Source organism: Desmodus rotundus, chromosome 6 (assembly GCF_022682495.2).
Source record: "Desmodus rotundus isolate HL8 chromosome 6, HLdesRot8A.1, whole genome shotgun sequence".
Lineage (NCBI taxonomy): Eukaryota > Metazoa > Chordata > Mammalia > Chiroptera > Phyllostomidae > Desmodus > Desmodus rotundus.
The window spans coordinates 9,594,302-9,664,393 of NC_071392.1; the positions used below are offsets into that span (position 1 = coordinate 9,594,302).

The window sequence follows — 70,092 nt, forward strand, 5'->3', positions numbered from 1 at the left end:
GAGGATCCCTAGCAACTGGACCTCTCCTCCGTTGCTGGTGGCTGTGCAAAAGGGCGCAGCCGCTTCGGGAAACAATCTGACAATTTTTACGCAGGGTAGGGAGGCTTATTACCTAAACTTCACTCCATTTGCACCTTAAAATTGTATACAGACTTTAAAATAACTAATTATAAAGGCCAAATTAAAATATTAACCCTCCTGAAAACAGATAAATATAAAAAGACAGGATCTATTCAATGGTAGTATTCACTTACATAAAAACAAGTACAGTTTAAGTTGGATAAAGACAAGAAAAACTGAACGTTTAATGTTTACAGCTGTCAAACCTCTGTTCCCTGCAGCACTCCCCCAGCCCTAAGTCACTACTAATCTACTTTCTATCTGCAGAGATTCCCTCACTCCGAACATTTCATTCGGGGGAACCATATTCTATGTGGCCTTTTGTGGCTGGCTTCTTTCACTTAACAAAGTTTTCGAGGTCCATCCATGTCATAGCAGGTATCCTTATTTTATCCCTTATATGTCCAAATAATACGGTATTGTATGAACATACTGCATTTGTTCATTCATCAACCGATGGATATCTGAGTTGTTTCCACCTTTTGGCTACTATGCATAATGCTGCTCTAAACATTCATGTACACGATTTATCTTTATTTTTCCTTGTGCAGGCACATAAAGCTATAAATCCTCCACTAAGCACTGCTTTAGCTGCATCCCGTAAGTTTTTGGCATGTCGTATCTTCATTTCTACTCATCTCAAAGTGGTGTCTGACTTTCTCTTTTGATTTCTTCTTTGACCCGTAGGTTATTTAGGAGAATCTTGTTGAATTTCCACAGATTTGTGAGTTTCCTGTTTTTTTTTTCTTGCTATTGATTTCTAATTGTACTCCGTTGTGACTGGAGAGCATATTTTGTATTATTTGTGTGTTTTTAAATGTATTGAGGTTTAAGCCGTGTCCTGAAATGTGGTCTGCCTGGAGAGTGCCCCACGGGCGCTGGAGGAGAGTGCGTACTCTGCTGCTGGGGGGTGGGGAGCTCTGCAGATGTAGTCAGACCGACTTCGCTTTACAGTGCTGTCTGCGTCTTCTACTTCCTTATTGACCTTCTCGTTGTTCTAGTCACTACTGAAAGTGGGATACCGAAGCCTCCAACTGGGATTGTTGAATTGTCTATTTCTCCCTGCATTCCTGTCAGTTTTGCTTCATTTACCAAATTTGGTGTTCTGTTATTAGGTACATATGTGTTCATAATTGTTACATACGTTTATTCCTGATTGATCGACGCTTTATTTATTCTACATTCGTTATGTCTGTTTTATCTGATATCAGAAGGGCCATGTTAGCTTTCCAGGGTGAAGCTACAGTCGGCCGGGCATAGAAAGGTGAACAAAACACGCCCTGCCTGGGACAGCTTACAAGCAACAACAGAAGGTTTTAGCTCTGAAGGCTAGGAGGCCCATTAGATCAAAGGACAGTGTACATCTAGGACACTGGAGAATGAGTCTGACGGCCACAGGAGGAGAGCCTCAGATCCCAGAAAGGCCCATTTGCCCTTGTCCCCAGGCCATCTGCCAGGTGGCCACAGGTGTTCACTGCCAGCAATGACAGGGACGTGCCTCCTCCTAGTGCACAGCAAGCACCCTTGGGACACTAGAGGGGCCCCGCTGTGCACCAGGGGCCTACATGAACCCTTCACTGCCTGGAAGGTTATTTGGAAAACCTAGAGGGTGTTCCGAGATTTCACATATGGGCTTTGAAGTGTTTGAAAAACGCTTGGTGGTCGATGCCATGGTGTAAGGTGACCGTCCACGACGAGAACTCAGTGGGAACGAGGCTGACCAGAATCTGAGTCTTCGGAGGTAAAGGACTAGAGCTGGGGGCAGAAAGGTTGAACCGTCACCTGTCCCCAGGGGTCTGCTTTTGGGGAACTGGAGGGAAAAATAAACTTTGACATTAACTGAATTCATCTAATTTTCTATTACGTATTCTCGTTGTCTGTGCTTCTTCCCTAGAATGTAAGGGCCGGTAATAACAGGGCTTCGTCATATTTGCTGCTGTGCTCCCAAGGCCTGGAAGGGTGCCGGACCCTAGAAGGTGCTTGTCAACCTGTGTTTGTGGAATGAATGAGTATCTCTAATGAGCTCAAATCTTCAAGGCACGATTTCCCTGAGTCTGAAACTAGACGTCATCTTTCCTGAGCCTCTTTGATACTATGTGTTTTTGTCTGGATTCCCTAGAAGAAGAGCCTAAAAAGAAGACTCTGGAGCAAGCAACTTACCGAGGGGGAGCCCTTGGGAGAAAGTGGCAGGGAATGAGGGAAGCAGGGAAGAGGCAGAGGAGGGAGCAAGGGGAAGGCGTCTTTTCAGCAGAATCAGCCTTCTCCTGACTGTGGCTTGTACATCGCACCACAAAAATTGTCTCTTCCAGAGGCAAAGGGGCTGGCCAGTCAGTTACTGGCCCTGGGCCACGCGGATGGGAAGTGTGGAGGGACAATTGTCAGGACAAGGGGGCAGGTGTACGCCATCAGCAGCCCACACCTGGGGCAGCTGGACCAGTGAAGGAGCCCTGAGGTGCACCAACAGCATCTGCTGGAGCACACCTCCCAGTTTGCCCTCTTTTAGCTGTTTATTATCTTCCCTACAATCAACACACTCCTTGAGATCAAGATCCTTATCTCTTTCCCCTTCCCTCTCCCCAGAGTAGGGGAAGGAGGTCCAAGCAAACACAGGCAGGAAAATCTGAGGAATGAATGAATGAATGGATGAATGAGTCTTACAGTGAAGGGTGAAAATTCTTAGGCCACATATTCACTGCCTGGATGCCACCGAACACACGTTGCTCACATCTGTGTGGCCTTTAGAAAAAAATTTTGATCAGTGTGGATGAAAGGTGGGGTATGCATAAGTTAAGTGATGAAAAGTAACTTCACAGGGTGGCATGGCATTGCCCCATCCCCCCAGGGATCCGCCCTTTCAAAGAGCTGATCACAAATTCCTAACTGGGTGGGCCCTGGTGGGCAGTGCCTCAAGCCTGTAACTTCTTTAGTAAAAAGTTTTTAAGCCAGCCCTGTCCTTTGTCCTCAGTGCATCTCAGATGACACACCTTTGAAACAGGAGAAGTAATTCTCCTTTCCAGACCCCTCAAGGCCTAACCGCCCTGGAGGAAGCACCTAATCTTGTTAATTATCCCGGAATCCAATCCTCACGGTGGTTTCCTTACTCCCTCCTTATTCCAAACCTGTAAAAAACACTGCAAAACTGCCATTCTCGGGAGCATTTGTGAGCTTGCTTCAGGGCATGTTGTCAGTTTGGGCTCAAATAAAATCATTAAAATTGTCTACAGGTTTGGACGCTTTTACTTCAAAATCAAGGTGGGGGGGTGGGGGAAGTGTTTTTTGTCTACAGGATGCAAAGGGTTAAATCAGCTATGCAATCCCCTCTAGGCCACATTCTTTCCACCAACGATTTAAGATATAAGTTCCTTCTCCTGGGGTTAATTATAGTAAATATTTTAACTTGCTCTTGCGGGTCATTATCGCCTGTATGAGGCACCAGGTGGAAACCAAGAGCTCCCGTGATTTCCGGAGTGGAGCACTGTGCGGCCCTTGCTGGTAACCGAGTGACCAGCAGAGGGCAGTGCACACCCGCGCACTGGCTTTCCGTCCAAAGAAGTCAAGATTCAGAACTTGCCTAGACACATTTTGACTGGAGAGAGAATGTGCTCTCAACTGCGGAGACTTTATATTTTCTGCTGCCTCATCAGCTTGCCATTCAGGTTCAATGTCTGCTTGTGTCATGACCTGCTTGAAGTATTTCTCTGCTTGTGATGCAAGTGATGAGGATGTGGGGCTGCTAGGCCATTAGCAGAGCCCAGGAGACCTACCTTCCTTGCAGGGGGCCTGCCCTGGGGCCGTGGTGTCGCTGGGAGGCTTGGGCAGCCTGGGTCTCACGCAGGCCCACAGGGGGCTCTGACCTGTCCTCAGAACCCAGTGTGTGTGGTTGCATCCAGGTGCAGGGCTCCAGCCAGCCTGGGGCTCTGGTCAAAGCCGAGGATGAGGGCATCCTGGGGCCGGCGCTGCCTCTGACATTTTGATGTCCTGAGTGAGTCCTATAAGACAGTTTCCTTCAAGTTGCCTGAAAATATAATTCATTCCATCGTCAGCCTCGTCCCTTCTGCTCTACCCCTTTCATGCCAGTGAAGGGGCTTCTTTGCAGAAAAATAACTCTTATCCTTAACTCATAGTCTTAGTCCCAGGTAGCCAAGCACATAGAACTTACTCGATGTGCTGTGAACACCTCTCCTATGATGTGCAAAGCCCAGTGTGGCCTCGGTATGGAATTTTATAAGAAAACATCAGAGGCTCGTGGAAAACATTCCAGAAGAAAGTGATGAAGTCTTGGCTAATACTTCTTTCTCTGTTTCTAATGTTATTTCTGCCCTCTTTTCTTATCCTTTTTGCTCATTAACACTCAGGCTCAACAGTGAACTCTCATGGAAAAGTTTGCTTACCAGACCCTCTGCCGGCTATAGCAGATGCCTCTACCAGCCAGGATACTCCATGTCGCAAGAGACTGAAAACTTAACACCACATCAGGCAGTGTGGAAACTGACCAGGAGCATTTGGGGGGTGCAGCTAAAGGGGAGGTTAAGTTAGAGATGCTCTCAGTTTGGGGTGCACGTAAGTACTGTACTGTTGCTTCATTATAGAGTTAGATTATTACTCTCCACCCAGGAATACCTCTGTGTGTCGCTCAGCATTACATACAAAGGCGGAGGGCCAGAGATCACATTATAATAGGAAAGTGTCCTACAGTGTCAGAGTCATGGTGGAGAAACAAGTTGGACATGTACGGGGCCAGGCAAAAAGTGGCCTAGAATAACTAATACAAATATCTTTTTCTGGATTTTATAATATGTACAATGGTTGTCATTCTTTTTTTAAAAAAGCCCTCGTTATTATATCAATCTTGAATGTAAATGTTTGCATTTCATTGAAGAGCTGTGCCTCAGTCAGCCTCAGATGCATGAGCCAGCCCAAGACCCCGCGCCCCAGCAGGTACCGTGTCTCGGAACTGTCTGTGGTGCTGGAAACTGCATTCACTTGCCCCTCTCCATGGTACCTACTGCATCAGCACGTCTAGGCCAAATGATCCTGCCTGGAGAGGAAGCATCGGGATTACCAACTGAGGTCACGGTTAATGCAAAGGAATGGGTGCTTTGCCCATGCAGTGACTGTCTAGAGGGAAGAGGGGTGAAGAGAAAACCACAGGTGACTCCCAAGTGTCAGGGAAACCCAAAAGACAGGGGTACCAAGGGAGTATCAGCTCAAGAAAAGCATTGACCGCCAAGCCATGCCTGAGTCTAGACCAAGGGTAGGGAGGAGGGACCGGTGAGGAGGGTGAAGTAGCAAGAATGGCGCAGACTGGGGGTGCCGGCTTTCTGAAGGGAAAGAGAGAATGAGAGGAGGGGGTGGGCTGAGAGGAAGCCTGGGGCCAGAACGAAGACCCTGCCCGTTGAGTTAGTGGAGGACTGACTGAGGCTGAGACTTCACTCCCACATCCCCAGGGATGTGAGTCGGAATCGATGTGAACGACGGTGTTAGACCAGTCTTCTGGCGTCCAGGAGGATGTACGGCCGACTTTCGGAATCTTGTTTTAGTTTGCTTGTTTCTGCTTTGGATGTGCTCTGTTTCTTTGGAAGTTGGGGTTGTTTGGACAGCAAGAGAAGGTCAGTGTCTGGCCCCAATGAATGAATTTATTCCAGCTTCACTGGCCGAGGCAGGGCCCCCAAAGGTTGTGGGCGCTGCAGTGGGAGCTGAGATCTAGCAGGCAATGGGATCTAAGGAGTCGATTCCCATGAAAAACGTGAGAAATGCAAGGACCACACCAGGGCCAGGGAGGGTCAGGACAGATACATGCTTTTCACTGAAACACAGGGGCGGTGCCGAGAGGGGACTGCAGGTGAGAGGAGGCTGTCATTGTTTCTGCACCACAAATCTGTCACCAACCCCGCCTCCTCCAATCAATCTAAGTCAAAACGGCATGTCAGCTCAGCCAGTGAACCTTCGAGCTTAAGTGCCCTTTGTCGTGCATTGAAATGTTCCCCCACCCCCAAAGACACATGGGGATCCTGACTCCAGGTGCCTGTCAACACAATCTCCTTTGGAAATCAGGTCTTCACAGATCCAGTTAATGAACAGGAGGTCACACTGGGTTGGGGTGGGTCCTAAGTCCAACAGGGCTGGCATCCTCAGGAGAAGAGTAGAAGACAGAGAGGCACAGGCCGAGACGTAGAGGGAGAACGTCATGTGGTGACTGAGGAGAAGACTGGAGTGGTGCATCCACAAGCCAAGGGAGGCCAAGAATTGCCAGCAACACCAGAAGCCAAGAGAAGGACACGGAACAGACTCCCCCCGAAGGCCTTCGGAGAGCATTGGCCTGCCAACACCTTCCGTTTACACTTTTGGCCTCCAGAGCTGTGAGAGAATGCATTTCTGTGGTGTTAACCCATCCAGCTTATCGCGATTTGCCGTGGCAACCCCGGGAAAGTGGCCCACCCTTCCTGGGACATGGTCATTTATCTCATTGTGGCTGCCTTCACTCTCTCAGGTACCTCTCCATGGAACGCCCGTCCTCGAGGAGGTTGCAGGCGTCCCCAGCGGATGGGCCAATGAGGCTGGGGGTGCAGAACATTCAGGGGCTTCCACGCCTGCGCCTCAGATGGAACTTTCCTGGCTGCCCTATCTCAACTAACCCACCCTACTCCCAGTACTTTCCACTCACCAACTGCTTTATTTCCTTCACAACACTTACCTCTATCTGAAATCGCCTCTCTTCTTTCCTTCTTTACTTAGAATGTAACTGCTGAGAGCAGGACCCTTATGTCTGATGCTCACCAGTGACAGAACGACTCCCAGCACAGAATAGGCACTCAAGCAATAGCTCATAAACGAAGAGTCAGATGCTCAGCAAGCATCTGTCGAATAAATAAATGAAAGGCACATTCCTTCTTGCTACCGTCCTCCTTCTAATAAGAGTGACACCCCCAAGCCTCTCCTTTATAGGAATTTAGTTAACAACTATTTCAGAGACCAAGGAAATAATTATCTTTACATTGGCCTTTACAAAACTGCATCCTGAGAGTTAGAAGGTCCAGCTTCTGCAGGTGTGGGCTGCTGATGGAGGACACCTGCCCCCTTGTCCTTCCACACGTCAAATTATAATCTTTGCCTCTGTGACAGCCCGTGGAGGGGGAGGGGCAGGGGGAAGGGTAGTTAGCCAGCTTTCTGTTCAGACCAGACGGACGTTGCAATGGGCATCCACCAGGGGGCAGTCTAACAAAGTTGGAAGACAAGCATCTAAATTGAGTTCACTTGAGGGCAACTGACAGCAATTACAAGACCAAAAAAAAAAAAAGAGAGAGAGAGAATTACATCATTACTCTGATAATCCTCCAAATTAAAAAGAGATTAAATAATGAAGAAGCCACGAGGGAGCAGAAGCTCCCAGGGGTCGCAGTCACGGGAGAGCAGGAACGCAGGGAACCAGAAGGGAACACGTCCTCCCCGCCCCCCCCCCCCACCACCCCAGGGTGGCTCCCCAGGGGCGGGATAAGCTGTCCCCTCGGTTCTCACTGAGGACTCTCCAGAGTGACGCAATGGTTCAAGTTGGAGACTGCACCCCCTGGTTTGTTCCCGATGTGGTGGCGTGGGACATCCAAGGGGTCACACAGCCTCTGGTGCTTCACAGGGGTGATGAGCTCAGGAACCACCAGCTAAACCCCCAAAGGTCTGGGGGTTTGAGGCTATGGCACAAGGTGCTGTTTGCCGCCAGAATCCATGCTCTCCTTCCAGTGTCATCAGGGGTGTGGTGATGTGGGGCCATGAGGTTACCTGTTGGCCAATGAGCAGGCGTGAGGCTTCTTGGAAAAGAAAATGACTGGAGTCGAAAGGAAATTTTTTTCTGCCTTCTCTCACTTTCCCCTGAGCCTGCATCTGAAGCAGAACAAGCCAGCCTCCCCGTGGGGAACACCCCACGAGACACCTGGGCGCGTTTGGCTGTAGGGCTGCCTTGCTATCTGCCCGTGGACTTGACTTCTTCAGGGTGGCCCACCGGTCACCGCAGGAAGCTGGCTCTGTGCTCACCCAGGCCCGCAGTGGTGGGCCTTTATTGTTTCAGTTCTGTGCAGTACGATCGCTACACGGAGAACACGTCCAGACGTCCAGGCCCAGCCTTCCCAAGGTAGAGTCCAGAGCAGCCAAATGTCCCGCTGCCCTTGCAGGAGAGCACAGCAACCTGGCTCACATGAGACTGCAATTCAGAAGTAAGCACTTTGAGGAAAGAGGCTCCGTGGGTTATTTCATTGCTGGTGAGAATGGCGCAAAGCTACCTGCTTTCAGAACTGTGAGTCTGGGTCCCGGGTACAGAATAAACACCTCGGGGCCAGCAGCAGTCAACAGCCTCGCCATCCGCCCCCTGGCAGCACACAGCTTCAACACCTTCCCTGCCTTCTCCGGGCTCACAAGAGTTCTCTGAGCTGCCCTGCGTCTGTTCCCTAAACTCCTCTTCTGACTTGTCAGTGAAAATTCTCTTCTGTGGCTAGCAGCTGAAAGTTTAGACTGACAGAAAAAAGGGGGTTGTGACAATCCACAGAACCTCAAGAAAGTGGGGGATACTTGGAACTGGTTATCTAATTTGGCAGGGGCTGGTGGCCCTGGACACCTGGAGGCATTAGGGGGTGGGACTCTGGCAGCCAGCCGGTGATGCACCCATGGCAACTTGGAATAAAAGGCTCGCCATGGGCATGCTTTGGGGGTGTCTGGTGGCCACTCTCATCAAACAATACAGAGCCCGTGAGACAACAAAGACTATGGGGTGAGCTGCTTCCATTTCTAGGAACCTAAAACATCCACATGACCTTGATTCCACTCACATTGCATGGGCCTTGCAGGTCCCCTTGAGGCCAGGACTTTACTTTTCCAAGTTCACTCTCAGCTCACTCAGGCCCATTCTCAGGACTCTGCTTTGGAATCTAAAGGGCTACAGGGCCCAGGACATCAGATTTCTGCCTCTTCTACCTCCTCTCCTCCCTGCCCTCCACTTCTGACAAGTGACAGCCACCAGGAAAAATGATAAGACATTTATTGAGTCATCTACAGCAGTGTGACATCCGTAAAGTCCCAGACAAGGTTGTGCGCACAGCATTAATGGCGGCAGCAGGAGCAGGAGGTCTGTGCGGCTGGTCTGGACTGTGGGAGAGGAAACCCAGGCCGACCCGGCTCCCCCGAGGGACCCAGGGGCCACGTCTGGAATGCCAGGGCTGTCCCACCCCAGCCCTCACGGAGGCAAAGCTACAGAAGACAGACACAGGACAAGACACACATGGCCAAGCACAGACATGTCCCAGGACTCAAGTTCAAGGAAAGGAGAAGGACTGGGCGCTTGGCCCGCTGGAGGGACGTTCCAAATCTTTAAAGGATTTCCGTGGAGGTGGCAGGGAAGTGCTGGCATTCCCCACACGGAAGCCTCCTTATCCTAACCACAAGAACAAACTGAGTCAGCGGACAGAGACGAACCTGGAATCCTGTGTCCATCAGAGGCCTCGCTTCCACCTTCCCTCCAGTGCTGGTGGTTTTTACAGATGGGACAAAGCTTAACCCAGGAGGGCTCCAAGCAGTTGGCAAACAGCACAGGGTAGCCCACAATCTTCACCCCAATCACCAGCCCACACCTGTGTGGTGACCAAAGCCCATTCACCCACAGGGCATCTCATTTCAACCCCACCCCCGTCCTATGGGACCGAACGCAAATCACATCCTCCCATTTGTCAGAGTAGGAAGCAGAGGCCCAGAGAGGCTCAGCCCTGGCGCACAGGGCAAGGGCGGAGGCCCAGGGCTGCGGGCAAGTCCCCCGCAACACCGTGGCCCCACCGCCTCTCCTGTCCTCCAGAGTGCTTACAACCTCCGTAGCCAGAGCCCCTCTCGGGCTGGCTGCACAAGGCTGACCATGTTCACGGAAGCTTTCCTGAGGGTCTTGCTCGGGCTTGTGTGCAGGACTGGGCACGTGTGGATGGGCCCATGTCTTCGAATCTGCAAAGCTCAGTGGGTCCCAGCGTGAGAGCAGGCACCAGGCTAGGCCCACTGGTGTTTCTTCGTCAGCCCAATGGGGAGGTTTGAGCAGCAGATGTCCAAGTTCCTTCCCACTGTGGTACTTGGAGTCTCCCCAAAGATACATGGGGAAGGAGTCAAGGTCAAACAGGTCAGTCGCAAAACTGGGGGAAACCCAGGTCCTCCGCTCCCACCTCGGGGGGCCCCCAGAGGTTTCCGTGGTCACTAGGCTCAAGTAGGAATTTATGGTGACAAAGCACTCACTGCTTTCACTCTGGAGTGGCCTTGAGGGGGTCAAGGGCACTCCCAGAATAACAAAGAAAGCCTCTTCTGCTTTCTTCGGGAAGGGGAAGGGTCAGGAGGGAGAGTCAGCACTCTTGGCGGGTGATGCTGGACTCAGGTGTACATCAAGCCTTGGGCCTGGCTCCAGCTCCCTGGGCTTAGTCCCCAGAGTCACCAGTACAGGGCGTGAGGGGACTGGAGAAAGAATCACTGCAGGCCCCCAGGTGTGTCAAGGAGGGTCATTGAGAGACACTCCTTGTGGCCTGGCCTCAGACACGGGGATAGTCATAAAGTCCGCAGTGCTGGGGACCACCAGAGCCACTGAATCCCCCAAACCCCACAGTCTGACACCTCCTGGGCTCCCTGACAGCCTCAGCATCCCTGACTTGTCATCTCCCCCAGGGCTGGGGGCATTCTCAACCCTTCCTTGCTGGGACGCCCATGACAGGGAATGAGAGATTTCCTCCTCCCAAGGAGAATTCAGCCTCCCCTGGGTGTCCTCTGTCCTATGGGGTCGCATAGAAGTATAACCCCCTTTGTGGTAATGACCTTCTAGAGTCGTGCAGTCGGGACCTCCACTCCTCTCCAGCCCACCCCCGCCTGGCTCTCAGCCTCTCCTCCCTCGGTGTGTGGTGTGCTTTCTCATCCTTTCGTGACCCAGCAAAGCCCGAGGCCTTGCCCGGGTCCCGTCCCCAGTAGACGACTGGTGTTTAGACAGAGCCCCCGGGGTGCCCTGGGCTGCACAGATCATCCAGGCTCGCAGCCCATTTCACAGATTTGGAAACAAGGGATCAGAGGGAAGGGTTTCACCCAGACTTCACGCTGGCCTCCCGCCGCCTGTGCCTCTGAGGGCCAGCTGCCTGACCTGGGACATGGAGAGCACTGCGGGTACAAGCCTGGCAGGAGTTGGTTCGGAGAGAAAAGCAAACTGACAAACCAACAGGAACCTGGAGCCTCCGCGAGGACCCAGGCCCAGGGCTCAGGCCGGCAGCACATGGAATTCAGGGATTTCCGTTTCTGCTGTTTTGTGATGATCTCTGTATAAAAAGTCTCAGCCTCTTCTTCCACAGTGTGGCAGACCCGCCGAGGGCAGCGAAGGTGAAGAAATAAGGCCCATAGTCGGAGCTGCTCCCGGAATCTGGAAGTGACCACTGCCCACCCAGTCGCAGCATCCTGGGGCCCTGGTCAGGGAGGGCTGCACACCATGCCGAGGCACCTGTCCAGTGGCCCGGGGCCTGACCTTTCCCTCCGGCCCACCAGTGTCCACTGTGGCATCCAAATGAAAGAGACCGATGCTCCATTTCTAAGAATAAAGAGCACGCCCCCCCCCCACACACACACATCAAAACCTGGGGCAATACACACAATGACACACGCCCTCCCCTGCCTCAGATCCGAACTGGAGAATGGCTGGTGTGTAGGGCCCGAAGAACCATCCGAAGGCCGCTCCCCTCACCAGCGGGTAAACTGGGGGCCCGGACAAGGCGCGCTCTGTCTGCAGTATCCTGGTCTGAGGCTGACCAGGGCAGACCCTCTGTCCCCGAATCCCAGCCTTTGGCCTCCGCCAAGCAGCCCAGGCCCCTCAGCAAGGCCCAAAGTGCAAGGTGACTGGTGGACACCCTCTCAAGTAACACACGGCTCTCACGAGGCCTGGTGCCAGATGGAAGGACTGCTGCACACCCCCTGGCCAGCCTCAGCTGCAGTCTGCCCAGGCAATGGCAGGCAGCTCCCTTCCTCCTCTGGCCTTGCCAAGACCTGGGGTCCACGGTTCTCTAAACCGAGCAGCGAAGCCCTTCTCCAGTCGCCCCAGAGGCCTCTCCAGAAACGAGCAGCCCCACCAGCCCCCCTCCCCTTTCCTTTTTCTAAAACCGGGCAAAGCAACATTCCCCTCCCCCAACACAAACACCAAACAAAGTCACAGGTGCACTTGGGCAGGAACACCAAAAGCTGACGGCTCGAAGCCAGCCCCACACACAGGGCATGGCACTCCAGCACTTTCCTCCACCTCCCGGCCCGAGACCAGGTTCTGGCCTGTATTATCCTCAGGCTGGCTATGGGGAGCCAGGACAGGCACTGGCACACCCCGCTCTTCTGCTAAGCGGCCTGGTGGGCGTGGCTTCCCTTCAGCATCTGGGACACCTCCTTGTCCTTCCGTGCTGAATCCAAGAGCACACAGAGGGTGGTCTTTGCAGAGGTCTCAGATGGGTTTCAGTAGCTGAGTCCACGCCCAAGGAGCTGGTGGCTGGGGCTCCTCATCGTCCTTGGGGGTAGCAGTGGGGGTGGGGAGGGGCCCTGGGCCCTGGGCCCTGGACTTGGGCCCACGGAGGTGAAAAGATCACTGACATCACTGGAAGGTGTCTGGTTCATCCCAGTCATGGCTTTGACTTAAGGGGAGGTGAGGATGGGAGGGCTTAGGGATTCTACAGGGAAGGCGTGGCTGGGAGGCAGTTTCTCTGAGACATCCACCTCTCACCTTCTGCAGCTGATGCCTGGGGCAGGAGGTGCAAACAAGCGGCTACCAGATGAACCCTGTCCCCTTGTGAGCCGGGGGGCACAATAATGGAGATGGTGAGGGTCTTCTTCCATGGGTCCTTCTACACCCTTCCCTATCATACACACATTTCTGGCTCTCAGCAATTTCCCTCAGGCTAACTGAAAAGCACCAGAACTTTCCCTGACCTTCAGCTCCCACTCAGACTGCAGCCTCAGGGGGGAAGAGGCCTGAAGCTGCTCCACTGGCCTGACGCCCAGGAGCTGGGCACCTGGACACCACAGTGCTGGGTGAGCATGGGAGACCTTCATGGCTGGTCTGCACTGAAGGACGCTCTGGCCGCCCACGCGGCACCTCTGGCTGGCACCCAAGACTGGGCTCGGCCTAGGAAGGGCCCCAGGGGGGATGAGCAGACTGGAGGAGTCCGCACGGACAGTCACACAATCGAGAGGCTCTCAGGCAGGCCCCATCCAAATCCCCAGAGCAAGGTCTTCGGCCTCACCACAGACAGGTCAGGGGGTCGATGAGGCTGGTGGCGACAGGGTAGGGGGTGCTGGAACCAGCTTGAGGTGACAGGGACACTGGACAAAGGGATCAGAATGGGACGACTTCCCCAGATTTGAGGAGTATTTACATGTCTGGGGTCAGGGCCCAGTGGCCCGTGGTGGGTGGGGCCAGCACCCAAACAGGAAGAGGGGGGAAATACCCATCTGTGCCTACAACCTTCTCCCCCCTCGGGGAGCCCAGCTTCCAGCCCAGGGCCTGCCTAAAGGGAGAAAAGAGGCACAACATGCGTGGCCGGCGCCCACCTGCATCCCCAGCCTGTGAGTGGAGGCGAGGAGGGCAGAGGGGGTTTCAGGTGGCCAGGTTGTCAGCCGGGAGGCCGGACATGCGGATCTGGGAGCTGCTCTTGCTCAGGATGGAGAGTTGGGTGCCCCCGTTCACCCCGCTGCTAGCCAGGGACGGGTGCCGGTGCTTGAAGTCCACGGCAAAGTATCGATTCACCTTCCAGCTCCGCCACTTACGCTTGATCTCTGCCTGCACCTGCAGGGAGCAACGCGGGTGGTCACCTCCAAGGGCAGGGACGTCCTGTCCAACATCATCCACCTGTCTCCCTGCCACCTCCAGCAGCGCTCTGGGCCCCCAGTGGGAAAGGAACACCTCTGAGGAGCTGACCGCAGCCCCTTGCCCATATCACTGTCTGAGCTGGGCCCGCTGATGGCTTCCTGGGGCCCTGGACTCTCGTGTCCACCGTCAGAGACTAGCCCATAGGGGCCTTCAGGGAAGGTTTTAAGAGCTGGCCCCGGAGGCAGACAGATCAGGGCAAGAGGCGGCGCTCTCGCTGGCCATCAGAGGCGGGCTGCACCCGAGGCTCACCTGGAGAGAGCTTTGGAAAGGCAGACGCTCAGACCAGCCTGGCCACACACACATCAGGACCTCCAGGGCAGGCCTGCATGTGTCCTAGGGCCTCCCAGGGATGCCAGCATGCAGTCAGGGTTGAGAACCACTAACTAACACACCTCTCTAGCGAACACACCCCACTTGTTCATAACACGGTGAGCACAGGGCATATACCCTGTTTTAGCCTCGGTGCGCCCCTCAGTCCGGCACCCATGTGTGGTGCAGGGCCTGGACACCCGGCAATGGTCCCAGCACCCCCCCACCCCGGGTCCAGCTCCCCCGTGCAGAGCAGGCCCTGGACAAGCCCCCGTACTCCTGCTGCTTGCTCCCACCTGCCTCTGCTTGTCTATCCTCATCTGACCTTTCTGCGGGGTGTCTTAGTGATCCCAGAGCCCAAGCTTCTCATTTCTTAGATGAGATAGTGGAGAAGCCTGCCGAGGTTCAGTGCCACCAAGCCATCCTGTCCACGGCCCAAAGCCATCCCACCTACCCAGCCCCATCTCAGCACCTCAGTGCTGGGCTCTGCTCAAAAGCAGCACCCCAGCAGGTTAGGTCTGAGACCTCAAGAGTGTAGCACTGGAAATGGAGCATTGCTAGGAGGTTCCAGGCCTCTCCCCACGGTCCCCGATGAGTCCCCACAGACCCCTCCCTCTCTATAGGGGATGGGTTTGCAGGCAAGCTACCTGCCGGGAGCAGCGCTGAACTTTGGGCAGCTCTGTCCATCGAGGCCTGCTGAGCCATGGGCCATGTTTCCCATGCCTCACTCTTTCTCACTTCACTTCTTTATTACTGGGGTTCGTCTTATGGTGAGAGCCCTCCCAGGTGGGTCTGCTTGCCACAGCTGATGCCTTTGGGGGTGGGGTGAGGGAAGGCTCTGCTGCAGAGTCTGGGCCTTGGCTGTGCAGCAAAGTGGGAGAGGTCTGGTGCGGGGTGGAGGCTGTCAGGAGACCCTGGCACCATGCCGCCCCTTCCTGCTGGGCCTGGGTGTCTGGTGGAGCCCTGGTCTGGATTATAAGCCCTGTGTGGCCAGTAAACTGCACCCCCCAAGTGCTGCCCAGGAACCCCACCTCCATCGCATAGAAGCCAGAGGGCCAGGGTCTTACCTCTCCGTTCAGAAAGCAGTAGAGAACGGCCACCACAAAGCCCTGGGGAGAGAAAGCAAAAACACCCGTGAGCATGTGAGCAAGGGGCCTTCCGCACCAGGTGTCAGGGAGGTGGCAGGAGTGAAGAGTGACACCAGAAAGCCGAAAAATACAATCACTTGGATCGGGGGGCACCTACCACCCAGCAATCTGGGGCGAAATGGGACAAGTTCTGCTCCGCAGCCGTGGAGCCAGTGGCTGATGAGAGTCCCCTCCCACTGACACCTGGCTTCAGAGCTCACACATCCTTGGTCAAATCCTTCCCGCTCCCAAAGGCCGGGTCTATCCCTCGCCCCACAAGAGGCCTTTCCTGAATGCCCCAGAATGTTCTCTGGGCTCCCAACCTGCCTGTAGGCCTCCTGGGAGCACACCCCTCTGGGACAACACAGACCTGTGTTGTCTCTGCCCTCACCCCAGGCTGGACACACAGCACACCCCACGCCATGGGAGTAAGTGCTCGACACAGAGTAGGTGTTCAGCTACCCTACTATGATCTTCACGCATGTTCTTTGCATTCAGATTCCTAGTGCTGAGACAGAAACCCGGGCTCTGGTTCCCAGGCCGGGGCTTTGTCTTTATAACTTGCAGCCTCACCAGATTAAGAATTAAAATTGGGGGAGGGAAGAGACTCAAGTCAGATACAGAGAGGAACTTCCTGGCCGTCAAGGTCAAATACATGTTGAAATGGTTGGGTGGGCGGCAGCTGCTGTCTCCTGGGGGCACTCAAGGGAGTGAGCCCGGCCTGCACAAACCCCTCGTGCTCCCTAAGGGTGGTTTTCTCACTATGGGCTGTCACACTAACTCTCCTTCGCTCACTTGTTTACAACCCACCTACACCCATACACGGGGCCCCTAGTCCCCCGCTCTCTCCCTCCAGGGGTCATTTATGTATATGTCTGCATGATCATCCACCAGTTGAGATCGCTCAGCACTCTGTGGCCAGGTCCTGGACTTGGGACCCCGACTTGGGCAAGACAGACCTCCAGTGCTCATGGGGTGCACGATCTAGAGACAGGAGCCGGGACATGGGCACAGAGGTCTGTAGAGGGCACTCCGCCTGTGCCCGGAGCTGCTGCTGAGGGATGGGAGCGACCGTCCAGATCGCCAAGAGAGGCCTGGCTCAGGATGCCCTGGCACAGTGACTAGAAGACAGTGGTGTGTCTGCTCACAGAAGCCCAGAGCGTAGGCAGCAGAAAGGGCTCTCCTAGCTACTTTCTAGTCTATAACTCTCATTTCAGAGATGGAAACATGGAGCCCCAGTTTAGGTTTAAGAAGTTTCTAGAACCACCAGCAGGTTAGGGACAGGGGCCTGGACCCCTGTGAGTCCCACCCCCCACCACGCACCTGGAAGGAGCCCAGTCCCAGCTCAAACACCAGCCTCTCCCTCTTGCTGACGTTCTCTGGGGAGAAGGCGAATACCGTGTAGTGGATCCCAAACAGCGGGATGAGCAGCAGTGTGGACCGGGCCAGCCGTCTGTCAGGAGAGAGCAAGGCATCCGCTCTGGGGGCTGCCTGCGCTTGGATCGGAGCCATGGCGGGCAGAGAACCCCAGTCCCCGCCCTTTCCTCTGCCTCAGAGGTGGAGCCCTGTCCATGGACACCCTCAGGGTTCTCCCCAAGTTCATGGGGCCCAGGAGGGATGGTGGCCGACAAAGCCGGGCTCCAGAGCTCCGTGGGAGGTTCTGGGAGGACATCCCCCAGTCTAAGGGCCCCTGTCCCTCTAGGCCACGTCAGTATCCTGTAGACCCACTAAGCATGCACATGTAAGTGTGTGATTGACAGACACCCCCAGTGGAAAAGTAAAGTCATGGCAAAACACAGGGAGGGGATGTGGAAGGCTGGAGTGACGGCATGATGGGTCCTAAGCAAAGCCAGCCCTGTCCTGCTCCCGAAGGAAGCTCCGTGGGCGTGAATGCGTAGCCCCAAGGGGCCGCAGAGATGGTCGTGTTTCTGAGTCTGGGGTAGCTAGGGACACTCCTGGAGAGTGACAGGGCGATGCTGACAACAGGGCGGGGGGTGGGGGCACGGTGAGTAGACCACAGAAGGAGAGACTCAGGTGGGATCCTAGGAAAGACTTAGTGACTGCGGGCATGAATGATTCCCATCCAAGCAGGAGGAACCTAAGGCAAAGAGAGAGAAAGTGGTCTGCATAGGGATGGGGTGGGCAGGAAATAAAGGACCAAAAGGACCTCTTGCCTTCAAAGCCAGCTCTTCTGTGGGTCCTTTGCCTGCCGCTGGCTCCTTGACACAGTGGATGGGGCTCTGTTCTGAGGGGCGGGGCCAAGGAGTCACATAAGACATCAAGAGTTAGCAGTGCATGCCCTTGTGGGTCCTGCTCTGTGAAGGGGGGCTCTCAGCAGGTCCCCAAGTGTGGGACCCCATTTCTACCCACCCCAGCATATTGGCTCCCCCTGAATATCCTCATAGAGGAGGCCTGCCTGAGAGGTGCCGACCACCCCCTTCACCCTCTGAGTCGAGGGTGGGTAGGAGGTTCAGCCTCCCCGTCTCCCTGCACCCTTGGCCCATGGGGTGGATAGCTGGGCATGGGGGCTGCCATTTGATTTGGGGCGGTTACACCATGCGCTCCTCCCTCTTCCCCATCCCAGCTCCCAGCTTTTCTGGGGGAGAATGTTCTGTTGGATCCAGATCTCAGAAGGAAATCCAAGCAGTCGGAGTGAGGCCCTTGGCTTCTCAGAGGGAAGGAAGAAGGAAGAGGGAAGGGGAAGAAAGAGAAGGAGGGTAGGAGACATGAAGAAAAGGGAGGAGTCACCTGAGAAGACCTTCATGGGGACCAGGGCTTGTGCCTGGAAGGAGGAAGCCCACCCACCCTCCCCCTGCTCACGGGCAGCCTGTGCTGCAAGACCTGGCCGGGGCAGCACCTGCCTTCCCCTGCAGCCCCGAGGCTGCCTGGAGCAGTCGGGAATTTCTGCTAGGGTTCTGGGCAGCTCAGGGACCCCTGTGGCAGATGGGGAAGTGGAGGTAGATGAGGAGGTGACCAGGACCCAGAGTCCTGGGACCTCCACACTTCAGAGCTGGCCAGAGGCCCGGAAAGGTAGACATGTGGTGTGAGCCTCAGGACGCCTGTTTGAGGACAGTCACAGAATCCCTGTATGATCTGACAGGGACACAGGGCCTTGGTGTCTGTAGCCTGTGCCCTGGGGAGGCAAGCATGGCAGAGAAGTCCTAGAAAATACCGAGGAAAGCTTCAAACAGTCAGATCTGCCCAGTGAGAGAGGGCTCCCCCACTTAAAGGGATATCCGAACAAGGTGGCTGCTCCCCTCGAAGTCAGCCTGGCGCCAGGTGACGGGGCACCCTGGGTTCAAGCCTCACCCTGCCAGTTATGTGACCTGGAGTGAGCCACTTCACCTCTCTACGCTTCAGTTTTCACATCTGTGAAATGGGAGCAACACCAGTATCCGCCTCCTCAGGCCGTGGCAGGGGCTCAGAGAGGCATCAGCGAGCGTGCACATGAAGTATGAGTGAGATGTGCTGCAATGGGGGTCCCTGTCTTGTGTGGGGGCTGGGCCATATGAACTCAAGCTCTAAGTCCAGCAGAAAGAATCTGGGAGTTCCAAAGACCGGAGACCAGAGAAGCAGGACACTGGGGAAAGGCCACACATCCAGGTAGCAGTGGCCGAGGCTTCTGAGCCCTTCCTCGGTGCCAGCCAGGCTCGGCAGCTCCTTCAGTGGCTGCAGCTCCATCCCCACAACCTCCTTCCCGCTCCCCACCATGAGATTGCAGAGAACTCACAAGACACACAGGCGTCAACATGCAACAGCCAAAATGGGGCTTGGGGCTGGAGGCACAGGCTGCCCTCTGCTCTCCTCCAGCCCAGCAGCAGCAGGCAGGCGGGCTCCAGGAGGCGGCAGCAGCATGCGTCCCCTCCCCCCCCACCAAGACATGGGCCACAGCCACACACACTTACAGAGTAATGGTGGACAGTTCTGACATCTTGCAAGAGTGCTGCTGAGCCCGCTCTGGCTTGCAGTAGCATTTCTGCACGCAGCTGCTGGGTGTGACAAGATCAGCACTTCTGTCAGCAGGGGCATCGGGCAATGAAGAAACTGAGGTGGGACTTAAAGCCACACAGTTCACGGGGAGGGCAGAGAAGCCGAGGGTGTGGAGAGAGGACCGGGCGGTGATATGGAGCATGAGCAAGCCGAGGGCCAAGACAGGGTCAGCTCTGGACATAGAAATGTATGCCCACGTGTGTACACATCTGTGCACAGACATGCATGCACGCACACACGAGCACTCACCCTGGGACCACGGATCAGGGTTGAGGGTGTTGGAGGGAACACGTGTGTTCAGAAGGTGGGGCCAGGGCTGGGTCTCAGGCAGCCAGAAGCTGTCTCCAGAGTCAGCTCTAGGCTTGGAGTGTGGCCTTGCTGGATGTCACCCAGAGAGCCGGGCAACTGGAATCGCATACCATGGACCTCACAGTGCCCAGCATCGGCGGACCCAGGCTGGAGTCAGCTACTTGTGGACTTGATTACAAAGCCCGACTCCACATGTACTGGTCTCCCCTGCTACACCTCTTCTTCTGCCTAACCTTCCTCTGTCTGAGCCCCCAGGCACCTCGAGTCAGACACACAGGGGGCACAGAGGTCGCCTGGACAGAGCCAACTTTAGTCTAGACCTGAACGATCCAGTATGACAGCCACTGCCCATCCGCAGCTATCTGAGTTAAAATTAAATCAAGTTAAAAAGTCTGCTTCCTCACTGGCCCTGGCCACACTGCAAGGACTCAGCAGCTGCAGGTGGCTAGCGGGTCCCACAAGGGACAGCAGCAATCAGGGGCATTTCTGTCACTGCTGAGAGTTCTAGCACACAGCTCGGGTAGGCTACACTTCCTGAGAGGATCCAATGGGCAGGGGCTGAAGGCTGAGGAGCATTTTTGGGGCACTGTCCCAGTGCCTACAGAAACAAGTGGGCCCAGGGCGCTGGTCTAGATGGGCTTTCTGCTAGGGGAGGCACAGAACTTGCATCCCCTCCAAGAGGCCTCAGGATGAATTTCCATCGCTTCTAGCCCTTCTCTGCCCGCCTGAGCCTGGGACGGCAGAAACCGCGGGTACTTCTTTTCCTTCCCTGACCAGCACAGCAGAGTCATCTCCTCAGACTGCAACAGACCTGCCCGCCTCACAGACCCTCCTGAGGCCCCACGAGGCGCTGGGTCCTGCCAGTGACCTTGACCAATCCAAAGGAGCACGGAAGCACATGAAAGACTCACAGATTTGTTGTTTGTGACTCCAGCTCTTCGAGAGCAAGTCTGAAGGTCCTTGGCATCAGGGGACACAAGCCTTTTTTCTGGGGCAAACATTTGAATCACACATTTCAAAGATGGAGTAAGCTGAGGTCCTCCCAGCCTCTGGGCCCCAGTGAGGGCTATGGTGCTCATTTAAGAAACGGCATCTTTCCGCCCTGGCTGGTGTGGCTCAGTGGATTGAGTGCCGGCCTGCGAACCAAAGGGTCGCCAGTTCGATTACTGGTCAGGGCACATGCCTGGGGTGTGGGACAGGTCCCCAGTAGGGGGAGCGCAAGAGGCAACCACCCATTGCTGGTTCTCTCCCCCTCTTTCTCCCTCCCCTCCCCTCTCTAAAAATAAATAAAATCTTTAGTATATGTGCTGCCAAAATGAACACTAAAGATAAATAAAATCTTTAAAAAAATAAAAATTAAAGAATAGTTCTTTTTAAAAAACTGCATCTTTCCATCCCCACAGCACTGTGAAGTGGGCGATACTGGCCCATTTTATAGATGGGGGCGTGGAACACCATGCTCTGCTACCCAGAGTGGGGTCCCCAAACCAGCAATATTAGCATCACCTGAGAGTTTCTTAGACACGCAGACTCTTGGGGCCGCATCAGACCTACTGGCTCTGAATCTGCACCTTAACAAGGTCCCCTGGTGGTCCTCATGCAAGTGAAGCCTGAGAAGCACCGCTGGAGAAAGTTACGTGTTTGAGAAGTTTCTCCCGTCCTCAGTGAGTGTGCCAAAGGTCTGTTTCGTATACACACACAGAGACAGATGGCCACATAGAAGTATGTTTTCTTTTAATTACATACACATGTAAGTGTGTAATTAGAAGCACTTGACCGGGTATTCAGGAATGGACGCTCCTGCTCTTCACATTCATTCTCAACCTTGCCCAGACTGAAGGGCTGGCTATTCTCTCCTACAGTCAGTGGCCCGATCCCTCGACCTTGCTCGGCCTACGGGAAGCCCAGAAAGCAGTGTCCAGGATCCCGAGAGCCCAAACCTCGGATGTCGCCTCCTACACACTAGGCTTGAACCCTCACCCAGAATTCTAAAGCCTCGGCTGATCCCCTTTGAGATCGCTCCGCCTGGAGCTCCCAAATTGTCCCTGCCCTTCCTGGCCCCTGGGTGCAGTAAAAATAGACTCTTCTGATTTCTTCAAAGTGTGCTCAACAAGGCCATTTAGTGGCAAATTACCTGGGACACCAGCCCCTGGTAAAGATGTATGCCTCTGGTGGGGACTGAAGTTGGGGGAGAAAAATGGGGGGGGGACCTAGTGTCTTGGGGGGCTCTCGGGAGAAGGTGAGGGGGATCTAGGGACAAAGGTCAGGGCTCTTCTTCCCGAACACCACCCTTCCCCCAGATCTTCCGTGACTCTGTACAAAACAAAACCCACTGAAAAGAAACACCAGGGAAGAGAGGCAAAGCCAGGGACAGGTGTGAGAAAGAAAGAAAGAGACGTCAGTTTCTCTGGAGAGTTCCTACGACCAGCGAAAGAGGGGAAAGCAATTTCATCAAGAGGAAGAGATGAACCCAGGCTGGCTAACAAGCTCGGTTCTGATCTGGGTCCAAGGGAGGATAAGAAACTCAGACAAGGGTGCTGGGTGGGGGCTGCTTAGTCAGCAGCATCAGCCAGAATCAGAGTAGCAGAGAAACAGACCCCGTAGCAGGAAGTCAGAGAGCTCTGGTTCCCAGGCCCGGTCCTGCCAAGGATTTCCTGTTTGTCTGCAAGAAGGTCAAAGCCATTTCCAGGTCTCCCACCTATAGCCTGGTTTCTTGGGTGCCGGCTGTGGTCTCAGGCCAAACTCCACGAAGGCTTTGCTGTGTTCAGTGAGCGAGGCTGCCTGGCCGGGGCCCTGGGAAACACCTGGCGAGGTGCTGGACAGAGACCCCTGCAGGGAGACCTCCATGGGCAGCACCGCTGTCTGTCCGCCCTGATCCTGGTGATCAGTCTAGCACTGGACGTGACAGGCCCACAGGACGCTGTGGTCCGAGCTGAACATTCCCTGTAGGGTCCTTCCTGTTGCTAAGATGCTGTGAGCCCCCAGCACCCAGCCCAGTCCCCAGGGAGGCATTCTACACCACACTGGTACTCCAGGCAGAAGCCCAGCGCAGCAGATCTGGGAGAAAGCCCCCTGCTCCCCACCTGCTCCCCCACCCCCGAGGAGGAGCCAGGTCCGTGTGGCTGTACGTCTGCCTAGCCAGGGAGAAGCCTGTCTTCAGAGGTGAATGTCGTCCGTCCAACAGCCGGTACCTTACAGCCCCACTGAGCCAGCTACGGCACCATGGTGTCTGTCCTCTTCTCCTTCCTTCATCCTGGGGACCGTGGAGAGTCCCTCTGTGGGGTCCCTGAGGGGGATACGGATGGGGTTTCCCTCCCCCACATCAGCTTCCACTGCCCACCATGCAGTGGGAAGACCACTGGGAATGAAGCCTGCTCTGACAGGGCCAGGCCCTGGGGCCTCCCCTCCCCTTTCTGAGCCAGTTGGCTTCTAGGAGAGGTGAACTTTGGTCCCCAGGAAAAGGCAGGCTAACCCTAACCCCAGCCCTGGGCTGAGCCCTAACCCCTGCCCAAGACAAAGTCCAGTCTGAGCACACGCCCACACTCCCTGCCCAAGTCCTGACCCCAAATACTCTTCCTACTGGGAGCATCAGGTGAGAGAGTTTGGGGACTCAGTGCCACCACCCAGCCCCCAACAGGTCCTTCTGCCCCTTCACCTCAGTCTGTGGAGGACAAACCCTTATCACCTGAGCAGCTGGAACCAACCTACAGGAAAGGGAGTGAATGCTGGTCTGAGGGCACAGGCAGGGGGTCCTCTCGGGCTTTCTTGGGGACTCCCAGGCTTAAATTTGTTCTGGAAACAGAGGAAAAAACCAAAAAGCTGTTGGTAGTTCTGAAGGGCTTCTCGGCCCAACACATAACTCTGGTGGCCCAAGGGGACTCGAGCACAGCCCTAAAATCCTCTCCCACCATGCGCTGCCCTTTCCAGTCCCCCCATAGCCTCCCCTCCCCCACAGCAGACACGTCTCAGCTCAACGCCCTCCAGGTGGGCAGCTTTATACAAGGCTGGAACCACTGGGGCCTATTCTTTTAGGAAACCTTGTTCAGATACTCGCTTAATGCCGTCTCCTCTCCTGGAGACCCCCTGAGAACAGGATAGCTGGTGCGGCCAAGCTTGGAGCCGAGGGCCTACCCGCAGGGCGGCCGAGACCACACTCTTTCCCAACAGGCTCGCTGCACTCAGCTGTGAGACCGGGGCTTACTGGGCATGCACGCATCTCACACACCTATCTCGCCAGGCTCTCTGGGTGCCTGTGAGCATTAGGTGGGCATGGACTGAGCTGCAGGTGTGTTTCAATGCTCTGAGTTCTTAGTATCCCTGGCCCTTTGATTGCCCCTCACTGTCCTTGAATTGCCCCTCACTGTCCTTGGATTGCCCCTCACTGTCCTTTGATGGCCCCTCACTTTGCTGACAGGGTCTCCTTGACCCTGGAAACATGCAAACACGTTGCTGAATTTAATCGGATCAAGCTGACCCCTGGTCCTGCGTCCCTCACCCCTGGCTTGCAGAACACATCCATCGAGTGTTTAATCTTTGGGGCTTGGGATGAGTGCATGTTTCACTTTCTCTATAAAAAGTATTTGCTGAGATTACGAGGGGATTTTTTGACACGATAGAAGCAAACCAACTAGCTGGTTCTTCAAACGTCAGTGCTTAAACGTACAGGCACACCTCGTTTTACTGCACTTCGCTGATCGTGTGGTTTTTGTTGTTTTACAAGTTGAAGATTTGTAGCAACCCTGTGTTGAACAATTCTATTGATACCGTTTTTCCAACAACATTCGCTCACTTCGTGTCTCTGTCACATTTTGGTAATTCTTGCAATTATTTCACACTTGTCACTGTTACCGTATCTGTTACTGTGAGCTACGATCAGTGACCTTTGATGCTGCTGAGGCAGGTGTTCTGGGGCACCATGCACCACGCCCATGTAGGACAGTGACAGTGACAGATGCCGTGTGTGTTCTGACTGCTCCAGCAGCTGCCCCTTCCCCAACCTCCCTCCCTCTCCACGGGCCTCCCTACTCCCCGAGACATGACGATCTTTTTAATCTGGCCAATTAATAACCCTCCGATGGCCTCCAAGTGTTCAAGTGGAAGGAAGAGTCACACATCGCTCACTTTAAATCAAAAGCTAGACATGAGTAAGCTCAGTGAGGAAGGCCTGTGGAGCGCTGAGACAGGCTGAAAGCTAGCAACGCTGTGCATACACAGGAAAAGGTCTTGAAGGAAATTAAAAGTGCTGCTCCAGTGAACGCACGAGTGGTAAGAAAGTGCAACAGCCTCGCTGCTGCCATGGGCAAAGTTCTACTGGTCTGCAGAGAAGATCAAACAGGCCGCACTCCCTGAGCCAAAACCTAACACACAGCAAGGCCCTCACTTTCTTCAATTCTTAAAGGCTTACAGAACTGAGAGAGCTGCAGAAGAAAAATCTGAAGCTATTACAGGTTGGTTCATGAGATTCAAGGAAAGAAGCCGCCTCCGTAACACCAAAGTGCCAGGTGAAGCAGCAAGCGCTGATGGAGAAGCTGCAGCAAGTTACCCAGAAGGTCCAGCTGAGATGATTCATGAAGGCGGCTACACTCGACAACAGAGTTTCCCTGTGGAAGAGCAGCCTTAAGTTGTAGACGTCATCCAGGACGCTCACAGCCGGAGAGGGGGAGTCAGCGCCTGGCTTCAACGCCGCAAAGGACAGGCTGACTCTCCTGTGAGGGGCTAATGCAGCTGGTGACTTTAAGTTGAAGCCACGCTCACTTACCATTCTGAAAATTCTACAACTTTCAGAATCATGCTCTAAAGAACTCTGCTAAGTCTACTCTGCCTGTGTTCTGTAAAGAGAGACGTGAAGCCTGGACGGCAGCACATCTGTCTGCAGCACGGTTTACTGAGTATTTGAAGGCCACTGTTGAGACCAGCTGCTCAGAAAAGATGCCTTTCGAAATATTACAGCTCACCGACAATGGACCTGGTCCCCCAAGAGCCCTGATGGAGATGTGCAATGAGATGAATATTGCTTTCCTGCCTGGTAATGCAGCATCCGTTCTGCAGCCCGGGGATCAAGGAGTGATTTTGGCTTTCAAGCCTCATTATTTAAGAAATAAATTTCATAAAGCTGTAGCTGTCATACACAATGTTTCCTTGATGGATCTGGCCAAAATGAATAGAAAACTTTCTGGAAAAGATTCATCACTCTAGATGCCATTAAGAACATTGATGTTTCATGGAAAGAGGTCAAAATATCATCATTAACAGAAGTGTGGAAGAAGTAGATTCCAACCCTCCTGGATGCCTTTGAGGAGTTCAAGACTTTAGTAGAAGAAGTAACTGCAGATGTAGAAATAGCAGGAGAACTAGAATTGAAGGTAGAGCCTGGAGATGGGACCGAATTTCTATACTCATGATAACACTTGAACAAACGAGGAGCTGCTTCTCATGATGAGCAAAGAAAATGGTTCCCTGCAGTGACTCTGTTTCTGGTGAAGAAGCTGTGAAGATTGTTGAAATGACAACAAAGGACTTAGATATTATATAAGCTTAGTAGACAAAGCAGTGGCAAGGTTCGAAAGGATTGCCTCCGATTTTGAAAGAAGTTCTGTTGTGCACAAAATGTTATCAAATAGTATCACGCCACAGAGAAATCACTCATAGAGAAAATTGCCCCGTTCTGACAAACTGCCACAGCCACCCTAACCTTCAGCAACCACCGCCCTAACAGGTCAGCCACCATCAGTGCAGGGGCAAGACCTTCCCCCAGCAAAATGGGTGGGACTTGCGGACAGCTCGGATGATAGTTAGCATTTTTTAGCAATAAAGTATTTTTTAATTAAGATATCCACATTGTTCTTTTTAGACACAATGCTATTGCACATTTGATTGGCTACAGTACAGTATAAACATAACTTCTGTATGCACTGGGAAACCAGAAAGTTTGTGTGACTCACTGTACCACACTCTTCATTTCACTGCGGTGGTCTGACCCACCCCACGGTGTCTCGGGAGTATGCCTGTGCAGACCATGTGCAAATCATAGTGGTTCTTGTCTATGAATTAGGAAGGCCCCTCAGGACTCCACAGCTCCAAGTCAGTGATAACTTAGAAACCCTGGCCCCAGATTTCCCTTCCATCAGCCCTGGCGGTTCTTACTGCCTGGGGCAGGCTGTCTGGGCTGGTGAAGTGTGTCTGGCTGCAGCAAGCAGAGTGTTCCTATTCAGGCTGCGGCTGAGTGCAGTAAGCTGCGAGAACCCCCAGAGAAGAGGTCCCAGGACCCCAGAAGGAGAAACAGACCCTACCATTGAACAGGGAGGGGTGACCGAGGCTGCTCGAGCTCAAAGGAGAGATGAGGCCAACTTAGCCACACGCTGGCTCACACATCCGAGGTAACAGCTCGTGGGGGGCCAACGCACCCTCAAGCAGGAGGACCTGGGGCCAGACACAGGACACGGTGCTCATGCTGGACAGGATGGTGAGGAGAGCAGCAGGGCCCTGGGCTGCAGGTCCCTGAGATGAAGAGAGGAGTCACCTCTCTAGGGCAGGTAGGTAGTGGCAGAGAACAGGCCCTACTGGTCCCGCAGGGCAGGGCCTTGGAGATTTACTGACTTAGTATGGATGAATATTTTTTGACTATATAACATACACATATAAGCAGGGATTGGTAGAAACTTGCAAAAAATGAAAAAAACAGTAAATGGGTAAGAAAACAAGCAGGTGGGTGGGTGACTGTTTCCCAATGGAATGGAATCGTCCTCCATGCAGAACAAACAAAGCTTACCAAGCCAGGCCTTGGGCTGACCCCCAGCCCCAGGGGAAGGGCGTCCGCAAGGGGCATGCCTGGGCTGAACGCACAGACCACGGGAAGCCCCGAGGAGTTGGAGTCTTAGGGAAGGATCTAGCATGGGGGTCTCTGAGCCGCTCCCCCACCCCTTCTCTCTCTCCAGGAGAACTTTCTGTTGCCCTACTTACCCACTAGGCAGCTATCAGAGTTCTGAGCCCCATGCTGGGGTCTCTGATGAAGGCCGGAAAAAGGCCCCTGCTAATGCAATGGGGATACCTCAGCTCCTTCTAACCTTCTCTCTTCTTTAAAAACCAAGGAAGCAACACAGGTGGCTTATACCCTGGCCACAGACAGACCCCAGAAACTGCCCCCAGATTCTCCATGCCCATCTGGCCCCTCCAGCCAACCACAGGGGACTGACCTTCCGCCCCAGCATCAGAAGTGTCCCCGCAGCCCCGCCCCCCACCCCACACACCTAGTCTGGCCATGCTCCTGACCATGAAGCAAGAAGGGTCAGATGAAACGCACTCAGGCTGACTCAGAATGGGTTGGGGGCTGGAAGAGGGGTGGGACAGAGAAAGCAGGGATAAGCTGTTGGGGACATGACTGCAGAAACACTTGTAGGAAACAAACCAAATGGCAGTGGAAGTGAAGAAAACCCTACACTCAATGGTAAGAGGTTGCCTGTGAACCTCGTCAATCCAAAACATATCAGATGTTCCTTTGCTCAGGGAAGAGGGAGTTACAGAAAGAGGACCAGACCCAGAAGCAGAGCTGTCCCGAGGGGAGGAGAAGAAAAAAAATGCCTGCTTCCCATACACAGACCAGAGAGAACATCCGCATGGCTCGCTGGTGGGGGCTGCAGCAACATGCACACACGGGGCTGGGATGGGAAGCTCAGGCAACCAGGGGCGTTCATGAGCTTCCCAAAGCACCAAGATCCCCGGAGGAAACCCGACTTCTAAACAACCAAACCCTTCCTACCCTAGGGAATCAGGCAATTTGCATCTCGATTTTCCTAGGGGGGCATGACGTCTGTCAGTTTCTTCCTCTCTCTCCGTTCCCTTCCATGCAACCACCATGTGGATTAGGAGCTCCTGGGTGGCTGAGGATACGTGGGTGACTAGATCTTACAGGCACTTTTATCAGAAAGAAACCTTGCGAATGCCCATGCTAGTTACCCCATCAGCACAGCCCAGGCCTCTCTGCCTGCGGCCTGAGAGCAGGCCCCACAGTTGTCGGAAGTGACTATGGCATTCACACAATGGTACTTACAAGTAGATGCTCGACTCATTGCCTCCCATGTCTGGAGATTGAAGTTTCTGCACAAGGATGAAAATGATGCCGACAAAGAGCCCAAAGTTCACCTGAGGAGCCAAGAAAAAGCAGATAGAAATGATTCTGGGCAAGCATTTCCACTCCCCTGCCCCTGCATCGGCCATTAACCCCCCAGCAGGGCCCTCCCTCATGGGTCGAGATCCCATCTAGACTCATAATCCAAGATGGCGCCAGGAGAACACGTGTTCATAGGGTCACAATGACAGAAGAGACAGAAGAAAAAGAATTCCATAGGAGTACTCAGAAACAGGAAAGATTATCATGAGTGAGCCAGAAAAGTGAGCAATTTCTGGAAGAGAAAGAGCAACTAGGGTCAGGGTGATGGAACCAGTCCAATGCCAAACAGATAGAGAAGAGGCTATTGCAGAGGTGAGAGCCGCCCTCTGGAGGAACTCCAAGTTCAGACTCATTGAAAATGGGGAACTGCAATGGACAGCCACACGCATTATTAATTAAAGGCTTGCCTGGGAGTAGCAACAGCAGCATTTACCTTCAGGTAAAGATCAGGGGCCCAAGATCCCTAAACCAAGTGCCAAGCAGTGGGGAGAATGAGAGAGGAGGAGGGAGGTGAACAAATAAACAGAAACTAGGCGCCGAGAGAGGAATACAGATCGACATCTTCCAGAGGCTGCCGCAGTAGCACCCCGAGAAAACATGGAGAGCCTAACACTTGCTTAGTAAAAAAACAATAAATGCTGAAGATAAAATAATTAAGCGTTCAAATAAAAAGCTAGGGAAAGAGTACCACAAATTTAACTTATACAATAAGGAAATTAATAAAGATAAAAAGTCATTGTAAAAAATTGTTTAAAAGGTAGAATTGATCAATAAAAAGAAATTTCAATTTTAGGTCTTGTTTTGTTTGTTTGTTTTTGCAGAGCTATTGGAATTATAAAGCATGCTGCTAAGTGAAGGCAGGGTGCTCTTAGTCATGTTCTCCACTGCCTGCCCTGTGTCTGGTCAGTACCTGCAACTTAGCTCAGTAATTGCAGCTAACTGCACATGTGTATCCATCCAAAAGGGAAAACATGTAATTAAACAGAAAAAAATTAAACCAAAAAAAAAAGGGGAGCTAAAACAACAGGTGCATAGAATATTTTAAATCATAAGAAGAAATCAAACAAAATGGGGAAATGTAAGTTAACAAAGGCAAATCTGGAAGATGTAGAAAATCTGAAGACAGCAATGACCTCAAAAGAAATTTAAGAAGGAATCAACTATGTATACAGCAAGAGGCACCAGGCCCCGATCACTTTTCAGGGCAGCTCCAGAACACCTCTAAGGAAGATGCAATTCACAGACTGCTACACTGTTTAAAAGCATATAAGAGGAAAAGCTCCCAAATGACCTATGAGGCTGAGAAAGCGCTGCTACAAAACACACACACACTCACACACACAGGTACACACCTAAAACCAGAGAACTTACAAAGAGCAATGCAAAACTATAAACGAAATATGAACACAGAGAATTTAGCAGTGTGCTAAATGAACACACAGATCATAACCATAAAGGTTTTGTGCCAGGAATGCAAAAAAATAAAATAAAAAACTACTAATACTTGCTACAGTAACTGATTAAAGCAATAAGCTCCAGTGATCCCTCAAAAGATTGTCAAATAGTTCGGCAATCGTCACATCAACAAAGGCATGACAAATGAGCACTCTTGTACATGGCTAATGGAGGGCAACTTGATGCCCACGAAAATGTTAAGTGTACACAGCCCGTGTCCCAGAAATTTCACACCTGGAGCTATACTCTAAAGACATACCCACGCACGCCCAAAGATAGGCACCACGACGTCCACTGTGCCATTGTTCACGACGAAGAAAAACTGAAACACTAGAAACGTCCACCGCTAAAGGAAAAATGACTTCAGTAAATGTCTCCAGAACACATTTGATACAATTCAACAGCTATTCCCGACTTTAAAAAGATACACATGGCAACAAGCCAGGAGCAGAAACTTTCCTAATTCATTACACAGTGACTTCCCAAAACTACAGCAAACACCCTCCTCAACGAAAGCAAGGCATCCATGGTGTAAATATGAGAAAGAAAGACTGAAAACTAGTTTCAGTTAAGGATTATGTAATTTTCTACCCAGAAAATCCATGAGAAACAGCTGAAAGGGAATGAGAACTACTAAGAGTGTTTTAAAAAGTGACCAAGAAAAGATAAATAAAAACCTAAAAGCTCCCCTAAGTATCAGCAGTAACCTACTAAAAAATATAATGAAAGAATGATCCCTACACACAACAAAAGGACAGACTGGCTGGACTTACCTTGGAGGTAAATTTAACAATACAACTAAAAAACTGTACAAAATGCCTGTGAGAAAGATGGAATAAATAGAGATTCGTGCCACATCCTCAGAGAGACTCATAATTTTAAGAAAATCGGTTACAGTCGTCCCTCCTTATCCACAAGGGATACTTTTCAAGAGCCCCAGAGGATGCTTGAAACAGCGGATAGTACCAAACCCTCAACATACAATGTTTTCCCTATACATACATATCTATGATAAAGTTTAATTTATAAATCTGGCACAGTTAGAGATTAATAATACCTGAAAATAAACAATTGTCACGTAACATAGAACAATTGTCACAATGTACTGTAATGAAAGTTCTGTGTGGTCTTCGTCTCTCTCTCAAAGTATAGTCAATGTGACAACCGAGATGGCTGCAAAGTGACCAGCCTGCACGTACCCTGCACGGCGAGGGTGCTCGGGACAGAGAGAGGGTGCCTGCCCGCGCACAGCAGGGGGAGGCAGTGAGAGATTTCATCACGCTGCTCACAATGGCATCCAAATTAAGACTTATGAACTGTGTATTTCTGGAATTTTTCATTTGATTTTTTTTGTTTCCAGACCATGGTTGGCCACAGGTAACTAGAAATTTAGAAAGCAAAACCGTGGATAGCAGTGTGTGTGGGTGGGTGGGGTGGTAACTGTATCCTTCAAGTTAGGTTATAAATTCAGTGTAAATCCTACAAAAATCTCCACCAGACTTTTGTTTTGCAACTTGCCAAAGGATATGAAATCCACATAAAAAAAAAAACGCGCAGTAAGATTTTGAAGAATAGAAGAATAAAGAAGAGGAAATTAGCATACCAGATATGAAAACACACTGCAATGCTGTCACTTAGAAGAGAAAATCTGGGACCAAACAGAACACAGCGCGTGTTCATGATACAATGCCGTTTCGGCATAACGGAAAAAGGATGATCTACTCCATAAAAATAATGGAGAGGGTGGAGCATCTACCCATGGGGGAAAAAATGAAATTAGATGCAGTGAGGTATCATTTCAGATCAAGGAAGTAAAACTTCAGCTGCACTAAAGCACGGAATAACCCAATCAACAAAGATGACAAGACAATGAAGAAGCATGTCTTTCTGTCTGAGGTCTGGAAAGTCCTCCTTACACCAGACACCAGGGAGGGAGCTGTGGAGAGGAAGCCCGCTGGTCTGACTGTAGGAGGTACACCACCTCCAAATACACTTACAACCTCTACACCAAGCGCAGCGTTACTGCCCTTCAAACAGTGGGAAAGACAACTGGACTAGAAAAGTAACCAAAAAATTAATCAATAAAAAGGTCACAACAGGGATAAAAACAAATTGCCGATAAATGTCGGGGAAACGCCCTGCAGCACTGGCAACGTGGAGAAGCGCACACTAAAGCTTCAAGCAACCACGATGCCCCACAAGACTGCGCAAAAATTCAAATCACTGGTGACACAAGTGTGGTGGACAACTGACACAGAAAGTCCACTTTGAAGGATTTATTCTAAATAAATATTCACATGTGCTCAAAATGATACACAGAACTGTCCCCTACTCAGATCTTTCACGATGAGGAAAATGGGATGATAGAAATGGGCAGCATCACCAGGAGAGCTGACTAATATGGACATCCATGTTGCGGCATATAATGCAGCCACGAACAAGGAGGAGACTGGTGTAGGCGGTGACCTCTTTATTTCCTGTCCCACCCTGCCTCCTGGCCCGGACTGCCACCTCCCCCTACCCCTGTCCGGAGGACGCTCACCATGATGGAGCCAACCACAGGGCCTTTGATCACCCACCAGAGAGCGGTACTGTCATTCATGTCCCAGCAGCTGAAAGAAGGCAGAGGGAAGAGGGACGATGCTCAGGGGACAGGACGCCTGCCGGGAAATGTCTCTGGTCCCCAAGGAGAGGCGGCGGGAAGGAGAGCTCTCAGGGGCCCCATCCTTCCCTCTGATCCCCTGTCAACGTGGGGATGGAAGCCCAAGAGTCAGGTCACCGAAGGGCTCCTGGGCAAGAGCCACATTCCCCCTCCAGACCTAGAACTCTTGAGGGGCAGCACCTTCCCCTGAACCTTCTTCCCCCCCTCCCCAGAAGGACCACAGACACTCAGTGCTGGGCCGGGGAGTAGAGCGGGACTCTGAAACTGCTTGTTCTCACGGCCTTCCGGCTGAGATGCGGCTGCGTGGCTCCACCTGGGAAGAGCGGGGAGCGCTCAGTGCAGTGGACACCCAGGGCTCGGGGTGCAGCCTGGGCCCAGTGTGGGATGGTCTGTCTGAGGCAGTTAATGTGGAGTCAGGGCAGCCTCTGAGAAGCCCATGTGGAGCAACGTCCCTGGGACCCGGCCTGCAGGCACATACTCACCCTGTGTCATCAAAGTAGAGCCTCAGCACGGCCCACACCAACACGCACACGGTGGGGGTCCCTGCGAGAGCAAGAGAAGGGGCCCCATGACAACAGGAATACCACCGGGCCCAGTGTTCCCTGCAGACGTGGGGTTCTGGTCCACGGACATGTGTCCCTCTCACACCTGGAGTTCTGGGGACCCTCACTGTCCCTTACCCCTACCCCTACCTTTTATGGGTCTGTGTCTCCCCTAGATTGGGCTATGTCACCTAACAGATGGACTTCTGGGCATACAGGGAGAAGGTGGTGGGCTTCCTGGAGGCAGGAAGAGTGTGGGAGTCCACGCAGCAGGCGTGTGCCCTCAGCGGGGGTGGGGGAGAGGGCGTGTGCCTCCTCCTCAGCCCTGACATACTCTGATGGGGCACCACGACCATACTTGCCCACGAGACCTTAGCCTGTCCTGGCTAAGTGACCTACCCCAGCCAATAATGGTGTACCAGTAGAAGTATCTCCTCTCGGGGAAGAAGGTCTCCACCAGCAGGGTGAAGAGGTACAGGCCCTCGATGAACAGCCAGAAGTAGTTGGACACGACGCAGTAGTGAAAGAAAACCATTACGGCCTTGCATTCCACCTGCCCAGAGAACCGGAGGGGCGGGGGGCATGAGCCAAGATCCCCCGCCCCACTGAGCCCTGAAACCCAGCCCAGCAGAACCAGGGAGAATCCTGAGGGCCTTCGGCTCTGGTAGGCTCAGGCTCCCATGTCCCGTGGGTCTGAAACACTCGAGATTCCCAGACGCGGAGTTTAAAATTATAGCCGCCTGTGGTTCCACATTGGAGCTGCCCATGAAGGCCCATTCTCCCCCATCTTCCTACCCCTTCCCTGCCCCCCACAGGCTAGGTGATAGTGAGGTCCCTGCAGAAGCCCCCTTGATAAGATGAAGGCTTTAGACATGACAGGGGTGGGAGTGAGGGATACCCCTGCCCCCCAGAAATCTCATAGAGACCTCCTTTAAGTGTGCCCTCCCAGGTCAAGGCCCCGTACCCTGGGCTGCCTTTTCCTTACCACCCCCTCAAAACCGATCTTCTCTGCTTACTTCCACCAGCTGGAGGTCTGGGGAGGTGGTCTGCAAAGAAGGCCAGCCCATCGGCCTCTGGGCTCATGGGCGGGCTAAGTGACCAGGGACCAGGCAAGCCCTCTCTCTGAGCCAAGTGGCACTCGGCCTTTCCGCCTGACCTTCCACTGCTCTGCCACGTGCACCCGCATGCCAAGGGACAGGAAGAAGCATCATATAGGGGACTCACTGGCTACCAGTAGCCCCACGATCACCCCTGGGTCTCTGTGTTTACTGAGGCCCCACGTCCCAACCTGCAGGAAGCGCCCGGGCGGCGGGGCGCCCCGGTGAGGCACGGCTCACTCACGGAAGAGATGAAGCAGTGGCTGCTGTCCTCCTCCTCATAAAGGACCCAGTCCTTGATGAAGACGGAGATGGCCCGCAGCATGAACGACACGAACAGGTTCATGTGGATGAAGTTGCGGGTGCAGTGCAGCTTCCTGCCGCAGTGGAGGGAGAGGCCTTGAGGCAGCGAACCCGCAGCTAGGCAACCCGCGCTCAGGGTCCGCTCAGGGACACCTGCATGGCTATGTGTCAGTGCGGCCTCCCACCTAGACGGCCCCCTTCCTCCCGCCTCCCTAAGCTTCAGGCCCCTGTCCCCTAGCCCCAGGACACCTTGGGACCAGACATCCCCCCTCTAGTGGCCTCTCTGTCTAGACTAGGAAGAGACAAGTGAAGCACGGAGGTCTCCTGCCCTGGACGGGCCAGGTGCCCTCTCTGGGGTCAAGGCTCCCATCTGTTATCCTAGAGTGCAGCTCCAGGACTGACATCCGGGGAACTCAGCCAGGGGTGATCTGTGCTCCCTGGAGCACTGCTAGAGGTCTCACCGGAAGCGACACAAGATGACCATGGCAGTGGTGAGGGACACGAGGGATGTGCTGTAGCCGGCCGTGTACAGAGCCTTCACCGAAAGGTAGTAGGAATCCTGGAGTGGGAACAGGACAGGCAGGGCTCCTCGTTGGGCCTGCTCCGGCCTTGGGCCCGCCCACCTCTGGGCCCACCGCCTCCTCCCCTCTGTACAGCATCTGCACTCATCAGAGGCTCACAGCTGCTTGCTGAATGCAGGAGCGCTAGCCAACCCAGTCACCCGCCTTAGCCTGGAAGAGGGTCCAGGAGGAACCCTGCTGGGCCCAGCAGTCACCTGCCAGTTGCCGGGCCAGGAAGCCAGGTGTCCTAGAGGAGCAGCTGGGGAGGTGGGGGACACATGGTGGGGGGGGGGGGAGGGGCTGGAGGAGCTCAGGAAGCTACCCAGCTGCTTCTTAGCTCAGAACAAGTGAATGCAAGTCCTGCCCTCGGGTGTGACTGGCTCAGGGACACAGGAGGTGCTCATAAATGCTGCCTAGGGACCTGAAATTCCTGTAGTCCCATCAAGAGCCAAGGCCTCTGGTGGGAAGACCCTCCCACCTGCCCCCTGAGCCCCACCCCCACTGCCTCTGGGTTGGGGGCAGACACTCACCTGGTCCCCGGTCTCATTATACCCCTCACCAAACCCACAGGCATCGAAATAATGAGGGAAAGTCTCCGACCAGCCGTCCTCTGTGCAGTTGCGGCCTATCACCCGCATGCCTGCAGCACAAGGGGAGCCCAGAGGCACAGAAGTGATTAAAGAGGTCCCTGAAATTCTTCTTCAAAAGTTACTTTGTAGGTAGGGATGCCTGGAAGCCCATATGCCCCTCTGGGAAGCGTGGCCACTCAAGGCTCACCAACTCCTCTGCTGTCGAAGGGAAACCAGCCCTCGCTGAGGCCCTCAAGCTCTGCCTTTATGAAGGACGAGGGGGTGGGGGGAGGTGCAAGTTGATCTCTGAACTAGGGGCGAGGGGCTCCACCTCTGTCTTGGGACTGGTCAGGGCTCACTGGGGAAAGGCCTGAGCACCTCTCCTGGGCCCTGGGTCAGCACTTACGGAACGTCAGTGAGAGGAATCTCCAGGCCCACATTTGCCCCCCACCCCCCTGCCACGGGTTCTGATCCAGAAACCACCTCAGGTGACTGAGGGGCAGGAGTCCCCTTCACACCCTGGGTGACACTTTCACTGGGAGCTCTGGGGCTGCCAGCAGCTGCAACATCCCGTCCCTCACCGGAGGGGACACAGGGCTTGCTTAATTAACAAGAACCAGACCTCCATTAGCCTAGCACAAGATCTCATTAGGATATGCATTTAGGTGTGTGTGGTTTTTTTTAAAGAACTTCTGCCTTCCCAGCTTTGGAGGTCTGTCTGTTTCCTGACACTAATGTACTTCAGTTTTCTTTTGATTGACTTTAAAGGCCATGCTGGAGGGCCCTGGAGGGGGCGGGAGTCCCTGGCTGGTAGCACAGCGGTAGCCAGGCTGGTTGATGCCCAGCCTGGGGCTGTTTCAGCCTTGAATGACTCTCTCAATGCCTGTAGGGTGACCCACGGAGGTCCAGGGCTACGGGAGAAGGCCAGCAGCCCCCTCAGCCTCCAGCCCAACCCCAGAAGGTGACCCCAGACTGACCCTTCCTCCCGGACCAGCTCCCTGGGAGTTCACTCGGTGGACTAGGACATAGGGGATGGGTCTTGTTGTCACAGGATTTTGTCACAACCAAAGACACCTGCAGGAAAAGGGCTCCTACACCCATGCTACTGGAGGAACACCTCCTCTTTGGCCAAGGTCACCTCTGGGGAGCTCTGGAAGGAGCCAAGGGCAGAGGCAGGAGAGCCCCCACCCCAACTTTGCCAACCTCATGTCCTTGCCAGCCGAGCTGGAAGTTCTATAGCCAGTCTTTAGCCAACAGAGTCAGAAATGCAGATTCTGAGCTCCAGGGAGCAGCAGAGGGGTGGTGGCCCTGCCATAAAGGCAGCTCTGCCCAGAGCAGGGTGGCTTCTGGGACTCTGAGCCCTACGACACAGGACAAGGAGTACGTCTGGCAGGCCCAGGGAGAGAGGGAGCCACTTCTGCCTCACAGTTCCATGCCGACTGGTCCCACTTCCAGCAGGTCTGTCTCAGGCTGCGACTGGCAAGCTCCTTCCATGTCCCTGTGAACCCTTCTTTCAGAGTCCGCACGTCCCAGGGGACCATGGCCTTGGCCCTTCCCTCCCCAGGCCTCATCTCCTCTCCGCTTGGTCCACATCAGGGTGCTGGGAAGAGGCAAGGGAAGCTGCTTCAAAAACCAATTTTTTAAAGTGTCCTAGAGGTAGGCATCATTTCCTTTCTCCTATTCACCTTCTCTTTCTTTCTTCCTATAATACAGTGTGGGCTCAGAGAAGCAGGATCCTCTTTGCTCGGAGCCAGGCCACGAACTGGCCACACGATTGCTCTAGTGTTTTCCAGACCATCGGGACCTCCCAGTGACTGCGCCTGGCAGCTTCCCCAGGCCCCTCCTCCCTGGCACCCTCACAGGAGCACTGGGCCCCAGGGCAGGGTTCTCAAAGTGGGCGCCCTCCTCAGACCAGCCTATCAGCACCCCCTGGGACACTGGCTAGACATGCATGTTCTCAGGCCCCACCCCAGGCCTACTCAATTAGAGACCCTGGGCGGGGGGCCCAGGAACCTGAGTTTTAACAAGCCCACTGGGGCATCGTGAGCACAATTCAAGTATGAGAACCACGTGGGAGCTCAAAGCTATCAGGGGCTCCTGATCCAGGGCTCTTCACTTGGGGTCCACGGGGAGTCTTCGAGAGATCTATGTTTCCCGGAAACTGAGCACTTGAGTGCCAGTTTCCACGCAGAAGATCCACAGCTTCATCAGAGAAGGACAGATACCTACCAAAGGCCACACAGCCACAGAGAGGCACGGCCCAGACTCACATATCAGCAGATGCCACCCCCCCTCCAGCCAGCCCATGGTGGACTCCCACTTACCAGAGAGATTCAAGGAGTTAATGTCTGCAAAATCAAAGTCTCCTGCAAAACAGAGACATGGGCATGAGTCAGACCCCCGGCCACCTGCACACCAGGGCTGGACACTGCTGGCTCTCCAGGCTGGAAGGCCGAGGCTGCCCCCAGTCAGGAGGGCAAAGGGTGGGGTCTCAGCCAACAGGTGGCCTAGCAACAGAAGCCTCACCTTTCTGACACACTGCACATTCTAACATCAGTCTCATTTGCTTTGTATTTCTGTGCTGCTAAAGATGCTGATGACTCAGTTCCCCCACCCCGAACCACAGGAAGTAGAAATGGGACATGGCCCGGATGATGAGAAGGCCTCCTCCAGAGTATAGTGGGAGAGGAAGGACAAAGGACAATGCGGTCTTTTTAAGGGCGAGGTGAGGAACAGCCACCTAAGTCCTGGGCTTCATGTTTCCTCTTCAGGGAACCCCCCCAAACTGCTCCCATCAGAGGGAATGCAGAACTCCAAAGACTTCATCCTCAGACCCTTGTCTCTTTCTCTCCTGACTCTTTATTCCCACCTCCATCCATGCCCACACCCCTCCTAGCATTGAAATGGAGGCCTCATCTCCTCTCCGCTTGGTCCACATCAGGGTGCTGATTTCCCTCTACGTTCTCTAATCCTGTTTCCAAGGTCCAGTAGACATGCCACCTCTTCCGGGAAGCCTCCCTGGACCTTTACATGATTCTGCCTGCATGCTGCATCCTTAGGTCTCTTCTGTCCTCATGCCTGCTGAACATTCCAACTCTGCAGCCACTTGGGGAGATTGGCATCTGCACGGGCTCACACACACATTCCGTCCTGCACGTACACATGTGGTGGGCTTGTTTTCTAACCCCTCCAGGGCTGAGTCTTATCCTCCCAAAGAAGCCCATGAAAACCAAAGCCAAGGGCTATGCCTTCCATCTTCCTGTGCACCCCCCTCTAGGATAGTCTAGCGGGGAGGAGGGGAGACCCTGGTCCCCGGTAAGCCTTTCACTCCACCCCAACCCATTCCCAATAGTCAGAGCTGGGCTCCAGCTGGATGGACAGATGGACAGGTGATCAGCAGTAGGTTCTCTCCAGGGCTCCTCTTACCGATGGTTTCCGTCTCCCAGACTGAAACAGAGAGAGCACACAGAGGTGAGGGAGGGCTGAAGTGGGGTCTGCTCTCAGTGGGCCCTCCTGGCCTTCCCCCTCCCTCTTCCCCACCCGACCCCCAAACTCCAGAGAGAGGCTCTACTGGGGGTCCTGAGCCACAAGGACTACTAGCTAGGGGCCGGCCAGTCACTGAAGACTCCCACCTCTCCCTCTACAACAGGACGCAGTTACGGGAAGTGAGCAGAGGCATCTGGGAGGAGGCAAGTGCTCTGCACCCCCAGAACCTGCAGAGCAGCAGCTGCTACAGTGAGCACCAGGTCTGGCCCTGGGCACCCGGAGGTGCAGACAGAAATGCCATCTGCACTTTCTAAGTATTTCAGGCAAGTCTTACGAGTTCAACGTTGGGAATGGTGACGCTAAAAGGCCCTGCCTCCGTGAGCCACCGAGCATCAGGTGTCCAGGGCACATTGACTGCGCAAGTGCCAGGGAGGGGGGCGGGGCGGCACCGGTGGGAGTCAGAAGGAAAGTCTTTACTAAGAAAATGTCATTTTACTGTGGACTCATTTTGCCTTTTGATGTTGTTGTTGAAAAGAAGCAGTCTTGCCACAGTTCCTGACCCAGAGTAGATGCTCAATAAACTTTCAATGAATGAATGAAGGAGAGGAGTCCGTGAATGGAGGGGGTGACTAACATGGTTTCTACAGAAATGAATTAGAGACTGGGCTGCATCAGGGGCCACCCAGGCCTGACATTGCCCTATTCACACTGCCCTCCCCTCCCTGTCTCCTTTTTCAAAATCTACTTCCTATCCTGTTCTAGGTAGGGCTTGGTCGTGTCCAGTCCCCTAGCTGTCAGGATAGGGGAGTGTGACTGCCACCCCCTCCCTCGCTGGAGGAAGTGTGGAGGTGGGAGGTGTGGCTCACAGCAGGGAGGCAGGGTCAGGGGGGGCACTGCAGCCATACCCTGGCTTCTCTGGTCTTGGGGTGGACGCCACGTGTGACAGTCCAGCCTTGCTCCACTCACGACAATGTGTCCCCATGTGGACCTGGCAGCCAGGTCTGAGAGGAACCTCCGTGTCCCTGTGAGCAGGAGGTCTGTGGTTCCCCCACCCCCACCCCACACATGAGCCCTGAATGCAAGCTCCGGGGCAGGGGTTATCGATCTGCCTGCAGGGTGCCCTACATCCCTGGCGCTTGTGTCCCAGGAGGGTCTGGGGCCCAGGTGTGGGGGGCAGGCTGGGCTGAGTGTGGCCTGAAGAAGCCCCGGGGAAACCCACCTTGGTCTGGATCGAAGATTTGGAAGAACTTGGGGCAGGTGATGAAGACCATCTCGCCCACCTGGGCGGGCTTCCAACATGTGATGTTGTCCCATATCCCAGGGCAGCCTGTGGGGAAGCGAGCCATGTGAGCCAAGCTATTGTCACCTCAGTCCCTTAACAGGGACTGAGTGCCCTAAGGCCTGGCACCATGGGCGTAGGGAAGGCAATGAAATGAGAGTTCACGACGAGGGAACCCTGCAGATCCCCTGTTTACAGGTGAGCAGAGGAGGTGCATGGGGCAGAAGCAAAGGAGGAGGCAGGTGAAGTAGGAGACAGGTAGCAGAGCACAGATGCCAGGACAGGGCGTGCACGCTGCTGAGGGGTCTAGGAAAATCGACTGTGAAGAGGGCCACTCTGCCAGATGAGGGACAGCCAGCAGTGAGCGACAGTGTCCCAGCTCCCGGGGCTGCTGTGAACAGTAGTGAGCTCACACCTGTAACGCGCCCAGCAGAGCGCCCAGCTCACTCAGTGAACACCCCTATGCTGTTATCGTTAATCTCATGATGTCAATTAGGTGTCCCTGGAAATGATTCCCCTGAGAGAGGTCGGGGCAGGCCTCACGAGCTCACAGCCTCTCTGTGGGTTCCCTGGCTGACCGGCTTGTGGGTGCTGCGTGGCCCTGGAGTGGTCTGTCTCTCTGAATCGGGACCTGGCTGTCTTGGGATTCACACCCAGTCACAGTAGCCTATAGGATCCTCTTCCTGGAGTGACCGAGTTTGGGAGCCCAAAGCACCACAGAGAGCTCTGAGGACAATGACAAACCAGGAAGGCAAGGACACTGGGGGCCATGTGAGACCGCATGAGCTGTGTCCGGGTGTCACAGTAACAGGCCAGTTACTGATGGCTCCTGCCCAACCCCGCCCCCCAGCAGGACTCCAGCCAGCACATGCCTGGCAGTGACATCAGGACCTTGAAGGGGACCCAGCAGCACATCGGTGGCTGCTGTGGCCTGTACTGACCGTGGAACGGCCAGGGAGTGTGGCCACGTCTGGCCCATGTCCCAGGAGCCCCGCTGACAGATGTTCCCTTAACGTGGAACATCGGGCCCTGGCACAACCAGCTGCTACTGCCAGCTGACGTCCCCGAGGTCCCAGGGCACTTTAGATGAAGGTGAGTAGTCACAAGGACTGAGTGGCAGGGAGGGGCGCGGGGCACAGGCAGGGATGGCACAAGGAAGAGGGGGCTCCCAGGGTGGAGGTCCCAGACCTGGAGGTAGGGTGGGGGAGTCATTCTCTTCAGAACGATTTTCTGAGCCCCCGCCACGAGCCAGCGCCCATTGGCCCAGGGCTACAGAGGCAGACAAAATGCATCTGAGAAGTTTGCATTTGAGGGCGAGGGAGAGAGGGAAAGGGCAGGGTGTCCCCTCAGCTCCCACACGGCAGCCACGAGACTGGAGTTTTGTCTGCTTCTGCCAAGGGCTCATGGCGTGACACTGGCAAGCCTCTACCCCCTGCCCCCTGACTCAGTTTCCCTATGTCCACACTGAGGGCGGGGAGTCTCTGAGGGTGCCCCCAAGTCTGAGTGACTAGAGCTCACATCAGGAACAGAGGTTCACTGGGGACCTGCCGATGCCCAGGATGGCCGGGGGTGCTGGGGCGGCCTTCCCTGGCCCCATGGCCAGGACAAACATCCCCCAAGGGGCATCTGCCAAGACTTTGCACAGGCAGTTAGGTAGCGGTCTGGAGTCCAGAGGGGAAGTCAGAGCTGGAGAAAGGGCAGGGAGTGGTCAGCGCAGGGGTGCTACGGAGGGCCATGGAACTGGATGGAGTGTGATGTGAGACAGCACCCACATGAGGAGGAGGGAGAGGAAGGCCTGGCTCCCACAGGGGAAGGAACGCCAACACCAGAAGAGGAGCTGGCGAAGAAGGCTGAGGAGGGGTGGCCAGGAACACAAGGAAAATGGGGAGAGGTTAGTGACATAGCAGCCAAGAATGCGTGTGCTTCAAGTGGGACACGGTCAAGTGCATCAGACGCTATTGAGAGGCTGTGAAAGTCGTCCCCCCCACCCCCCAACCTTCTTGCCCCTGCAGAGGAGATGGGAAATCCGAACAGCTCCTAGTCCCTGGAAGAACTCGCCACTCGGACACCCCAAGCCTCCCTGTTCACCTCTCCAGTCGTAGTCCAGTTCTACACTAAGTCTGCCTGCCCCCTCCTGGCTCTGCCTGCCCCCTCCTGGCTCTGCCTGCCCCCTGCCACAAACCCTCTATGGAACGTGGTCAGAGGAGTTCAGGTCGGAGGACATGGGGGAGATGCCTGCTTGGTGGGCGGCTCCCACTGAGACATCTACACAGAGCAGCAGGAGAGGCTGCGCCCTGTAAAAGCGGGAGGAAAGACCATTTGGGCAGGCAGAACAGAGAGGATGCAAGAGCCATTAGCCTGGACTGGAACAAAATAAGGCACTAATCTCAGGTTGTCATGGTGACGATTCTGTCCAGTTCCACGCTGTGTTCAAAACCTGTGACACCAGAAGCACCAAAGGGACTCAGACAAGGGCGCAGTCGTCCCTTTGAGAAGCCACCCGAGGATGCTTGGGTATTGTCAGAACAAGCCCCTCATTTTAGCATAAAGTTCAAGGGCAAAAAATGATTTTAATTTACCAAAAGTGACTTTATAGTCAATGTTTCTGATCGGTGAAGTGAGGACGAGCTGTGAGCGCAGTGTGGGGGTGGGGGGAGGACTCGGGATGCAGCCTCCCCTCAAGGTCAGCGGCTCTCTAATGAAGTGGCCAGCCCAGCAGGCAGGACCCTCAGGAATGGAGACCCAGGTTCCCACGCACAGGAGCCCTTTTCCCTCCTCTCTGGCACAAGAGCGGGGCAGCACAAAGGGCGCCTCCGGCTGAGGCCACAGACCTGGGGCCTGTCCCAGAGCTGGCTCAGGCCCCCTGGTCTCAGCCTCTCCATGTCATGTGACAGAGCTGGGCTCAGTGTTGACTCAAGTCCCATTTAGCATTCAGGGGTTTGGAAATGAGGGATCACTAAATACAACTCCTCAATACCAGTCTCAATAAACACCTTTAAAATGTGCCAAGAATGCTGCAGACAAAAGCACCAAGTCAGAAAGCTTGCTTCCTCTCTCCAGGACCTCCCCGAAACTCTCTGCCTCCCTCACCTGCCTGCTCAGCTCCCATGCCATTGCCAGCGTGACCCTGTCCCTTGGCTGCCACTCTGAAGGCCACTATGCACATCACCACCCAATGTTCTCTGGGAGGTGGAAGTCCTGGGACCAGGGAGGGGCAAGGATTTAAGGAGCACAGGTACATTCCTGGGGCCTGCCAACTCCGCCCAGTGCCACACTCCTCACCTCTGCCAGATCAGCATCCTCCCCCCAGTGCGCTCACTTCATTGTATTTAAAAGAAGTACGTACACGTAAATGCATTAAAAATATACAAAAGTGCTCACCGTCGCTGAAACAAGCTGACAGATTTTCATTTTTCATTTTCAAGTGTGTTTCAGGGACGCTGGCTGACCTGGGGCCAGCGTGCTGTGCACAGTGTGTGTGCTTGAGGACAGAAGGGACAGGGGAGGTGCAGAGAAGGGGGACAGCAGGAGGGCTGGCCTCTCTCAGTTCACCCAAGCACTGATTAGTACTGTAGCACACAACTGCTGATTCTGGTTACACTCAAATCAGATGGTCTTTAAGCAAAATACATAACCTGCCTGTGCCTCCGTGTCCTCATCTGCAAAACTGGGGCGATAATAGAACCTACCCCCTAGGTGGCTGCAGTAGGAGCTAGTACAGGGCTGGGCAGATGGTAAATCCATGTAACTATGGGTTATCAAATGACCCATTCCACCTTCTCACTTAATAGCAGAGGTTCTGAGGCACAGAGCAGGAAAGGGCTGTGGAGGTGGTGGTCCACCTGGGCCCACAGTCTCCTCTCCTTTTCCACCTGATGGCTGTCTTTTTTGACTGTGCTGAATTAGGTCTCAGCTCTGTCCTGCAGAACCCCATCCTATGACTCAGGGAGAGATAGACCATGGGAGGGTGATACCTCCACCCTCCTCTGGGCACTTAGGGTTCAAGGAAGGATATTCCCTTGCCTCCAGGAGACTCCTTCATGCCCTGCCTTCTACCATGCCCAGCTTGAATGCCCCTTCCTCCTTGAAGCCTTCCCTGACCCACCACCTACACTCACCCCACCAAGGTCTTTCTCCCTCCACTAAATCCCACAGCATCAGCTATACCTCTCCACTCTGGCACACGCCCCTGAACCTCAGTGAGGGTGTCGGAGTGCAAACCTCTTTCTCTGCAGGCCCCTCCCCCTGGCCTTGCCCTTGCTCCACCCAGGCCAGACGCCCAAAGATTACAGCTCATCACATGATTGGCTCCTGTTTTCTCTTTGGGATAAAAGATCAGATCCACCTGTTTTGACCAAGTGGCGATGGTGGTAGAGCATCCAGGCACCTGAAGATTCCAGCTCATTATGTGAGTTAAGTGAGTGAGAGGGTGAGGGGATAAGTGAGCGAGTGAGGGAATTTCTCCTACAGGTGTTCAGTCCCTCGCCCATGTTCAGGTTTGGGGGTGACCTGTGGTGGGCCCTAACTTGAGCCCCTGAGGCAGGGCTAGAGGAGGGCCAGGTGGGGCCCTAGGGCACACTGCAGGGATGCCAGCCCAGTGCAAGCCACCCACTGCTGTGCCCTCCTGCCTCCAGCTCTAATGGAGATGAGCCTGGAACCCAGATACTTGCTGTCTGGCCCATCCCCCTCCATTCTAACAAAGGATTCCAGGACCAGGGAGTTGAGCCCACCGCCCACTGCCCACCACCCTGAGATCTTCCTTCCTCCCTTCCTCCCTCCCTCCCTTTCTTCCTCCCTCCCTCCCTTCTTTCCTCCCTTCCTCCCTTCCTCTGCTTTCACCTGCCATCAGCTGCCTACTCTTCCCTAGGGCCTCCCCCGGGGTTCTCAGCCCAGCTTCTCATCCAAATTACTTGGGAACCTTTACAACTCACAGTGGCTGTGACGGGCTGAGGTTCTGCTCTAACTGGTTTACACTCTAGCCTGAGCCCATTTCTCTGGTGATTTGGATGCGCAGCAAGGTTTGAGAACCAAGGGTGGAGTTCCAATACCACCTTCTCCACGGAGCCTCCCAGAACTCCCCTCTCCCTCTCCTGCGCACACCTGGGGCTGGACTCCCCTCCCCAGCCCTGGCCTGCCCCTCCTGGGACGGGGTCCCTCCTCACCTCTGTCTCATGTGAGCATCCGCCACGACAGCCCTGTGGACCCTCCTTCTCATCCTCTTCCAGCCCAGGGCTCCACAAACATCTGTTCAATAACCCACCTCTGTTCTTCCCTTCCCTTCTGGACGCTTCTCACTGCCCCACCCCCAGTGCCCCCGACACCTGGGCTGCAGGCACAGTGGCCCTGGGCTGGGAGGCAGGACACCCGGGTTCCAGGTCCACCTCAGGGCTCCACTTCCCCATTCCCTAGACCAGCACCTCGAACCAGATTTGGGGCCCCTGCCTCAGGGCCCCTGGCTGGGGTGGCCTAGAATCCCCTTTCAGCCTAGGTTGAGGCTGAGCCAGAGCTCAGCAGGAGGGCAGGGCCGGCAGGGCCGGGAGCGGCTCCGTTACCAGTTAATGTTCACTGACTGGCCAGGGAGCTTGGCCTGGAGGGACCGTTACACGTAACTGGGCTGCAGATTAATCGAGTATTTAAACAGACAGTGCCCAGAAGAGCTCCCTGTAAATGGGGAGGACCCGGAGAGAAGAGTGGATCCTTCCAGTCTGGGCAGAGAGCACTCCCTGCAGCAACTGGGTATGAGTGAGGCTGGCGAGACCCCAGGGATGCCCCCGGGGATGCCCCCACTCCCTCAGCTCCCCACCCAGCCCCTCGGAGAACTGGGGAGTGGAGAAGTCAAGGGTGCCCTTTCTCTGGGCCTCACCATCCCATCTACAGAGTGATGGAGTTAGGAGCAGGGGGTTACACAGGAGCCCTGGTTCCCAGCCAGGGGCCATGCCACTGCCTGGGGACATTTGGAAATGTTGTGAGGTGTTCAAGGTTGTCACGGAGGCCAGGGGAGCCATGGGCGTCCAATGGGGAGAACTGAGCTGCTCAGTGGCCTGCAGTGCCCCTCCCTCGGAGGAGGGAGGACGCCTCCTCAGGCCACTGGTGCCCAGGGAGAAGTGCTGCCCAGACAGGCTGAGGACTGGGGTGCCCACTGCTGCCTCATTCCCGGGCTTCTGATGGAGTGAGCAGCGGGGGTGGGGAAGGGTCCCCCACCTCCAGCCTTGATGGCCCAGGTGCTCTCTAGCTCTGCACCGGCAACAGCTGCGTGCCTGCTGCCTCCAGGCCCGGGCTGCCTGCTAACGAGCTCTCTGACAGCCGTGGCCCAGCCCAGACACCAGCTCTGCCCCAGCCGCCCCGGATCAAAGACAGCCCCATGCAGCCACCCAGAACAGCCCCTGCCGGAGAGGGGCACACAGGGCAGGCCTGTCCCCGAGGACAGCAGCCCCAGTGCAGACCCAGGACTTCCCCACCCCGAGGGACTCCCTAAGGACCCGGGGACCCATGCCCTCCACCTTTCTTTACAAGGTGGCCAGAGGCTGAAACACCAGTTCTAAAGGCTGGCCTGGATGCGCTGGGGACAGTGTCCTCCTGCCACCCTACTCACCTGGGGAGGAGTCGTTCAAGCCCATCTGTTCTTTCTCCCTCTGGATCTTCTCCAGACACATGGCTTTCTCCTCCTTCAAGATGCAGTTGAAGTGCATGGCGGTGGTCTGCAGGGCACAGGTGACAGACACATGGGATGGGCCCGGGGGGCAGGGAGGTTCATCTAGAAGCCCTGTTCCCTAAGCCCTAGGGGTGGAGCGGGGGAGGGGCAGAGCAGGAAGGCGATCTGACAGAGACTGGAGGCAGGGGCCCTGACAAATGCTCTGTCACAAAGCCCCTGAGCCCTCTTCTTTCCCAACACAGTGTCTGACCTTGGGTGGGCCCCACCCCAACCCTGGGTCTCAGTTTCCATGTCTTACAAAAATCATAGCAAACACTATATAGCACTTCACTACATGTGTACATTTAGTAAAGACTCTTGTCACCATTGCTCATTTTACAGATGTGAAACTTAAGCCCAGAGATACTAAGTAACTTGCTCAAAGTCACACAGCTGAGTAGACTGTACAGCCAGGATTTGAACCCCGGCAGGCTGGTTCCAGAGACCACGAGGCGACTACTGCCCCTTAGGGGAGCGTGGAGGGACTGGGTGGGCGGAGGAGCGGCGGTAGCATTCAGTGGGCCCAGGAACCGCTCTCATCTTATGGAAGAGGACACCGAGGCTCAGGGAAGTTAAGAAACTCCTGCCCCAGGTCCCCCAGCTGGTCAGTGGCAGATGCTGGATTCAAGCGCGGGACCACTGCTATCACGACCGCTGTGTCCCAGTGCTGTCACTCACGCACAGTTCAGGGGCAGGAATGGTTCTGTAAGGGCATCTCAGCCAGCACAGAGGCATCTGAGCTGCCAAGGGCAGTGTGCAGCCCAGGCCCTCGACCCTGGGCCTCAGCGTCACATCTATACAGTGAGGGAGTTAGGGGGAGGGGGATCACACAGGAGCCCTGGGTCCCAGCTAGGGGCCATGCCATCACCTTGGGACATTTGGAAATGTTGCAAGGCCTTCGGGGTTGTCACTGGGCTCAGGGGAGTCATGGAGACCAATGGAGAAAACTGAGGCTTCTGGGGACAGCAACGGGTGTCACACACTAAGGCTGAGAAGAGGCCAGGCCCTGGATCCCAGGGCCCCATCCACAGCTGGTCTGAACTCCCAGCCCGGGGCAGGGGCCGAGGCCTGGGAACCCTCCCTACCGCCCTCACTCTGGGAAGAACACAGCAAAGAGCGGGCTGCTGAGCTCTAACCTGGCAGAGACATGCAGGCAGGGGCCTGGGATCCACAGCACCTTCTGCAACCCTGGCCAGGGCCCCTGGCCGGGATGGGTGCTGCACAGCTCTAAAGATTGCCACCCACGGCGCCATCATCACAGATGTGCAAATTGTGTAACAATTTCTGCTCAAGTCGGCTGAGGATCTGGAGGATGGGCCCCCTTTCTAACTCACACAAAGGTCCTGGATGGCCCAGCGAGGGTGGGGGCTCCAGCTGGCGGTGGAGGGGACAGTCCTGGGTCCTTACCATAGGCAGCAGAAGAAGGGCAGCCAGGGAGGCCTGCATGACGTTGGCCTGGACGCTTCTCAGCCAGAAAGGAGGCTCAGGCCAGACCCGCTTGCCTCCCACTCAGAGCAGCCGCTGGTCAGCCCCAAGGGGGCTAGGGCTAGAAAGAAAGGAAAGGCCCGAATCTCGCAGGCTCTGTGGCAGAGGACGGGCAGGGACAGCCTGGCCCTGCCCAGGACCTCCTCCCCTACCCATGGCGAGGCCCTGAGCCTCCATGGGGAGCCCCTCCGGCCTCCGTCCGCGTTGTTCTCTGCTCTGTCCCACTAACGTCTGCTGCACGCCTGCTCAGTGCTAGGCACAAGGGAGCCTGAACTCCTGGGACCCCCACTGGACTCCTGGGGTGCTCCAGATGGCTTTCTCCGCTGCGGCAGCCGACTGCATCCCCAAATATGCCTCCACGACCAGTTTTTGCTGTCGCACGTGCACCCACTCAGAGAGGGCATTTCCTTGTCCCCCATGCTCTCAAGTGAGGGCATGTGATGCAGGTCCCACCTATGGAATGGGGGCGGCAGTGACAGGGGCCACTTGTCCATAAGCACCGCACGCTGTCCACTTCCGCTCCTGCGCCCTTCCCAAACGCCGGGCCCGACCCGGCTCTGACAGGGCAGCAAAGGTAGCACCTGCGGGGTGGGGAGCAATGCTCTGAAAGGAACCAGGGTGCCTGGGGGAGCTCGGGGAGCCAGGCCACCCCCGCTCCAGAATGCTACATTCCAAAGAACTGCACTTCTAACTCGCTCAGTCGTAGAGGGCCGCTTTGTTCCCGCTGCCGAGCCTGGGCCCCTCACAAGCATCGCCCCCTTTCACCCTGCCTCGCTCACTGGGCCTCCAGCACAAAGCCTTCACCTCTGCGGCATACAGAGCAAAGTGGCTGCTGAAGGGCAAGCGGCCACCTCAGAGCGGCAGGGGCTCCGGGGCCCTGCAGGACTGAGGCCACCAGTGGGGATGACAGGGCGTGGGGAGTCGAGTGAGGAGGTTGTGGGAGCCCCAGCACATTCCCAGGGGATGAGTCTGGTCTGCTTCTAAAAGCAATCGTCAAAGCATATTTGCATCGCCCAACAATTCCGCATCTGGATTTTCCAGCCGTGCAGAAGCACACTCACAGAGCACAGAGCAAAGATGTGAGCAGACGCCAAATCACACCGCAATTCGGATATTCCGGTACATGTATCAGACTGTGGACATATATGGTAACACGCACACTTACACACACTCCTGTGCAAAGGCACCCAGCTGCACGGTGGCAAGGAGATGTCTGGATTCAGATGCAGGCGTAGGGACACACACAGGCACACACACCCCCGTGCACATGCACACGCACGTGCTCACACGGGGAGGCCAGACGGACAGATGCTCATCGCGCTCTCTGGCAGCTCAGCTCCTCAGCCACCACCGCACTGGACTGAAAACGTGCCAGCACAGAGGCCTCAACCTGACCATCCATCCATCCCCAGCTCCCTGCCTTGTCACCCGGCTGCTTAGGCAGTGAGGGAAGAACCAGGAGCCAGGTGTGGCCCCAGCCCAGGGACACAGGGTGGACCGGATGGGGTACTCTCAACAGGCACCTCCTTAGCAACTAGACGCGGGGTTCTTGATTCCCACTATTGCCTTCTCTCGCTTTTACTGAGATGTAATTTACATGTAACATTATACTCACTTCAAGGGTACACCACAATGATTCAATATTGATATGTTGCAAAATGACTGCCACCGTGAGAAGTCTGGTCCACACCCAGCACCATAGTCACAAAAATCTTTCTCTCGTGACAAGAACTTTTAAGATCTACTCTCTTACTCACTGCTGCCTTCTCTTGCTCACCCACCCCCACAACAGTCCCCCCACCCTTGCCCACCTGGACACAGACAGAGCAGTGAAAGACACCCTGGGAGCTCCCAAGGCCTGACCCTCCCACTCTCCCACCTGAGCTGGGGACCTCAGGGGTCACGTCCTGCAGCCTCTCCAAGGGGTGACCTGCCCGGCCCCTCCTGGCACCTTTGCTGCACAGTGCTCAGAGTTTACGATATTAGCCTGCCCCACACGTGGTCCTCCCTTGGGCCACGTGAATGGACCCCCTGGGTCTGCCCCCACAGCCCCATCAGCTGCTGCTGCTTCTCGTCCTCGCTGCCTCCCCCCAGGCTGCCGAGACCCTCTCGCAGGACAGGGCCTGGCTCCTGCACCCTAGGATTGGGCCCTCCCTTCCCTGAGGTTGGACACTGGGCCCCTTTGGCCCAGCCACACAAGTGGCTCAGAATGACCTGGTCCCCAATCGTCCCAGGTGCGCGCGCTCTCTCTCTCTCTCTCTCTCTCTCTCTCTCTCTCTCTCTCTCTCTCTCTCTCTCTCTCTCTCTCTCTCTCTCTCGGTGCAGGCTCTGCTGGGGCAATTTTGCAGCTGATCTGAGAACAATACACCGCATCTCCTACCATTCATTGTGGTGGATTTAGGGACCATTTTGCTGGAGTTCCTAGCCTTAGGGCCTGCTTGATTAGCTGTTAAATGGGGTAAGAGGAACACTGACCTCACAGACATTACTGGGAGGCACCGACGACTTCATGTAAGTAAAACCGCGGAGGACGCAGGACAGCCCGGCCCCCAGTCCGGGCTCTGCATACGTTAGCTCTTTTTATTACAATCCCACCACTGGTGTTCGGGGTTTTGCACCATCTTGCTGTCACCTCTATCCCCACGGCCCTGTGTCACATTCAGAATGAGGACAGCAGGCCAGCTGCACCTTTCTTTACTAATGACTAACATTTATTAAACACTCAGTATGTGTCAGGCACACTTCCAAGCAATAAATATGCATTAACTCATCTCACCTGCCCGAAGCTATGAAGTAGTTACTAGCATCATCCTCATTCTACAGCTGAGGTGACTGTAGCACAGAGAGGCTAAGCAACTTCCCTAAGCCCACACAGCAAATATGTGGTAGAGCTGACAAGTGACCCCAAAATGTCTGGTGCCAAAGCTCACGCACTCCATCCCTATGTTCCTGCCGGCTTCTGTTATTGCTGAAAGGAAGCTCAGTTTGAACCCACCGACACCCCATTAGTGACCCCTCTCACGCACTGGGAGACTGCTCAGGCCTCCCGCTATCACTTCTCTAACTGAAGAACGCTCCTTAGAAAGATGTCCTTAGGAATTCGGCCTTTGAGTCCTGAAATGGACTTTAAAGACCACCTCCCTGTGGTACTGAGTTACCTGTGGGGAAGTTGAGACTAAAGAGGGGGCAACACTTCCCAAGGTCACACAGTAGAGAGCGCGGGCCCCTGCCTGGCAGGCGCTGATGTGTCCAGACACCTGAGCTGGAAGGGAGTCTGCCTCCCCCGTTCCAGATTCAGGGAGGCCCGCCCTCCTCAGGCCCCAGCAGCCCAGAGACAAACCGGGATGGAGAGCTGACAGGAGCAGCCAAGTGTCCCCCCCACCCCGCCCCCACCCTGTGAGCCACCAAGCCAGGCACGCAGGAAGTCCGCATCACTCATCAGCACAGCAGAGCCAGCGGTGACTCACTGGGCTCTGGGGGCTCAGATACCCTCCAGACATCCCCTCACTGCCCCGCACCCTGCAGGACCCTTTCCACAGCAGCCCAGCTGAAGATGGCCTGGCTCCTCGAATGGGGTGCTCACCCCTCTCCAGCAGCTGGTTCATGTCCCCCCAACCCCCGCTGGGTGAAAACTCCAGTATCTTCCCGCCGTGACTTTTTCCAGGCCATCCTTTGCCTCATGGAAGGCCCCACAGTGGAAGGGCAGCATCTCACTCCCCCTTCCCCTGGGACACACAGCCCTGGGTCCCTCTCCGGCTCTCACGGTGTCGAGGCCATCTGGGCCACCTCCTCCTGGACTCCTCTGGCTGCTCAGCATCCCTCCCGGTCACCAGGCAGGGCCGAGGCGGACACCAGGTGGGCGATGACCCAGGAGAAGTACCTCACTAGCCTCCCTAGTTCTCCACACACTCCCTTTATTAATAAAACTGTGCAAGCCAGTCCCCCCTGTTCCTCCCCCCACTCCCAGTGCAGGGAGCCAGGGGAGAAGCTGCAAGATGAAGCACTGCCCCATCCTCCTCAAAGGCAGGGCACTGCACTTGCCTCTGGGGAGGAAGGGGGCACATCCAGAACCTCTTTCCTCCTCCAAAAGGTCAGGGCTGAGAAAGGGCAGAGCCCAACACCCGGGCAAGAGGCATCCTCTGAATCGCAGCGTCCATCGTTAACGCAGATACTCCTCTTTGGTGTTCACACCTTCCCTGTTCAGAGCACGGCCAGCGGGGTCCTGTGTCCAGCAGGTGACGGAAGCCAGGTGCCTGGAAGGGACCCCGGCCATGACCTCACCCAAGTCCTGCATCTGACTTGGGGAAGCCGGGCTCAGGCAGGGAAGGGCCAGGCGCAGCACACATGTGGTGCTTTTTCTTTTCACGGGCAAGGGCTCAGGTCCTTTCCTGAGGTCACGTTGAGAAGCCCTTCCACCCTGGACCACCCAGGCTCATACTTCAGACCTAAAGGGTCCTGGGCGGCCTCTGCCAGGGAGAGCTCTCCTGGGGACCAGGCAAGAGAAGAAGAGATAAGAGGGGGAGGAGGAAGCAGAAGATAAATGAAAAAGAGGGAGAAAGAGTAAGGTGGGAAAGGATGTGATGGAAGGCAGCAGAGGGAGGTGTGGAGGGAGGGGCGAGAGGGAGGGAGCGGTGAGAGGGAGGGAGCAGGAGGCCGCCTGCCTGGAGCAGACACTTGTTGCCACTGTTCATGAGCACCCCTGGCATGGGGTGGGAGGGCCGGCTCCAGGGCCACCCACACTTGGGGCAGGCAGGACACGTTGGAGGGGGGGCTTGGAGGGCAGAAAACTGATGAGTGCTTGGTGGATGGGTTTGGAAAGGTGACTTGGGGGTGTGGAGGGGCACAGTGACCATCAGGGGGTGGAAGGGACAAGAGGGCAGAAGACTGCAGGTGCCAGGGCCACCGCAGCCTTGTTCTGCTGCAGCTGGGAGAGTTTGAAGCAGGGGAGGAAGGGGACAAGCTCCCGGTTTAGGGAATATTCTTTGGAAGGCTGGGGAGCTCAGTGGTGGGGAACATGCAGACAGAACCCACGCTGAGGCCGTTTTCTGGATTCAGGGCAGCGATGGGGTGGGACCCAGAGACACGCTAAAAGAGGGGAGGAAAGTCTCTTCGGCCTGCCCCTGAGGAAAAGGCAGGACAGAAAGGGAAGGAGATGACAGGAGGAATAGAAATAAACTTGAGGCAGGACCTGGCTCACCACACAGCCTTAAACCTGAAGCTGGGAAATGTGGCGGTATCTAGAAAGGAGCTTTATATCTTTTTCTCAGCCAACCCTCTGCTGTGCCCAATTGTCAGGCAGGAAAGGTGAGAACAGTTAAGGCAATGCATGGAGCTGAAATGAGAGTATCCGGGTAGTTCTTAAAGCCAGCACGACCTTCTCCCACCATCTCCAGGAAGCCCATCTTGGCTGTACCCGCCTCCACTGACTTCACCCTCCTCTGCAAACCACCAGTCCTAAACGAGGAGCCCCTCACTGCTGCTGGGAACGATTAAGGTCTCACCCTGCTCATTGTGAGTTTCAGCCTCCTCTGGAAACAAGGGGCATGTCCAGCTTTCCCTGTGGTCTCCCTTGGTGGCGGTGGGCACAGACCTGGGCACAGAGGGTGAATGGAAAAGGAGGCTCCAGTGAATTCAAGTGATGTGATGTTTTGTTTGCGGTCATAAATGTGGTCTTCAGGTGTCCTTCGAGTGGGGGGTTCATCACACGGACAGAGCGAAGGCCTGTCTGGGGCAGGGTTTTCAGGCCAGGCGAGCAGCCTGTCCTGGCATTGACCCATCAAATAGAGAGGAACGCAGGCTGTGGGCAGAGTGGACAACGGCACCCCTGCCCCCGGGGGCAGCCTGAGCTCTCAGCACTCCGCCCGTCCATTCTTCAGCCTCTCAATCCACCTCTCACCTTGCAGCCCAGGTCTTGGCAAACTGCTCCGGCAGATCGGGTCCAGCCTGTCGCCTATTTTTGGACAGCCAGTGAGCCAAGAATGGATTTTTTTCATTTTTAAATGGTCAGGGAAAAAAATGAAAGACTCCTATTTCGTGACACCCGAAAACTGTATGAAATCCAAATCTCAGTGTCCATAAATAAAGCTCATCAGAACACAGTTGTGCCGACTTGCTTCCCTGTCGTCTGGGGTTGCTTTGACGCACGGCGGCAGAAGAGCAGCTGCAACTGTGCGCGGCCAGCAGCGCCTAGAACACTGCCAATGGGCCCTTCGCAGAGAGCCCGCCAGCCCTCGCCCCGGTCCCAGGCAACACACCTACTTCCTGCACTCGATTCGACGTTTCATTAAGGACGACCCCTGTGATCTCCCCTGGACAGATGTCTGAGTCCCAGGTACCGCCAGATCTGGGTGAGGGCGTGTGGCCCGATGTCCGTTTGTCTTTCTGCTGTCGCATGCTTTGCCCCAGCTCTCTGGCAGGTGTCACAGGAAGCCTAGATGCCTCCCCAGTGGTGTGTCACTCCCTCTTGGTGTGTCCCTGTGGGGGTGGCTGTCACCATGGGCCTCTGACGACACCCAGGGCTCAATACAAACTCATTGCAGCCGAGGAGCTGTCTGCATGTTGCCCGGCAGCTGGACCACTAGGCCCAGCTGTTCAGACCCTGAACTCAGATGCCACCGGTCAGGGGTGGTGGGGGCGTCCCGGGCCTCCGGGCCTCCCACAGTACAGTCCTCCCCTCCGCCAGGCAAACCTGTCTGGGGCATCAGACTTCGATTCGCACACCTCCCTGACAGGAAACCCACTGTCACCAGGGGCAGGCTTCCTGCTGGGTGGCCCCCAGGGCAGCAAGGCCTTCCTGGGGCTGAGCTGAGCTGAGCCTTGGCCACGTGCTTGGCATACCTTGGCTCAACCCCCGGCAAGACAGTACAAGGTGTCTGTTCTCTACTTAATCAGTGCCAGCCCCAGGTCCATGAAATCTTCTTCCCCGGGGAGGCCAGAGACCAGAGACCACGTGCCCAGGAAGAAAGCCACCTTGCGGCCTTATCGCCTGTCTTTCCTAGCCTTGGAGTTGCATGTGCTGATTGTAAACACCCATTTTGTGAGTTTGTTTATTCAACACGAACTGAGAGAGTATCCCAAAGCAGGAGCACGGCAGAGCTGAGGCTGTGGGAGGAAAAAAGTGGGTTCTGAAGCTTTCTCCAATCAACCCCCTGCCAGCCTGAACCGCACACAAAACAGGGCCTTGCTGGAGCCTGGAGCCTGGTTAGCCCTCAGAGTACAGAAAAAAGGTCCTTTGAGAGGCTCCCCACACACACCTCTCCTCACTGGGAATGGGGGCAAACAGGCCCCCAGGTCTTGTCCCAGACGCACCGCCACAGATGAACGGGGGAGGAAGACGGGCTGCCTCCCGGGTCACCCACACACACTTGTTGATGGCTTGGGTGGAAGGTCTGGCCCAGGGCCTGCCCAGCGTGTTCTGTCTCTAACTTATACGTTCAGATTTCGGCTTGTGTCCAAGCTGGTGCCTCTGCTTGCCCTCCCCAAGGTCAGTGGGGAGCAGGAGCCGGTTCACTTTGTGATGGTGGGCTCTTCCAGCCTAACCCCACGTGTGCCCGGCACCTTTACAAACTCAGAATGGGGCCCCCTGGGAAAAGCTGGGTGCTGCTGATACCCACCCGGCAAGACTCAATCAGGATTTCATCCCCTTCTGAAGCCCATAGACACTCCAACGCCTCTAGCCTGACCTTCAGGAGGCTCATCTGCCCCTGCCCACCAGCAGCGCCAAGGCAAGTGGCCCTCCGCAGACTGTGCGTAGCCACCTCCGTCTCACGTCACCCCCCCTCCTCCCCACCACCACACACACACACACAGAGCTGCTCACAACAAAAGCTGCCTGGTGTCTTAGGGGGTGGGGTTAAGAGGGGGTGGCTTTGTGGGACACTGTGAGGCTGGGGGAGGTAGAGAAAGAGGGACTGATGCACTCGCACTAAAGGCATTCACACGGTCTGCGGGGCTCTAGACCCCTCCCCCAGCATCTTCCAGAGGGGGCTGGAGCTCCTTGCAGGGGTGAGGCTCCACTCCCCAACTCCATGTGAAATACAAGCAGCTTCTGGCTGGGCTCCCTTCTGACCATCTAGCTCCAGCCATTGGCATCCTGGCCACTTCTGATGCCCAATGTCCACCCCTCAGCCCCCGGATGTGGCCCCCTCCTTGGGCAGCTGCCACAGAAACCTGTGCCTTTAAGGCAGGAGGCAGGGGTCTCCGGGAGGCCCACTTCAGCCTCTGAGGCAGGTGCTTTTCTCCCACAGGCCCCTGGAGGGCGTTTCCTCACAGGACCACCCAAACCATCCAGACCCTAGCCCCTCCACGCTGCGGGAAACCGAGAGACAACGCTTCTTGGAACAATCCTCAATGTGTCACCGTAAGGGGGCATTCTCTGATGCCCATCTCCTACAGAGCACATTGCTTGCTCACCCCTCAAGCCTCCTGAGGCCTGCAGTATCCAGCACCCAGGGACCTTCCAGCGTCACCTTCCCAATTCGCGTAGGCGCCTCCATGTGCCTTGGGAGTAGAGACAGGTCCTTATGGTTCGCTATGGGTCTCCCTGGCCGCAGTGCGCTCCCAGACCCTGGTCCTCCCTTCTGGCACCGGAAAGGGCTCGAGGGAGCTAGCCGACCCTACCTCCGAAGCACAGCCCCCAGACATTTGTGGGGAGAGGGTACCAGATTGTCGCGCAGGAAAGGAGCAGCGACGGGAGGGGGCTTCGTTTCGGATTCGGGGGGTCGGCCCCGCGCTGCCCTGGCCCGCTGTCTGTCGGTCGGTGGAGAACGTGGCTTGCGGGGATTATCAAGCTGGAAGAGGAGGTTGCGGTATCCAAGGGGCGAAGATTCTGGGGTCTGGGGAGGGCGATCAGCGTGGAGGCACAGGGGCAGTGGGGTGACCCTTACCTGCTCTCGGTGGGGCCTCGCCACCGGGCTGCGTGCTGCGGCTCGGCCCGGGGAGACTCCACAGGGAGGGCGCACAGCGGCGAGTCCGCGTCCCGCGTCGCCCAGGGATGGGGAGCTTGCGCCCCGAGGAGCGAGTGCCGATCCCAGGTCTCCGCGTCTGTGTGTCAGCCGGCGGCCCGTGGCCGTGGGTCCCTGCCGGTGGCGTGTGCGTGTGCGCACGCGGGGACCGCGCTCGCCTAAAGCCGCTGCTGTCAGTCACCGCCCGGGGCCGGAGCGCGGCGCCCCACGCCCGCCCAGCAGAGTCTGCCCTGCGGGAGAGGCACCGCCTCCTCAGCGAAGCCAGGCTCTGGGCGGGAGGGAGGCGACGGACCACCACCTCCCCCCACGCACTTCGCAGGCTGGGACTGGGGTGCAGGCCAATGAGAGCCTGGGGGAGGGGTTAGGCCGGGCTGTAGTAGGAGGGGGAGCGGGACCCCGCCCGCCGCTTTTGCAGCGCTTAGAGGTGGACACCAGCCAGAGCTGCTGCAACGCCGACCTACTAGGCGAGGATGCGGGGGCGACCACTCCCCCTTCGTCGCTGGGCTTCCGGGGCTTAGAGTCAGGCTTTCCCCGGGACTCACCGCCCTCCTTTCCACCCTCCCAAAGATACCCAGAGTGAGAAAGCCCTGATCTTTCTCCCTCCCACATCCTCAGGATTCTGTATCCACTAGAGCCTGTCTTCCTCCTCCGCGAAGCCTTCCTTAGTCGACAAGTCCTTGGGGTCTGTGTCCCCACAGCCCTGGCCTGAAAAGATCAGCTAGCTCTGGGGTACCTGCCTGAATGTTTTCAAATGTGACCTCCCCAGAATGCCTCTGTGTTCGGAGAAGGGGTGGGGGCATACGGGGGAGCCTGCAGCAACTTAGAACGATACTGCTCTGCAGTCAGACGACGGGCCTGCGCTCCTGTCCCCAGCGCCAGGGCTAGCTCAGGACGCTTAGGGAGGTGACTTGCTCTGTCTGCGCCTCTGCTTCCACCCTACTGTCAAGATGCATCTTGACATACCCTATACTAGGTTTTCACTGACTTTATTCACTGAAGAACGAATTACTATTGCCACTGTTATTGTGATCCTACTCAGCCTCCTCCTAGTATAGATGGGTAAACTGAGGCTTCACAAGGCGAACTAAACAGGCCAAGGTCATGTAGCCAGTGGGAGGTGGAGCCAACTCTCATTGAGAACCCACTCCCAAGCAAAGTACTCACCCTCTGCTCACCCCAACCTGCCGTCCCTGCTCTCAATATCTGGTCACTGTCCCACGGTCAGCATCCCAAGAGCTCCCTCCACACCCCCACTCGCCTTTCTGCAGCCAGGCTCTGTCCTCCCGCATTCACATCGGTTAGTGTCCAGCCTCCCTGTGGGCGCAAGTCTTAGCTGTGGCCACCTTGTTGAGGAAGCTTGAAGGAAGAGGAGGGATGAGAGACTGAGCCTTTCCTTGGGACTCCAGTCCAAAGGAGGAGAAGAGGACTGGAAGACAGAGCAGGAGTCCATGATGGAAACTTACAGGAAGCACCCGAGGCCCCAGAAAGATGCGAAGAGTTCCCCTACATCCACACAGCAAGTCGATGGTTTCTTGTTACTGCGTAGTGAACACCGGCCCCGCTAATACGCCACACCGTTGGTGACCATAACTCATGTTCCTCTCAGTCCAGGAAAGCTTCATGGAGGAGGAGAACATCAGTCCTCTGTCTCAAAAAAGAGTGAAGCCCTTCTGGAGAGGTGTCATGCTAGAGTCAGACAGCCTGACAGACTGGACTTCCCTCCGGACCTGGTTTGTTGCCCTAGCCCCTAGGAGCCTGCTTCCCTCATTTGGACCACCCTGGCATTGGGGAGATCAAAGGAGATGCTGAGTGTGAAAGTGTTCTGTACACTGTGAAGTGTCATTACAGGGGAGGAAGGGCTGCCAGGAGCCTCAGAGTCAGGAGGGAAACGTGGAACGAGACATGCGGGGGCTGGGAGTGTAAGGCAGGGGGGAGGTGAGAGCCATCTACAGGCCAGCTCGCCCCAGAAATGCCGATGGTCAGGCCTCCAGAGGAGGTCCCCTCGGCTCTGAGGTTGACATTCAACCTCAGGGCCAGTCCCAGGTTTATTCCCTTTCACATACTCTGAGTTCTCCAGGACCCACGGTGGGGTCGGGATCCCCTGTACTTTGTTCTGCGTCCCCAGATGTATGACGTGGTGTGAGCAGTGAGCAGGCCGGCATGGGCACACCTTCCTCTTGGGCGCAGCTGCTCTGTGCCCAGATGGTAGCCGGCCCAGGGAGGAGCCCAGCCATGCGCTGCTCACAGCCCTTCCCTTCACCTCTTCTCCCTTGGCTTCAAGACCGACAGCAGGTGGTGAGATTCTAGCCGACCACATCCAGGGGCCAGTCTGGACTCCAGGTCCCACTGTGCAACTGGTGCCCCATACAAAGGGGCTTGGCCAACGGGTGAGTGGGGCCAGAAATCCAGCTTCTGCTCTGCCCACTGCCCACCAATCCAGGCACACAGAGTTCACCCCAAAGGGGCGGTTTTACTCATCAGTCATGGAGGGGCACCCCCTAATCTCCCCAAGGTGCCATATGGGCTAGCAGTCCTCACAGATGGATCCCACACGAGCCCCATCTAGTAGCATCAGCCTGGGGAGACATGGAAATGAACCTCAGATCTGGGGTCCAGGGCTTTGTCTAGTCCCCTTCTCTGTGCACAAAGTGCCTAAGCCCAGAGGGGCCACGGGACAAGCTCAAGGACATACAGGCAACTTTCTTATCACATTGGGATTGAAGCCCGCATCCTGGTGCCCACCTTAGTTCTACCTGGTGGGCTGCCGCATCAAGCTGGGGGCCCTGGCTGGGCGCTCTTGTCCTCGACTGTGTTCTGCCCATCCAGGCTTATGTCTGTGGCCCTTCCAAGCAACCTTGGTTCTCCTTGGGCAGAAGACATGCTGTTCCCCAGATGGTCTCCCCGAGGACAGGGCCAGAGCCTCCTTTGTCCAAGCCCCCTGCCCATTCTCACCCTGCTCACCTGGCTTCAGGAAGACCAGAGGCTGCAGGACCAGCCTTGGGAATGGTCTTCTCCCAGAAGACCCCCTTGCATTGCGCTCCCCTTGCTGGAGGTCTTCTCAACAGTTTGTCCCTCCCCTGAGGTGCTCACTGCCTCAGCTCCCTTCCACAGCCAGCCAGCCAGGCGGGCAGCAGCTCAAAACTATGGGATTTAATTCAATTTTCTGAGCCGTGGCTGAGGGAGATAGATGCCAGGCTGCCCTACCCAGCATTCATCTCTCCTGAATAGCAGCTCCCTGTGAGGCCTGTCCTCCCACCCCCTCACTCCACCCAGCCCTCACCTTGCTCCGGCTGGACAACAGCACCTTCCAGGACACCGAGGCATCTTGAGAGTAAATAGCTGACGTTTGCTGAACTCTCACCTTGTCTTGGGCCAGTGCTTCTCACCGCAGCTGGTGCTACAGGATCCCTGGGGAGCTTTAAAAATACACTCGTGCCGGGGCCTCCCCACCCAAGATCATTAGGCAGTTGGTCTGTGGTGAGGCCTGAGCAAAAGTATTTTTTTAAAGCTCCCCAGGGGATTGTAATGCGCAACCAAAGTTCAGAACCATGGCCGTAGGCCCTCTGCTAAATGCTTTGCATAGGAGTGTCCCTCGTGCACTGGGAACCTGGCGGAGGAGTGCCGAGGTGCTGTCCCTCAGCCCCCGGGGCAGTCTGTTCCATTTTGCCCAGGACATGAAAAGGGTGGGGAGTAACGGCCTTACATGCATTCGCCTATTTAATTCACGTCTGGGGAGTGCTGTGGGCCTTGAATGTCAGACTGTGGAAGATGTGTTTGTTTTCACCAACCCTGGAGGAGCAACACGCTGATCCTGGGTCTCTTCTCACTCAAGCCGGTGGGATGCTCAGGCCTAAACTGTGCAAGCTCTGAGGCAAGTTTTATACAGAAGACCCGCTGGTCACCTCCTGCCTCAGATAGCCAGGGAGGCTCCCAGGAGTCCCAGGTGCTTAGGGAGGGCCCACTGGAACACCACAGGGCAGAATCAGGGAGGCTGTGGAACACAGCTCTCTGAAAGTGTGTAAGCCCATTGCCCCATAAAGGTCCCCCTCCCCAGACCCACAAGCTGCAGGGACATTCCCAGTGGCAGAGCCTGGGCTTCCCTAGGACAGCACCCACTCTGGCAGCAGGCACTGCAGGTCGGATGCTGCGATCCCCTGCCCTCTCATCTGGGACACAGCGACCTCATCACAGGAACCACTGCCATCTCGAGCCTTCTCAGTTACCCCATGGACGCTGGACCCCGAATCCTGGGGACTCTCTGAGCAACCAGGGCAATGATATTAGCTGCCTAGGTCCCTGGTTTCCTAGCTGTGCTCCAGGAGCTCCAGAAATCCACATAACTGCCTCCCTAGAAGACTGGAGCACAGCAGGAAGGGAGAGCCATCTTCAGAACTGCCTGGGAGCTCCTCAGAGCTGAGGAGTCCCACGTCCTTCTGCCCTGCCTGCCCCAAGGTGTGTGGTAGGTAAGGGTGAGCAAGAGCAGGGTGTGCAGGGTAGGGGAGGTGGGGTCAAGGGGCCATGGATTTGAAATCCTAAATTCTGCATGCTGACTTGCCTGGTTAGCACCCCATTTTACAGATGAAGCAACTGAGGCTCAGAAAGAGAAATGAGTGGCTCAAAGTGGGCAGGTTGACCGTGGCAGAGCTGGGGCTACACACCAGCTCTCTGGACTTTGAGTCCTGTGCTCTCTGCCCTGACCCATGATAACTCTTGGAAGGAAGGACACCCTTCCAGGGAGCTGGAAAGAGTGGGAGTAGGGTGGCGAAAGAAGTGATCCCTTAAAGCTCGAACTAAAAGTGAGATACATGAGCAGCACCAAATGCCCTCAGTCTCCTGACCCATGCACATAAATACTCAAACACAGCCTCGTGTCCAGCATACACCTGAATAAGCGTGCTTACTGTCTGCACCCATACGCACAGGCATTTCCATCCAACATATCTGCCCAGCGGTGCATCCACCAAGGGGCCGAGCACGCACAGGCGCACACAAGGGCGCCATCCACAGCTCTGCAGTACGAAAGTACCTCTTCTCTATCAAAATCCGGGTGTTTTCTCCCCTGCAGAGTTGCATGCAGGCAGCGGGCCTCTCTTCGGAGGCAGAGCTTCACCACCATCAGGCAGTTTCCTTCAGACAGTGGCACTTCCCATTCACCTTGCGGAGTGCTCTCCCCAGGGACTCGGCTGTTTGCCGGTGGGAGCTGGATACCCCGCAGGGGATGCTGGTTGAAGGAGAAAGCATTGTTTCCACTCTCATCTCTAACTCTTCTCTATCCACGGGGCTTTCTTGTCTTCTCCACCCAACACCCCACCCCCACCTGCGGCACACCGTGGGCTTGGTGCTCAGAGTTCTGCAGGAGGGATCCTCCAAATGGGCCACTTTGTGTGAGTTCAAGAGCCACATTTCACAAGCTCTGCCCTCTGGTCGTTAGAGGCTGGACCACTGCCCTCAAACTGGTCCAGCTCCTGCTGAGGTGGGTGCTGGCACCCCCTCTGCCTGCCCTCTCCCCACCCCTTTGCAGGTCTCACAGTCGAGGCCAGGTGCTCCACTCTCCTGACTTGACTGCCTTGAAAATCACAGTGCACCGGCCCAAGGCCTGGCTTTCACACAGGTGTGGAATTCACAGACATTTCGTGAGGGAGGAGGCAGCACTTACCAGGCTTGATGACAGCTGTTCCCAGAGAAGCAGCTCAGTACAAGGGCCTGTGACAGGCTGAGCACAGGCTGAGTCATGCCAACGATGCTGATAATTATATTAAAAGTAGGGCAAATAGAATGTTCTTTGACGACCAACTTTGGGAGCAGGTTGGCAGTGGATGAGACGACACTTTGCCTCACGGGTGGGAGGAATTCACCGGGGCACTAGGGGCCTGGGTCCTGAGCAGGGACCAGGAAGAGACTTGGAGATGCTAAGACGGGGTTGACCCGAGGCCTTGCACACGCTTGCTCAGGGCTTGTATATCCGGTTTCCACTGCTGTGTAATAAGTTACCACAAACTTAGCAGCTTAAAGCAAGACACATGGGTTATGCCACGATCTCCCTAGAGCGGAGTGCGGATGGGGGTGTCACAAGACTGAACCCAGGTGTCAGCAGAGCCTGGGGTCTCATCTGCAGCTTGGAGTCTTCTCCCAACATTGTTGCAGAGTCTGTCCCCTCGAGGCCCCGGGGCTGAGGCCCCCGGCTCTCCACTGCATGGTGGTTTGCTTCTTCAAGGACAGCGGAGAGACTGCTGACTCTCCTGGACTTCTAGACCCTCATTTACAGGGCCCATCTGACTAACTCGAGTTTGACAAACTTAAAGTCAAGCCACTAGGGACATTAATAATGTCTACAAAACCCCTTCCACTCAGCCACACAACTAGTCGACCCAGGAAAGGAAAGGAAAATCCCATGGCATTTATGGGTCCTGGCCATACTGAAGCAGAGGGGCTTGTGTGGGCCTATGCACCAGAGGGCAGGAACCTTGGGCCTCGCAATTCTGCCCACCACAATCCCTATCACCTAGAGACCGGAAGGTGAGGGATGGGATGGGGACAACCAAGTGACCAGAGCTCCCCGAGGTCAGGGCCTGTGTGGGTCCTGCTCCATCCCCCATGCTCGGTGTGAAGCTCCGGGAATGCTGATTGGGTGAATGAGAGGGTCACTACAGGTGGGGAGCCAAGGCCCGGAGACAGGACAGAAATGTCTCAAGTCATCCAAGGCAACAGAGGACGAAGTTGAAACAGTGATAACACTGTCACACAGGGAGCACTGTGACTCGTGCCAGGCACCCCATTAGGTTATTTCACCCACTCCTTGAGTAGCTGTGAAGCTGTGTGATTAGGGGCTGTGATTACCTCAGGGGTAGAGAGGTGAAGTACCTCACATCTCGGAGGTGAAGTAAGTTGTCCAAAAACGCAGCAGGCACACTCGCCGAGCCAGGGCTCAGCTCACCCAGCCAGACCCCACTGTCCCCGAGCTCCCTCGCCTAGGTTGTGTTGCCCGTGTCTGCAGGCAGGACAGACTGAGAGCAGCATCAGGAGGCCAGGTGTGTGGGATGGTCAAGGATGCTTGGCCAACGCTCCGCCTTCCTTCCTTCCCAGGGAGATTAAGTCTTCACTCTGTTTCACACTGGACCTGACAAGGGGGGCGGCGTCTCTCATTATTCATAATTAGCCAGCCTGATTAGTCCTGTCACTATGGGATTGTCTCTCTTAGCTCTTTCCTTTGTGTTCTGAGGACACTGCAAAGGAGCAGAGCCGTCTTGGGTATCCAGGGAGGAGAGGACACAGAGGAATCTGACCAGGCTGGTGAAGGGGTCTTCTCCCCAGGCCTGCACCCCCCACCCGCCAGGTCCCCATGGGAAGTCTTTCCCAGCCCCAGAGCACAGAGAACGCTGGTCTTCCCTGTTGGAAAGAGATGCCTGGCTCGCTGCCCCAGGGAGCATATATGCATCACCGCCTCCCCATCTGCACGCCCTCCCCGTGGGACAGCCCCCCACATCACTCTCCGCCTCCTTACCCTGCACCAAACACGGTAGTTAACCATAGATTTTGGAGCCATACTGCTGGGTTCAAATCCTGGCTCTACCACTAGGACAAGCTATTTAACCTTCTGTGCCTCAGTTCCCTCTTCTAGAAGGTGGGGCTAAACAGCAGCACCTACTTTTTCAATCACTGAATACAGGTAAAGTCTTAGAAGAGTGTTGAACACAGAGTAAGAACAATGAAGTATGAATTACTCCATTTTTCGATCATTTTCTTCAATGCACCAGTCACGGTCTGACATGTTACTTGTTATATAGCTGTTTGTTTAACATTTGTCTCCCCTATGAGGAGGGAACCTGTCGGGGACAAGGTCTTTCTTTGTCCCGGCTCCATCTCCAGCCCCGAGAGTAAGCAGCTGGACAGTCTGCTGGCTCAGTGAGTGAACCTCACTTTCCTCTTCCCAGGTGGCAGTTCCGTTTTCTGCGCACCTTTGAGCACTGCTAATTTAAAGAAAATGAAAGTGCAGCTTCTGTGCCCTCACCGGCTTCTAACCTCGTCACCCTGATTCGCAACCAGGGACCACTTCTGGAACCACAGACACCTCAGGGATACAAACACCAAATTCTAGAATACAATTAGATGGCCTGAGTCCCCTGTTAGAGGGTCCTGGAATTCTCAAATTCAGGAAGTCCTAGAATGATCTCCAGGACTTGGAGAATTCCAGAATGGAACTTGGGAATCTCGGGATATAGTCTGAGAATTGAGCGAGGACCTAGGGATTTGGGGGGAAAAGGCCGGAATTTCCAAAGAGACTCTTGGAATCGGGTCACTGGGAGGATCTGGTGAGACCAGCTGCCTCACTTCACCAGCTTCTTCACAGCGATAAATACACAAGTGGTGTCGGTGCTCACAGGGGAGGGGCAGGGGGAGGGGCCAGGATGCGGTGGGAAAGGGCTCCCAGGGAGGGTTGCTAGGCGCTGGGCTGGCAGAGACAGTGAGGCTGGCTGGGTAGGTAGAGCTCAGGGCTGCATCCTAAACAGGATGCTGGGGGAGGCAGGGAGGGCGGGGGCTTTGGGGCAGCGTGCAGGCAGGGTGGGCATGGCCAACCCTAATCCCATTACAGCTAGCCATCCCGCTGCCAGGGCTGGCTGGGCACCAGGCCTGGTCGTGGCCTCTCCTCCAATTGCAGGCTCCGGCTGCAGAGGGCTTTGAATTCAGAAGGTCATCCATCTCGTCCTGAAGTCCACAGCCCAGGGCAGGAGTGGAGCTGTGTCCTGAGCCCCAAGGGCCTAACGGCTGAAAGGAAGGTTGTGGCAAAGGGGCTGGGAAGGCGTGGGGAGGATTTCTCAAGAAAACGGACTGACCCAGGGTAAAATGGTGGTGCTTGGTGAGAGATTTTGAGGTTCAGATACTGGACACCTGCCACTACTTCTGCCCTGAGACTGACTCAGCCCCAGGCTGGACACTGAACCCTGGTCTTATCTCAAATTAGCCTTTTTCTAATCCCAGTCTCAGTGGAAGCTCCTGCCCCAGCCACAGGTGGACCTCTAACCTTGAACCCTAACCGAAGACCAAGCTCTGATCCTGGCTACAAATTCCTCCAAACAACACTTCATGAGCCCACAGAACTCTGAAGATGGGATTCACATCAAAAAATCCAAAAGTCCACTAGCATTCCTAAAATGGTAAACCAGAGCCCCTTGAGACATGGAGGCTTCCGGAAGCCCACATCTATGCAGACTTGGGCTGAACTCTGTCCCAAAGTCCAGAGCATGTGGACTCTCCCTGTCACCGGTGTGGAAGGGTCTTCTGTCCTGGTGAAGCTCTGTTCCCTACCCCCCCGCCCCCCCCCAAGCCCTTTCCAGCATGAGAAAGAGAATCTGGGAGGAGGGCAGTGGGCCAGGGCTTACCTTGACACAGCGCCAAGACACGGCCGGAGGTGGAGATGCCGGGTGTGGTGAGACAGTTGGGTGAATGACCATAGAGGTGGTGCTGGGGGTGGAGATGGCTGTGGGGATGTTGACCTTGACAACTGTGACAAATGGGATAAGGATGCCAATGAATTCCAAAAGCCTGGATGGAGCCACATACCGCAGGTGGGTCTCCCGACTTTTCTTCTCTTCCCTCAACTCCTTTCTTCCTTTTTGCCATCCACTCACTGTCTTGGCTTCCCCTGTGGCTGGTTTTAGTGTCTTGAAATAGGTTATTGTTTTCCCTTAATGAGCCTGAAGCTTTTTGAGGAGGAACTCTGTCACCATCCCAGTAACAAATAAATCAGAGTGTTTGGTGCCCCCCGCTTCTCCTTTTAGCATCTCCAAGGTGGAGGGACCACGGCCCTCTTCCTGCCAATGTGGCTGCGCAGCCCAGCTGGAGGCTTCCCCCTTTGGCTCTCAACACGTCTGACCACACACTGCTCACTCCTCCGAAGGCCAGGGGAGTCCTGCCCAGAAAGGACGGATGGACCCTCTCGTAGCTGCAGCCACCTGGACAGAGAAGGGAGAAGCCATCGCTCACATTCCGGTTGCTATGCCGGCATGCCACGGGCAGTGTGGCCAGCCTCACTTGGCCCCTGCGACCACAGGATCAGAGGGTCACAGGAAAAGGCCCTCCGGCCCCTCAGCAATCTTCTGGTTCAGTGCCTCGCCTCCGGTGAGAGGTGGGACAATGCGGTGCAGAGAGCTCTCGTCCGATGGTGAGAGACCTGCATTCTACCTGGGTCACCACCCTGCTGCTCACCAGTATTTCCGCCTCGTAGCCCCACACTCGTTTCCCAAGGAGGGCAGCTGTGGGCATTTCGGTTGGGGCCCTCTTTACTGCCAGGCCATCCTTCACAGTGCAAACTGTTTGGCCTCCTTCATTCAGTCTCTGGCTCGAGTGCCAGTGGCATTGCCCGCTGGTTGGGACATGAAGAGCACTCACCTGCATTTCCAACGCTGCCCATTCTCCCCGCCCTGGAGAACGGTTTGAAGAGATCGTCCATGCCAGATTCGCAAAGGGAATGGCCCCGAAACTGTTGACTCAATATTGTCCCGCCCCCCACCTTAGTCTGTATGAGAAGGCAAGGAGGTGAACTGAAAACTTAGTCAGGATACATTTGTGGGGAGGGGGGACTTCCGAGGGAAGGCAGGTAACAAAGGGCCCTTCCCCTAACCTCAGGCAAGTGGGAGGAGCTTGAAGAGATTCACTTGGAGAGCTTGGCACATATCCCTGAAATTGGGTGATGCAGAGATGGACAGCTGACAGCACCCAGACATGTCCCCGGCATGAGGTGTAGGAAGAACTAGACCCAGAAGTTAGCTTTATTCCTAGAGGATGCAGAGCCAGGGAAGAGTTCAAAGCAAGGGATGTTAAACAGAATCATTTGGAAAATAGGATGGAGCCAGTATTGGAGGCAGGAAGACCACTTAGAGACCTGGGGACAGAGGAGGAAGGGCTGGACTGAACTAAGGCCGTGGCAGTAGATGGAAAAGGGTGGGGCTGGATCTGAGAAGAAAATAAGATAAAGGAATGGGAACTGTTTTTAAAAACTCCAAGAACAGAACCCATAGAGGAATTTTGTTATTGTTATTATTCCATTGAAAACATCTAATACCCTCTAGAGAGGAAATACATTGAGAGCCATTATTAGTCATTAACACTTTAGTGTGAACTAGCTGATTCATCCATGGAATAGTTGAAATTTAGAAAAAACAGAGTTCTAAAGAACTGGCAGGGAGAGGAAGAAGGAAAACATGCTCTGAGGAAAATGAAAGACCTGGGTGGGAGCTAATCTGGACGCCTGCCAGGAAGAGATGATGCAGAGAGCGATGAACGGGGGTCGGACACACTGCTCTGGGCTGGAAGTCTGGAGGTCCGAGTGTAAGTCTCTATCTTGTCTATAATCCACCAGCCCCAGGATCCTAGCAAGTCACCCTCAGGGTCATGTGTGACTCATGGATGATACTATCTGTCTCACAAGGCCAAGTTCCATAAAAGGCCTTTTAAACTGCCAAGCTCTACAAAGGGCTATTATTCCATCACGTTGCTGAAAATTAATCTTGAAAGTGGTTACCCATCACCTTTTACTGAATTGTGCAGCCAGCTCATCAGCTGCCTGTCTTCTTAAAATTAGTTTTGTCTCTTCCAAGGAAAATTTGATTTAGTAATAAAAATAGAAAAGGAGATGGGCAAGAGAACGATGGGGAGAATTAGTGCAGCTGAGAAGTGTTATAGTCACCAGACACCCCTTTATGGACCTCAGTTTCCCTCTCTACCCAACGGAAGGGCAACAGCTAGCCTCAATATCACCAGGAGACAATCCCACACCTGAAAGTGTTTTTAACCCAAAGAGCTGTAGTCTTCCTTCTTGTTTGCCACTCAGTAGCTGTGCTCTTGCTTGTAACTTTTGGTTGCCTCGGTTCCCCGGCTATAAAATGTGAAGAATAGCGGCAGGGGAGTCGTGGTGTGAACGCGTTGAGATAGAGCCTAGGACGGTGTCCCGCAAGAGTGAGCGCTCTATACGCAGTAGCCACACCGCTCTGCTGCCACCACCACTGTTGTTATCGATCCCCACAGGGCCTGGCATTCAGCAGACCGTCCACTGTGATTGCTGAGCTGGACTGCGCCCCACGGGTGTCCCTGTCAC

At 55.2% G+C, this 70,092-nt stretch overlaps 1 protein-coding gene across 4 annotated transcripts; it reads right to left on the minus strand.

Annotated features, from left to right (window-relative positions):
- Positions 1-12,265: 12,265 nt before the first annotated feature.
- Positions 12,266-58,191, minus strand: ADCYAP1R1 (ADCYAP receptor type I). Of its 4 annotated transcripts, XM_071221644.1 has the most exons (18): positions 57,924-58,191; positions 48,961-49,099; positions 47,455-47,560; positions 40,803-40,910; positions 39,524-39,544; positions 38,422-38,463; positions 36,059-36,168; positions 35,430-35,527; positions 34,910-35,042; positions 33,968-34,121; positions 33,509-33,569; positions 32,907-32,976; positions 28,790-28,881; positions 19,350-19,433; positions 16,768-16,897; positions 15,385-15,426; positions 13,690-13,924; positions 12,266-12,925 (listed from the first exon to the last, which is right to left on the minus strand). In XM_071221644.1, the coding sequence occupies exons 2-17, from the start codon at positions 48,997-48,999 to the stop codon at positions 13,736-13,738; spliced, it is 1,479 nt and encodes a 492-aa protein (XP_071077745.1). In that variant the 5' UTR covers positions 49,000-49,099; positions 57,924-58,191; the 3' UTR covers positions 12,266-12,925; positions 13,690-13,735. The 4 variants fall into 4 exon arrangements, with proteins under 4 accessions (XP_071077745.1, XP_045053382.1, XP_053783235.1 ...); XM_045197447.3 differs by lacking the exon at positions 19,350-19,433 and adding an exon at positions 23,452-23,535 and having other exon boundaries at positions 12,266-13,924; XM_053927260.2 differs by lacking the exon at positions 19,350-19,433 and having other exon boundaries at positions 12,266-13,924.
- Between the last annotated feature and the right edge of the window lie 11,901 nt (positions 58,192-70,092).

Bases quoted from the DNA above. Each gene is read 5' to 3' on its own strand.
- ADCYAP1R1 (XM_071221644.1), bottom strand. From the start codon at position 48,999: ATGCAGGCCTCCCTGGCTGCCCTTCTTCTGCTGCCTATG. The intron at 35,528-36,058 runs GTGAGTGTCTGC...TTCCCACTCCAG, and splicing joins ATAATGAGACCGGGGACCAG to GATTCCTACTACCTTTCGGT. The intron at 33,570-33,967 runs GTAGGTCACTTA...TTGCTCTCGCAG, and splicing joins GTACACCATTATTGGCTGGG to GGACCCCCACCGTGTGCGTG.